Source organism: Malus domestica, chromosome 13, assembly GCF_042453785.1.
Source record: "Malus domestica chromosome 13, GDT2T_hap1".
NCBI lineage: Eukaryota > Viridiplantae > Streptophyta > Magnoliopsida > Rosales > Rosaceae > Malus > Malus domestica.
In genome coordinates, this window is record NC_091673.1 from 34734037 (window position 1) to 34806125 (window position 72089).

At 39.6% G+C, this 72089-nt stretch overlaps 1 protein-coding gene, 1 long non-coding RNA gene and 2 pseudogenes across 2 annotated transcripts; all 4 read left to right on the forward strand.

Moving 5' to 3' along the window:
- The first annotated feature begins 26824 nt into the window (after nt 1-26824).
- Nucleotides 26825-27400, forward strand: LOC139190953 (uncharacterized). Its single transcript, XM_070811445.1, has 2 exons — nt 26825-26953; nt 27050-27400. The coding sequence occupies exons 1-2, from the start codon at nt 26825-26827 to the stop codon at nt 27398-27400; spliced, it is 480 nt and encodes a 159-aa protein (XP_070667546.1).
- Nucleotides 27401-37080: 9680 nt separating this feature from the next.
- Nucleotides 37081-38057, forward strand: LOC114820439 (glucan endo-1,3-beta-glucosidase 9-like; annotated as a pseudogene).
- Nucleotides 38058-51827: 13770 nt separating this feature from the next.
- Nucleotides 51828-54046, forward strand: LOC139190554 (uncharacterized). The gene is made up of 2 exons (XR_011574857.1): nt 51828-52834; nt 53029-54046. It is a non-coding gene; the product is annotated as an uncharacterized lncRNA (long non-coding RNA).
- Nucleotides 54047-67336: 13290 nt separating this feature from the next.
- Nucleotides 67337-70341, forward strand: LOC114820440 (xyloglucan endotransglucosylase/hydrolase protein 22-like; annotated as a pseudogene).
- Nucleotides 70342-72089: the final 1748 nt, after the last annotated feature.

The following is a 72089-nucleotide window of genomic DNA, read 5'->3' on the forward strand; positions in this document are numbered from 1 at the left end:
GATTTCCTTCTTCACAACATCCATTATGGGTGGATTGAGTTGGCGTTGTGCTTCTCTAGATGGTTTGGCTCATTCTTCCAAGAGTATTCGATGGATGCAAGTGGTAGGGCTAATTCCTTTGATATCAGCTAATGTCGACCCAATGGTAGTTTTGTATTCCCGAAGCACCCTCACCAACTTGTCCTCCTCTTGTGCAGTGAGTGAAGAAGAGATGATGATGGGCAGCGTCTCTTGTTCTCCCATAAACACATATTTCAAATGGCTAGGCAATGGTTTAAGCTCTAGGGAAGGGGGCTGGATTACAGAATGAAGCAACTTGTTAGTCGAAATGGGAATTGAAATTAGGTTAGGAGACTTACCAATATGTCTTGGATTTGACTCTAGGGCAGTAACCATCTCCACCAATTCTTCTTGAATAGGCACGGCAAGATGTTCCTTGTTGTTGTCGTGTGCATGCCTAAGTGCTAACCCTTCGTTTTTGAGTCCAATGCTTTGCGTGAGAGTCTTTTCAAGTGCATCCTCACTCAAATCATCAAGGAATTCCTGCGCCTAAGAGTCAATCACATCAATAGAGAAACAAGAGTGACCATCATGTGGATATCTCATAGCATCAGAAATATTGAAATCAATAACTTCCCCATCAAATTCCATGGTCAATGTTCCCTTCAATACATCTATCTTTGTACGGGCAGTCTTCATGAATGGTCGGCCAAGTAATATTGGCAATTGAGGGGAATGGTTCGAGTCTTCCATTTCAAGCACGAAGAAGTCCGCCGGAAAGACTAGGTGATTCACCTGCACTAAAACATCCTCCAAAACACCTTTTGGATACGCATTAGATCTATCGGCCAGTTGAATGATCACTACATCATTTTTTAATTCTCCCAAGTTCATAGATGCATATATTGAATAAGGCATGACATTTATTGATGCACCTAGATCTAACATGGCATATTCAAAGCGAGTATTTCCTATAACACAAGGAATTGTAAAATTGCCGGGATCTTTGCATTTAGGAGGTAATTTTCGTTGCAACACAGTTGAGACATTATCACTTACCCTTACCACCTCTTTGTTCGAAGCCCTCTTCCTTGTAGTGCACAGCTCCTTCAGGAACTTAGCATACTTGGGGACTTGTTTAATTGCATCTAGAAGTGGAATGTTGACTTGGACCTTTCTAAATGTGTCCAGGATGTCTTTGTCACTCTCATACTTCTTTGATTGCATAAACCTGCGAGGAAGGGGGCATTGGGTGGAATGGAATTAAAAGTCATGGAATTTGAACCCAACTTACCTTTGGTGGTCGAATTAGGGTGTGAAGGTGGCTGCGGCAATGATTACTCAATCCTTGCCGAGGGCTGGCCTTGTTCTTTCTCCTCAGATTGCATCTTTTCGTCCTCATTTTGATTGGATTTAGATGGGCTGGGATCAGATCCAACTTCTTTTCCACTTTGCAAGGTGATGGCTTTGGCAGATTCGAAGCCTCCCTTTGGATTCACATCCGTCAAACTAGGTAACTTACCTTATTGTCTACTAAATTGCCCCATGAACTCAGCCATTTGTCCCATTTGTCTCTTCAATTCAGTTACCTCTTGAGCTTGATTTTGCACTTCCTTGGTGTAATTGTGCATTATCTTTGGCTTGATTTTCCTGACCTTTTGCCAACGTAGTTAGTAACTGAATAACTTGAGCATTATCAAAAGACGAACATGAGTTATTTTGGGTAGGTTGTGTTTGGGGTTGTGCGGGTGCATACGACCTTTGATAGAAGCCCGGAGGTTGCTGGCTGAATGCACTTTGTTGTTGGGTTTGTTGGGGCTCCCTCCATTTGAAATTTGGATGATATTTCCAGCCTAGATTGTGTGTATTCGAGAACGGATCATTCATTGGTTGGTTTTGACTCCCAAAATCCATGGCGTTGGCAGATTCCCACCCTTTGTTCTCGATCAATTGAGGGCACTTATCCGTTAGATGTCCATTCATTGAGCACACGCCACAAGCAGCTACACTTTGTTCTTTTGGTTTTTCAACCACTTGTGAAAGAAGAGTAGTAAGATTAGCCATTTGATTTTGAAGTTCGGAAATAGCACTTACCTCATTAACTTGTTGTTGCCGTGGGTTGTCTCTCTGACCAACGCCTTTATATTGTTGAGCATTTAATGCTCAGTTAGCAATTAAGGTATTCGCAACCATGGGTGTTTTGTCCACCAAAGCTCCTCCCACTGAGGCATCTAGCATTTGTCGTTCAATTGGTAGAAGCCCTTCGTAAAAATATTGAAAAAGAAACTCCTCCTTCATCTGGTGCTGTGGACATAAAGCAGCAAGGGTTTTAAAGTGCTCATAGTAAGTGGGAAAGGATTCACCTTGGTTTTGCTGAATGCCACTAATCCTTTTACGTAGTAGAATTGTTGGAAATATGCCCTGAAAGTCAATCTTTGGAAGAAACCTTTCAGGACAATAAATGGATGTATAGATGACTCTTATACATCAAATGGCAAAGATACTATTTAGGACTATCTCTATAAACGATATATGTCCTAAATGGTGAATCCATGGACAATGGAGCGATTGGAGAAGTAATCTAATGAAGTTAGACTACAGAGACCTTCTTCACATAACCATCATGTCCAAAAGGTTCCTGGTCATAGGATTGTCGGAGGGATACTGACAATGCATAGACCGGTACATACTATGTCCGCTTCAATTAGAAGGATGGAAAGTCTCACCCCATTCGTGTAGTGACACTAAGACAAGTATGTAGGTGCTCATTAAGGGAATGAGTTCACTGAACTCAATCGAACGAGAGTACTTGCATGGAGGTTTACACACATGTCAAGCAAGTAACTCCAATAGTTGGAATAATGTAAGTAGTCCTTTGACCTGAGGCATCATCGTTGTCTTGTGGTTAAGTACTTGATCTTTGATTATGTCAAAGTCACTTCATTCGCGGGTGTCCACGGCATAGTCAGGGTTAAGCCACTTAGTCATGAAGGCAAGTGAATGTGCAACAAGGAATCTCTAATCCTCGTTAAGAGAGGATGAATACTCTAAGATATGATTCTGGAATCTTCGGCCGAAGTATCGAGCGTAATAAAGGAAAGCGTTCCTATACGACTCAATTGAATCATATAAGAAGGAATAATCACATTAGGGGTTTGACATAATATATCCATACCCTAGTGATGTGATTGAGAGTATTGTTTTAGAGAAGGATCGAATTACATTGTAATTCCAACTGAATAGGTTCTCCGAACAACTTCTACATTAGCTTGGGTAGCCATGATATATGGTTAGATGTCACTCATGGCTTGTGAGTTCTTCTAGATGATTAAATGTAGTCATCAAAGAAGAAGGTGAATTAAAAGTAAGTTTTTAATTCACTAAGTGATTGGATTAAATATAATCAATTGGATTGGAGCCAATCACCTCACTGCCTTGCTAATTAGAACCTAAAACGATTGTTCACCAATACACTCTTGTAGTGAGTAACTAATGGATGATGGAAATAATTAATTGGATTAATTAAGTGTTGTGATTAATTAGAAAGTCTAAAGAAATCATAAAAGCGATATAAGATCGTTTTGGGCTTAAAGAAACATTCGGGTTTAATTGGGCCCATTGGGCCTAAACCCATTGGCCTTTTATTCAAGCATTGGATGACTTGAAATAAATAAAAGCCCAAAGCCCAAACAACACAAAGGGGCTGCCAAAGGAGGGAGAGAAAGGTCAAATGTTGATTTGTTTCTTTTTGGCTATAAAAGGAACTTTATAGCAAATGTTTCATTAGGGTTTTTTGAAGTGTTAAAAGAACAAAAGAGAAAAAGAAAAATATCTCTCTAACACTCAAAGGGCCGGCCACCATAGGGGGATTTAGCTAATCATCTTTTCACCCCTTTGGTTATTCATTCATCCTTCTCAGTACACTAGTGGGTGAGGATCTTTAGAGGTTTTCAATTTTGGAAACTTGAAGAGAACCTAGGAGCACTCATTCTAAACAAAGTGGAAGAGGCAAGGAAGGAGGCTAGGCTTAAGGAGTTCAAGGAGCAAAGGGCTTGGAGGTGGTCCATCCTTGGTCTAAGATCTAGATCAAGAGGTATAAAACTACTCCTAAACTTTGTTCTTATATAAATTTGTTTTTGATGCATCTTACACAAACCTATGCATCTTGAAGGGGGTTTACATGACTATTGCATTGATATTATTTGATAACATGCTTCCGTTGCTTTCGTATATAAATTTTGAATTGTATATGCATGCTAGTCACTAGAAATCCCACATGAATCTCATAGTATTCCCTTCAAGAATGACTCGAGAAGTTGGGAAAAACTTCTCCAAAAATGCCCGTTTCATACTCTCCCATGATATGACAGTTTCGGGGGCTAGCTTATACAACCAATCTTTAGCCTTTTCCAAGAGAGAAAAGGGAAAAGCCTTCATTTTCATAATGCTCTCATCAACATTCACAGGGGTCATGCTCGAACAAACAACCTCGAACTCCTTCAAATGTTTATTAGGATCTTCCATGGACAACCCATGGAACTTAGGAATATGGTGCAATAAGCTGGACTTTAATTCAAACTCGTCGGTCTTGTTTTGGGCCGCCCTTCGATATTGAATGCATAAAGGCAGAGCATTGTCCAATCCTGAAGCGGAAAGCTCCTTGATTGTTCGATTGTCTACTGCCATTTCTTGGACTTCTTTAAAAGACCTTGTCGTGGCCTCCTCTTGCTCTTCTACTTTGTCTTCTTCAAGATCGGGTGCAGGTTGAGATGGTTGGGTTTCTTGTTGATTCCTTGCTCATCTCAAAGTTCATTCAAAATCGTCGTCAAAGTCAAGGATGTGCTTATGAATAGGTTGAGAACTTCGAGTCATAAACCACCTAAAACAAGAAAACAAGTAAAATCAGCAACTACGAACAAAAACACGTGAAAATAAAAAAAAAAGAAATAACAAAGGATTAGCAAAGTTGCTAATCCCCGAAAACGGCGCCAAAAATTTGATGCGAAAATTAACTTAACACACAAATTTGACCCTCTTTTGACAATTGTAGTATAAGTATAAGTAGGGATCGTTCTAGACCAGGGATTAGGAGGGCTTGCTAATAATCTCTAAACTGACTCAAACACATAAAACTAAACTTAAAAAACATTTAACAAGATTCACAAGACTCAAAACAAACTTAAAATAATCAAAACAGCTCAAAACAACCAAATAAACTTAAAAACACAAACTAAAAACACTTAAAAACACAAACTAGAACAGATTTGAAACACTTTGAAACAAGAAACTAAAAGGGGGTTTTGATTTGGATGAAGTTGTAACAAACAAACAAGTATGAAAATCTAGACAAATTGTAAAACGAATGTGAGAAATAAGATCATGGATGGGATAGCTAGAAGCTTTTTATCCACACATGACATGTATGCAAATAATTCGATTTCCAGTTACTAATTCATTTAATTATGAACGACAATGCTCCAAATTAACTGTGACATCACTAGTTAACTCTCAGATTTTCCTTATTTTATTGGATTGGATGACATCATTCGACATCCCAAAACATTCTTCAAAAGTTCCCTACATGACATCATAATAGAGATACAATCAAAGATCATTACGTTTAATGAAAATCATAAGCATTGACAAAGAACTTGCAACTATGACATCATGTCACTCATGCTAGGAATTGAACTCAACGCGATCGTTTATAAGCGACCTTCACTACATGTGAATATAAGTTTGTAACGATTATGTGAAACTTCCTTATACTCTAGCAAAGGATTTATGCATGCCAATTAAGTGTCGACCCTTAATTAACAAATACAAATAAGTTATCAATCAAATAGTTAAGCCAATTGCATTCACGATTCAAGAGTTCATAACTGGAATTTATCAAATCATATTACACACATAATCATGGCTTTGAAATCACCCCTAACTAAGAGTGGTTTAGCCACTCATATTCACAACAAAACGAAAGAAAATGAATTTAAACATTGGAAACAAAAGAAAGAAAACACCTAAACGCTCCAACGATCCAAGTTGGACAGCAAGCACGTCCAAGCACTTTCCTTCCCTTCCTTTGCTACGGCACAAGGTGTTGGTGAGTGTTTAAAGGTTTGTTTGTATGGAGGAATGGATGTGAAGATGAAATGGATGTGTTTGGATGAAGGTTGTATTGAAATGGGGATGAATGATCAAGCAAAAACTAAACTATATGGCTGCCACACACACTTCCTTTTATAGAGGAAGTGCACGGCAAGGAGGGGAAAAATGATGGTGTGTGCAATGATTCAAGGGTTAAAATGAAGTAATGATGCAAAGCATGGGGGGTAAAATGAAGTGGTGTTGCAGCAATGAGTGCATCGAGTGGTGTTTGAAATGATTCAAAGGTGAAAGTGAGTGATGATTCAAAGCATGGGGGGTAAAATGGAGTGGTGTTGCAGCTATGAATGCTAGTAGGGAACATGAATGATTGTGCACATGGTAGAGAAAGGAAAGGGAGGTGGAATGGTGCAGAAATGAGTCAAAGGTGCAGCAAGACAAATGATGCACGACATGAGATTCCAAATGTGGTGGATGGTGCATCAATGAGTGCATGTAATGGAGGTAAAAGTTGTATGAAATCTAATGGGTGAAGGGGACAAGAATTGTGCAACAATTGAGTGCAATGATTCAATATTTTGATGCATGAAATCAGAAATAATGAAGGAGACAAGGGTAGTGCACGGCATGAGTGGATAATGAGTGTAATGGTGTATGAAATGAGTGCAAGAAATCTGGTGCATGAAGGGGACAAGGGTGATTATGCATGGCATGGGTGGAAAGTTGAGTAAGTGGTGAATCAATGAGTGCAAGGAGGTGAAAGGATATTGTGCACATGGTAGACAAAGGAAAGGAAGTGGAATGGTGCAGCAAATGAGTGGAAGGAGGGAACATTGATGAATGTGCACGACATGGAGTGATTTATGGCAGAAAATAGGAAAGGAATGGCTCCCTTGCACGGCAAGGAAGATAAATGATGAAGGATGGTATGGCTTGGACTTTTAGGGCAGGTTTAGGACTTGTAGAATATGTAATGAAATGTCCCAAAGTATTTAGGAACCCTTCGTGTGACTAAATCTTTGGTAATTTAGGATTAGGAAAGGTAACGACAAGATAAGGCAAGTTTGACTAGTCTTTCCTCATTCTTAATGGTTTCCTTGTCTTCCTTGGTCCTCAATTTATTTTCTTCCTTTCCTTGGCACATTCCTAGCTTCTTTAGATCTTTAATTTCGTCCAACCACTTTGCTCCATGCATGGATATCCATTCCATGCCCAAAACTGCTTCAAAAGGCACCAAAATGCACTTCTTTGCCTCTTTAACCCTTTGTACCTACAACCACACGAAAATGGCTTGCAATACTAAATCAACTAAGGAATAACAACATAAATGCACATGAACAAGCTAACTAAGTTGCATAAATATGCTCCCATCAGTTCTCTCGAATATCCTTAAAAAAACTTAACGACAGGGAGAATTTAAGGTTCCTTAAATGGTAATTTAGTACCATTCATATAATGAGGAGCATGCCAATGCTCTTAATCAAGTTGGATAGACCTGAAGGCATTGTTAGAGATGTGATTTAGGTGTATAGTTAGTGTGCGTAGTACGCATTCATCCAGACAACTAACTTTCCCACATTCCTACCTAAGCATGTGTTTAATTGAATTGGTCACATGTGTTAAGAAACATCATTCAATTAACTCATATTCGAAGACAATATCAATAAGATTATCAACAAGTAAAACATACACCAAACTTGAATCCAAGAACATGGAAAAATGTTCACAAAGTAAATGGTTTACTAAAGGATTCGACCAACAAGGCCATCCATGTCAAAATTCTGCTCTTTCAACGGTGTTTGTGTTGGAAATGTGCCCTAAAACCAATCATATGATGATACTTTACGGACATTTCACAAGTTAAACTAATGTAGTTTAAATATAAAGGGCAAAGGTTATTGTTTGAGCCGTCTCATATAAATGTTCTATGCTTAAACGATAAGTCCAAGGAATATGTGATTAGGAGAATACGATCTAAAGAAGTTAGATTCATGAGACCATTCTCTTTCGTATACATGTCCTAAACGTTCCTGATCATAGGATTGCCAATTGGGCATTGACAGTCCGTTAAGATCAGTACGTGCTGTGTCTTCTCTAAGGGAGAGTGACTAGTCTCGAGTCATTGGTGTGACTGACACCAAGACAAGCATGTAGGTGCTCAATAGCGAATGAGTCCACTGAACACGATCTACGAGGAGTTCTCATAACTCATGTCACATGAGAACTCATGGTTGGGATAATGCAAAGTAGTCATTTGACCTGAGGCATCATAGTTGTCTTGTGGTTAGGTCCTTGATCTTTGATTATGTCAAAGTCACTCCATTCGCGGGTGTCCATGGCATAGTTGGGGTTAAGCCACTTAGCTATGGAGGCAAGTGAATGCGCAACAAGGGATCTCTAACCTTCAAACCGTTTGAGGGAGAATACTCTATGATATGATTAAGAATCTTTGGCCAAAGTATGAATGAGATTTAGGAAGGCGTTCCAAATCACATTAAAGGTAATCATATAAGTAAATGAAACACATTGGATAGTAGACATGAATAAACTATCAAACCAAACAATGTGGTCAAGAGTATTGTATTAGAGAAAGACCGTATTGCATTGTAATCCTAAACTGAATTGGTTCTCCACCTCTTCTGATTAGCTTGGGTAACCATGATATGCTGCTAGGTGTCACTCATGGTTTGTGGAAGCCCTAAACGTGTATAAACACTAAAGGGAGAATTGAAAGTAAGTTTCAATTCACAATCGATTTGAAAGAGTTTTAATCGCCCACTGCCTCGCTAAAAGGAACCTAATGGATCGTAGACCGTGTAAGGTAGAGATTGAAGAAACAACGGAGATGAGTAAGAATAATTAAATGGTTTAATTATTTACGGCAAGGATTAATTAATATGTTAATTAATCAAACGAATAAGTTCGTTAAAGACCTCGGGATAGTTTTGGACCTTAAGGCCCAATGGGCTTCGAACGTCAAGTCCATTGACTTAAGTTGTATGACAACTTAATGAATAATGATTCACAAAGGCCCAAATAGCCCAATGAATCCCTATGGCCGGCCATTTAGAGATGGAGTGGGTTTTGGACTTATTTACAAGTTTGCCACTCCAATGAATTAAGGTATAAATATGACTTTATAGCCAAAATTCATTTAGGGTTTTCTTTTGGAGAAAGGATGAGAACACAAGCTCTCCTTTCTCTCTAAAGAGGCCGGCCCCCTTGGAGGGATTAGCTAGCAATCCTACTCCTCCAAGGTCACTCATTTCTTCTCCAATCTAACGTTGGTGAAGAGACTTAGAGATTCTCAATTTTTGGAACTTGGAGAACCATTTCATCCATCCAAATCCATAGATCTAAGATGCAAAGAATGAAGGCCCTCTCTTTGGGTGATTAGCCTTTGCTTATGCAAAGAGGAATCTACAAAGGTATAATTTCTCAACTCACTTTGATTTGAGTTGAGTCTTTGGTTCACCAATCTACTAGGCTTTGAATTTCATGGGTAATGTTTTGTTTTTGAGTGCATGCAAGCATGATTCCGCCTTTTAATTGTTAATTGCATGCTATAGATGTTATTCAAATGAACATGTTTTCAAAAAATTATCCTTCAAGTGGTATCAGAGCCTAGGTCTAGTAGTTGGTGAATCCTTTTGGGTTTTGTAGTTCATAGTCTTTGATTTAAAAGTTGTAATATGTTACAAGCTTTATTCTTGTTTCTTTGAATGTAAATTTTGTTGGAAAATTTGCCATCTGAAATGTTGTAGATGTAGTTCATATGAGCATGAATATTGGAGCTAAAATTTGGTGCCATGTTTTTGGGAAAATTCGGCCAAATCCAAAGGGTGGATTTTTGGGTTCATGTTTGTCTTGTTAAAAGTGTTTTCAAGTAACTTTTGGAACCCCTATGTACCCTAGTTTGGTTATATGTTATTTCCCTTAAGTTCGAATGGTTTTGGGATGTTTTTGGGAGAAAAATGTTCATGGAGATTTTTTGGGTTTTTCATGAATGTTCTTCATTGTTCTTGACATTTTTGCCAAGAACAAAAAGTTTGGTGTTTTGATTCAAAGTTTTGATTTATTTCATAAAGTCATTGTTTTATGCTTTATCAAAAGTTTTAATGTGTTAGATATTTATTTGAAAGGTGATAGAAATGGTGATGGGTGTGTAAGGATTAATTCCCTTTCACACACACCACTTGCATGACTTTTGTGTCATGCACTTCTTACATGACTTTATGTCAAAACTACAAATCAACACACACATCACTCCCTTCCCTCTCTAAAACTGGCCACCCTATTAAAATAGGGTATTTTTGGGGCTTTTATGCAATTACATAAAGTTTTGATACTTTTGTGTATTTGTATTTTGACCCGAAAGTTTACGTTTTTACGTTTAGGTCCAAAAACGCTAAAGGACAAATTGTTTTGCTCCTTTAATGAAGTTTTTGCATTTGTTGAAATTTTTGGGTTCTAGTTGTAATTACATGAAGTAGTGGACTTTTGTGTTTTTACAAAGTGACCCCAAAAGTTTATGTTTTTGCCATATAGCCCAAAAGTTGAGGTTATTGCATTTTGGCCCAAATTAAGTTGAGAACAAAATTGTTTCCTTTAAATGATAATTGGATTTTCATTTCATTTAGCTCCATTTAAATCAATTTTATGGATACAAAAACCAAATGAAAATGTTGCATTCAATTTAATTAGTTAAAATGTTAATTAATTAAAGGGTGATTATGAACCTAAGCCTAATATAATTGAGCTATGTGAAAGGCCGTTTCAAATTTGTTTGAACCATGGGAATGTGTAGATTAGATTTTGGTTGTAATTTGATTTGATCAAATGTTGTAAAAGAGCATAAGCTCTTCTTTACTTTAAAGTAATTTGTTTTATTCAAATGTTGTAAAGAGCATAAGCTCATCTTTACTTTGAAGTACTCCTTTCTTGTATTATTTGATATGCATGAAAATGGAGTAGAGGGTCCAACGCCCCTAAGATAGCACGCCTTAATGTGATTAAACGCGTAACTAAAATCAATCACCATCCCTAGACCGAGATTCAACACTAGGCTCGTGTTGAATCTAAACAAGGGTTCATAGTCATCCTAAGGCCCTAAGGCAACTATATAGTCCATCAATGAATGCAAACCTTATGTTAGTAGTATCATATACTCTTGCTTTAAAAACCGTTTTATAAGCATAGTGGGAGTATTATATACAACTAAAAACAATCAAATGGACCAATAGTTGTAATAGGACCAAAATTGTTTTAATAAGATTAAAATGAATGTTTATATGTGATGAGACCTAATAAAAACCCTCAACCAAACCATTATTAAGTTGATAAGCGTGAGAGTGCTTTGAACACTCTTTCGTGGCCTTCCACCGTGGTGGGCTTCAATCGTTTGTGACTCATACATCGTATTTGTCCAGTTCTGGGGTTGCAAAGTATGTGCTTACATTCAGGAGAAGCCTATACACATATGATGAAGTGAAGGTAGGCAACGAGTGTGGTCAATATGATATTCTTCTGAGGCCATTCTTGAACCCTTACTTGAACTACCATGGTGGGAAAGACTTAACTAAGTGCAATGTGCCAATATGATATTCTTCTGAGGCATCATTCTCTAGAGGCCAAACTAGATGGGTACTTGCAAGAGATGCAAATGAGTAAGCGTACTCTCTCATTATTATTAACGCTAGCCAATATGATTTTCTTCTGAGGTGGGCTTGGTAATAGTGAGTCTCCCATACCCTGCTAAGAGTTTCCTCCAAAACTCTCGAATTCCAATGAGGGATATGGAATTTGCCAAAAATAGTGGGTGGTGCTATTTGATTTAAAGACCCGGATCAAATGGCTTAAAATCAATCAATTTATATTCGTTATGTATTTATTTACCAATATATTTGCAAACGCTATCCAACACTTGACAAATAAAAGCCGAAAGCTTTAGTTTCCGGACTTGGTACTACAAAACCATAGATTGTCTTTAATGGCTTGTAAAAGTACCTAAGTAGTCTCATCCTCACAATCTTCCTATTGATAATGTATCATTGGAAGAACATGTTAGATAAAGTCTATCATAAAGAGGACAACACTTTTAATGTCATAATTCTTCAATTACAAATTGTTGTATGAAGAAATAAGAGTTGCTTTGAACAACCCTTAGTTAATGCAAACATTAGTGCTTGTTTCTTTGTTACATGAACAAGGAACTTTAGAAGAAAGCACAAGGACATGGACACTTAATGTGCCATGATTCTTCACTTACAAATTGTTGTATGAAGAAATGAGAGTTGCCTTGAACAACTCTTGAAAGTTTGTAATTATGTTTAGAACATAATGGTTGTTTGACAAAAATAGTCCATCAACATGGACTTATGATGATTTTGAATCATTGAGTGTTGAAGTGTTAAATCACTTAACGAGATGGAAACTAGGCAAGGACTTCACCTTTGTTTCCCTATCCTAATGGTTCACTAAGTTTATTGTAAACTATTTAGTGAACAATAACCACATGCTCTCCAAAATGTTTGATGTGTATAACACAATTGAAATAAGTTTCAAGAGAGATAGTGGGAGTTTAGGGATCATGACTAATGTAGTCAAGGGAGAAGTCAAATAAAGAAGATAAAATAACTCCAAGGGAACAAACTTTCTTTATGAAAGGATGGACATTGGAATGGGTATTTGCAAGAATTGTCTTGCAAGTGTCAAGAACACACCTTTCGAAGGTGTTGTAAATTGTTCTTGAATAGTTCAAAATAGTTGGTTCTTCTACTTGAATGTTTGATTCTGTATTAGTAACTATATTTTACAATCGTTGTAAAAGTGTGACTAATAAGAAGTAGAAGATATATGAGAGAAGAAAAGGTGCTTCACATTCGGAACGTGAATAAAATATAGATCTCTACGAAAGCAGATAGTACTTACTTCCTCATATGAACTACTAAAGAAATTGGAAAAACCAAAGATTGTCTTTACATTCCAATTTTAAGGAACTTAATTCCGTCACTATAGTAGAGATGGATGAATGTTTTGTTTGACAAAACATTGTTCTTTATTAATCAATGATTGGATTATAGTAATCTAATTGATTGTCTCTATAGTAGAGATGATATGGTAGTGTTAACTGTTTAGAACATAATGATGCTTAAAACCCAAAAGGTTGCAAGGTAGTGATTAATCCCAACTGAGTTGTGATACCTCTAAAACATAAATTACAAGTTGGTCATAGATGGATGCTTTGGATCGTTAGATCCGGATCCAATACCTTCTTGTTAAAATTGTATAGAGGCGAAATGTTCGAATCTTTATTCTTTTGGAAAGAAGAAAGAATCACAAAGTTGTTGAGGTTAATTCACTTAGATGTTAGTGGCACTTGTCCACAACATAATACTGCTCATGTTATATGACATTCACCGAAGATCACTCTTGGTTGGACTATAGTTTATTTTGAATAAACACAAGTCCGAATACTTTGCAAAAGGTTTCAAAGAATTCAAGAAATGTAAGTTGATGAGTAAGACGTCTAAAGTATTTACCTCCTTAGATTTGATCCAAGGAAAGGTAACACTTTAGATGAGTTTCCTTGAAAGATATCAAGGAAAAAAGCATCATAAGATAATGAATTTCTCCATTAGGAGAAGAACGAACTCGAATAAGATTTAGTTCGTTGGATGTTATCTATTACCCATATATAGGATATATACTTCTAAAAACAATATGATTGTCTATTAGAAGATCTTCCAAAAATTTTCATGACTCCATAATATGTAGTTGGAAAGAAAGACAAATCTCAAGCATGTTAAGATTTGGGGTTGTGTGCTAATAAGCAATATTTGTTTGATAACAATCTTGTGGGATATCCTTAAATTAACTTTTGGATATCACTTCTATAAACCAACTAACAAATGTTGTTTTGTTGGGTAGTTCATTGTAATTCTACAATATGATTTGCCTAAATGCAAATGAACGAGGAATAGAACTCAAAGAATGGGTTCTTTGAGAGACAAGATAATAATCAACAAATATAACAACCTAGTTCCTATACCAAAAGCTCCAAGGTAGTCGAGAAGGATTTATAAACCGTCTCAGTTGAATGGTTTGAACTTTATGACTATGTCATAGAGTTGCATCTCTTAATTCAAAAGAAATAAGAATGAAAATCCTTATGACTACATTGAGTGTATATACGATATATACTCAAGGAAATGGTAAAGTACCATTTGACCCGAAATAATGAAACCTTCATAGCTAATTGGTAGCTTAAGATGACTACAATCAAAGAGAATGGTTGACTTTGAAGAAACCATCTTTGACATAGTCTTGGTTTCAATTAATTCAAAGATTGCTAGCTACAACTAAATGGTGATTTAATGTTTGGACATAATATGAGTTTCCGAAACCATTATTAAGATAGTCTTGATAATATATGTCTAAAACTATAAATCACATGACATGTAAGTTGTAGAGATCCATCCATCATGAATCTTAGCAAGCTAGTGGGAGCTATAAGCATCTTATGAGAAAAGGATCAAATCGTTTGATTTCTCATAAAGATGTAAATGAATCTTTTGTTTACTAGGTTTACAAAAGATTAGTGGGAGTTAATCATGTTCCTAAAATTTAAATATATATGATATATTAATTTTGGAAATGAAAAGAATACTTCTTCATTAAAGTTATGACTTTAAAACATTATATGAAGATAGAATGTATATGGGAGACATAGTCTATATACATGGGATGTAAATCTATAATGATAGATTTTAGGATATAATTGGATGTAAATCCCTAATAATAGAAAAGAGATGCTAGGAAGTTTCTCATATGATGATAAACTTCAATCAAATGGACAACTCTAGTAAGACTAAGAAGTTGCTCTTTTCAAAGGGAATGTACTCTTTGACTCCCAAAGAAATAATGCGTAAATGGAATCCTTTATGCATAAGCAGAAAGGTGATTTATGTATTTCATATTGTATGAAAACATTGATATGAGTTGTACCAAGAACGGTACAAGACGATATCAGTGCAAGCCGAGGATCAGAACCATGGCAACTGTTAAGTGAGTCCTTAAGTATTTAAGAAATACTAAAGGATAAATTCCTCAAAGATCGAGGAAGAATTAGAGTAACGTAATGGAAGCGTAAATGTATTAGATTATGAATCTAATCCATCATTGGATGTTTCTTCATTATGAATGAAGAGATAAACAGATATCTCTTTATTATGACTAAAGAGATATTTGGATGGAAACATTAAAGTAATGACTTTAGTGTGTTCCATTATGAATGCAAAATATATTGCCATATAGAAGTATACAACAATGTTGTTTGGATGGGAAAGTTCATTTATGAACTCTCTATTCGGTTCCAACCAGAAAGTGTATCTAGTGTACTGACACTATGACACTAATGGGGCGATAGCTCAAGCCAAGGAATCAAGGTCTCATCAAGGTTCGAACTCAAATGAGAGACTAAACCACATGATTGAGAATCACGTATAATGGTGACGTCATTATTCTCAAGGTTGCTTTTATGGATAACATATAGATATCCATTCTCTAGGCCTACTACTCAGCCATTTTTGAAATGACTACATAAGAGGTATCATCAGTGATGACCAAGCTGATTGGCTCTAGTGCAAGTGGGAGATTGTTGGAAATGTGCCCTAAAACCAATCATATGATGATACTTTACGGACATTTCACAAGTTAAACTAATGTAGTTTAAATATAAAGCACAAAAGTTATTGTTTGAGCCGTCTCATATAAATGTTATATGCGTAAACGATAAGTCCAAGGAATATGTGATTAGGAGAATGCGATCTAAAGAAGTTAGATTCATGAGACCATTCTCTTTCGTATACATGTCCTAAACGTTCCTGATCATAGGATTGTCAATTGGGCATTGACAGTCCGTTAAGATCAGTACGTGTTGTGTCTTCTCTCAGGGAGAGTGACTAGTCTCGAGTCATTGGTGTGACTGACACCAAGACAAGCATGTAGGTGCTCAATAGCGAATGAGTCCACTGAACACGATCAACGAGGAGTTCTCATAACTCATGTCACATGAGAACTCATGGTTGGGATAATGCAAAGTAGTCCTTTGACTTGAGGCATCATAGTTGTCTTGTGGTTAGGTCCTTGATCTTTGATTATGTCAAAGTCACTCCATTCGCGGGTGTCCACGGCATAGTTGGGGTTAAGCCACTTAGCTATGGAGGCAAGTGAATGCGCAACAAGGGATCTCTAACCTTCAAACCGTTTGAGGGAGAATAATCTATGATATGATTAAGAATCTTTGGCCAAAGTATGAATGAGATTTAGGAAGGTGTTCCAAATCACATTCAAGGTAATCATATAAGTAAATGAAACACATTGGATAGTAGACATGAATAAACTATCAAACCAAACAATGTGGTCAAGAGTATTGTATTAGAGAAAGACCGTATTACATTGTAATCCTAAACTGAATAGGTTCTCCACCTCTTCTGATTAGCTTGGGTAACCATGATATGCTGCTAGGTGTCACTCATGGTTAGTGGAAGCCCTAAACGTGTATAAACACTAAAGGGAGAATTGAAAGTAAGTTTCAATTCACAATCGATTTGAAAGAGTTTTAATCGCCCACTGCCTCGCTAAAAGGAACCTAATGGATCGTACACCGTGTAAGGTAGAGATTGAAGAAACAACGGAGATGAGTAAGAATAATTAAATGGTTTAATTATTTACGGCAAGGATTAATTAATATGTTAATTAATCAAACGAATAAGTTCGTTAAAGACCTCGGGATAGTTTTGGACCTTAAGGCCCAATGGGCTTCGAACGTCAAGTCCATTGACTTAAGTTGTATGACAACTTAATGAATAATGATTCACAAAGGCCCAAATAGCCCAATGAATCCTATGGCCGGCCATTTAGAGATGGCGTGGGTTTTGGACTTATTTACAAGTTTGCCACTCCAATGAATTAAGGTATAAATATGACTTTATAGCCAAAATTCATTTAGGGTTTTCTTTTGGAGAAAGGATGAGAACACAAGCTCTCCTTTCTCTCTAAAGAGGCCGGCCCCCTTGGAGGGATTAGCTAGCAATCCTACTCCTCCAAGGTCACTCATTTCTTCTCAAATCTAACCTTGGTGAAGAGACTTAGAGGTTCTCAATTTTGGGAACTTGGAGAACCATTTCATCCATCCAAATCCATAGATCTAAGATGCAAGGAATGAAGGCCCTCTCTTTGGGTGATTAGCCTTTGCTTATGCAAAGAGGAATCTACAAAGGTATAATTTCTCAACTCACTTTGATTTGAGTTGAGTCTTTGGTTCACCAATCTACTAGGCTTTGAATTTCATGGGTAATGTTTTGTTTTTGAGTGCATGCAAGCATGATTCCGCCTTTTAATTGTTAATTGCATGCTATAGATGTTATTCAAATGAACATGTTTTCACAAAATTATCCTTCAGTTTGGTGGATCAAAATTAGTCTCACATATTGACTACTAGAATGGTACTCCTTAACAACATTGGTAGGGGCATGAACACGTGCATAACCAATGATCTATTCCATCAAGATGGAAGTAGATTCTGCAGGGTTAAGGTTTGGGAATACTAGCCTTTATTCTTGAAGTTTTAAGTCTTAGGTGCCAAGGATCACGCTTCGGGCATGATGCCACACCTTGGAAGGCCTTGATTCTACCACATGTCTGTGGTAGTAATTAGATCCAAGAATTTGGTAAACTTCCGCTTTCTACACTACCGCTTCAGAAGCGAGTTAGAAACAAGGAAGGACGAGAAAAGTATTATCTAGTCAAAATTCATTCGGATTTATAAACTTCAAAATTGTACTAATTCATAGACGTAATCATGGTGTGCTTTAGGCAATGTCTTTCATGATTAGACAGTCCGTAGGAGCGAGCCAAAGAGCCATGGAATCCTCGTTTAGGAGGTATTTCCATTTGTAATGCTTCGGGCATAAGTCTTCAAATGAAGATCATGGCGGAGGCTTAATCAGCTCTTCCTTGCCATTGTTGGCTTCAATGGTTTCTCAGCTTCTTGATAGTCAAGTGGAGATTCATGTCTTGTACCCCACATAAAGTAGTTTCTATTAGAAACGTCCAAATAAGGGAAATCGAACTTGTGACGGTTCGAAAATCCACTGAATTGGAGGGAACAAGATTGTGATTGGTGCTATCAGAATGAATCATCCATAAGCATCAAAGTTAGAACATTCGAGTTCTAAGACATGGTTTTCATGAAAAATGTCGGGCTTTCATCGGTGTATTGTTTTAAGAAAACTTCGGGTTTCAAAGGCACTAAATTTGAAACTATAGGTTAAATTTTAGTTTATGAACATTTAGTTCATAAAATAGAGGTTCCTACAAGAACACAGAATGCAATATACAACTAAGTGTGGTGGATTTGAGTTTCTTAGGAAACTCAAGTGTGAGAGCTTCGTTACTACGAAAGTATGTCAATGGTTCAAAGTATAAAAAATAAATTATTGAATCGTTAATGTCCAAAAGTGATTTTCAAGTCAATAATTTTGGATTCATTATTAGATTAATAGACTGCAGGTCACTTTTAATTAATTTAATAAATTGGGCCATACGAGGTCGATTGTAGAAGCAAAATAATATTAAAATAATATTATTGGGTCAAAAATATTTGGGCTGGGTGCTGTAAGCAAGGGGCACGGGTTGGCTGCAGTATGCAGCCTATGGGGTGACTGCAGGTCAAGGGTCCAGAGACAAGGGCAGGCCCAAAGGCTTACGGGAGTGGGAGAAACATCATCAAAACAGTTGGGTTTCAGGTCAAGGCCCAGCACAGTGCTGGTATGTGGTCTTACATGGGAAAGCAAGCCCAACGAAAGCTGGCTTGTAGGTTTGGGTCTCACGAGGCCCAGTCGAGGCTGGAGCAGAGTCCAATGGGCTGGGATGCAAAGGAAGGCCTAGTGGCCTATTGCTGTTGGCCATGTGGGTCACTCCAATCTTTTAGTGTCATTCCAAATTGATCTCAACCTTTTTAAACATTCCAAACAAGTATCCAACCTAATAAAAATGTTACATCCGTTAAGCCCCAGTTAATTTTTCAAATATAGATTATGTTCAAAATCTACTAATTGGGTATATCGTGGTCAACATTAATATTAGTTGCCTCATAATTTGAATTTCAAACATAGATTATGTAATATGGAACCCAATGAACATACGAGTATTGAATTGAATCGAAAATGGACCCAAATTGAAATTATATTACGAGTGCAATCTTCTAACAAAGAAGGTTAAGAAATTAGATAAGGTTACAAGGAGCTTTGGTCTGCTTATGTGATTTCCTCATACGTCGATTCTTGGGTCATAAAGCTTCCAGTTCTTCTTTGTGGGTGGTGAAGATGGTGGTGGCCGCATCAAGATAGTCCATACCATTTCAGTAACCTCCATGACCTTCTTCTCGATATTGGTGTCTAGAGTTGTAGGGTGGAGTTAGTGGTTTTGTGCTGTGTTTGGAGGTGATGGCATGATGGGGCTGGTGGTGACCATTCGTTGGGGGATGCTATGCTTTTAGGACCTTTTATTGATTTTGGAGACAAAGTAAGCCCTAGTTAATTTAACATCTTTTTAATTAGGCTTATTTTATTAACACCCCACAAATTGTTGAATAAACCCCACATACTTAATACACCCCACATTTACTTTTTTAATTAAAAATTATCTTAATACACCCCACTTCCTTTCCCATAATACCCTCACACCCACATTATCAATATACACTATACATTTTCTACATACACCCCACATTTTTTATACACCTCATATTTCTCAAATCTTATAACACTCATTTTTAATTTTGCTGAATGATTTCAAACCATTTGAACATTAGTTTGCCAAATACTTTCAAATTGAATGATTTAAAAAATGTTTAGGTTCATTCGAACGTTTTTCAATAACAATAATAATGACCATGATTCCACATTGCTTAACTTTTATTTCGAGAAATTGTGCGACTATATGGAGTGCTCCAATCTGTTACTTCTTACCGTGATTCAACATTTCTCAGTCATTTTTGGATTACCTTGTGGAAATTATTTGGTACAGTTTTACGGCGTAGTGCTACAACTCACCCACAAACAGATGGTCAAACCGAGGTTACAAACCGCACCATGGGTAACATGGTTCGTAGTGTTTGTGGGACCTTGCTCTTCCTCAAATTGAACTTGCCTACAACAGTGTTGTTCATAGAGTAACTGGCAAGTCTTCTTTCTCCCTAGTGTATACTATTGTCCCCAAGCATGTAGTGGACCTCATCAAGCTCCCTAAGGGTCTAAGTGTGAGTGTTGCTGCTGAAAAGATGGCAGAAAGCATCCAGGCTATTAAGGCAAAGGTTTGTGAACGTCTGGCACAGACAAATGAAAAATACAAAGCGGCGGTTGACCAACATACCCATGTGATTTAGGTCGGTGATGCTGTGATGGTGTTTTTGAGGAAAGAAAGATTTCCAGTCAGGACTTATAGCAAGCTCAAGCCTCTCAAGTATGGACCCTATAAGATTCTACAGAAGATTAATGATAATGCTTATGTTGTCGATCTTCCTTCTTCTATGGGCATTTCTCCTACCTTCAATGTTGTTGATCTTTTTGAAAAGCAACCAGTGATATCTTCAGTCGGCATAGATAGCTTTGTCGCCGTAGAATCAGCCGATCTCGCAGCATCTTCCGTTGGCATCAACAGCATTGCGGCGATAGCGGTTGGTTACCTATCCAAGTCTCGGTCGAGAAGGATTTAAAAATCCTTATTGATCGAGGTCATCTTATTAGCCTTCTCGGCGAAGTGAGGTGTTACAGCTTACTGAGCTCGGCGCATTGCACGCCGAGTTGTTTTATGATTGGATACTCTCAAGTGAGATTTAGAGTTCGGCATTCAGACAGCCAAACCACATTCACTATTAAGACTTATATCCGCTTTGAGTATTTGTGCCCTTACATTTTGGTGTCAATTCGGCGAGAGTTTACTCTGACGAATACCATCACTGTGACCGAATCCAACGACGACGATTCGTGAACTTCGTAAGAATAGTAGCCATGTCTTCAGGTTCGAGAACCCAAGAGGCCGAGACGTGTTCCTTCCTCAGTTGTAATCACAAGACGTAGAAGTTAGTCGCACACCCAACGCAACATCAACAAATTTTACTCCTCGGCCGAGCTCGGTCGACGAGTTGGCACGCCCAGCATTCAACCGAAGGACGTAGTTAGCTTATAGATTACTTGGCTTACGCACCACGTAGGCTTGGTAGTTTTTAGGGTCAACATTTTGGCACGCCCAGTGGGACCTAGTGCTAAACTACGAAGTTCATGCCAATTGAAACGCGATCGGTAAAAAAGAAAACAACTATGGGAAAATCAACAACCGATTTGCCAATCTAGAACATAGGACAAAGTGTGCCACAGGCGCAGAATCCCCTTAACGCCATGACACCTGAGTCCACAAGTGCGACTCAGCTTCGTAGTCTAGAAGTCCCTAATAAAAACACCTACATTCTCAATGAAGGGATAATGGAGGATTGTGACGAGGATGGTGGCGAAGGATCTGATCCACCAACAAGATCGTTTCTTCGAAAACGACTTGACGAGCAGTCTCGGACGGTTGAACAGACGCTTAGTCGAGGAATCGATAAACTACATGACGTGATACGCAGTACCAGTGAGACACAAACCAGATTGCTCGAAATACTGGTTAGTAAGGTCAGCGATGGCAGGTCTTTCGATCTTTCCAGCACTTGCCACCAAGAAATAATCTATCACCAATTATACAGGTCGAGTCAATTCGTGCTCGGCTCAAGCCAATTGACTCTGAAAAAGGAGGAGGATCGAATAGTAGGTCAGGCGGGTCCGACCATAGAGTAAAAGCCACACCCGTTGATATGACCGAGGTTCAGCGGATGATCGATTCGGCCATGAAAAAAAGGTCGAAGTTCCCTAAATTTATCCATCCGTATCCAGCTTATGTGGAACAGTTCGAATACCCCAGAGGTTTCAAAATCCCAGATTTTAGCCTTTTTGCCGGAGAATCATCCTTATCCTCGTTAGAACATATGGCTCGTTTCACTGTGCAATGCGGAGATGTCAATGGCGACCTTCACAAGCTACGACTTTTCAACTTTTCATTGACCGGTTCAGCATTTGCTTGGTATATCAACCTCCCACCGAATTTTGTCCAGAGCTGGGAGGAGTTGGTCAAGAAATTTCATGAGCAGTTTTATCGGCCAGGAATTGGTGCCGAGTACCTATCCCCGAAGTCGAATTTGTTAGACTTGCTCTGAACGGTCTTGACGTAGAATACAAAAGGAAATTCTTGGGGGCAAACTTTCGGGATATGTACGAACTAGCCCAGCATGTCGAGCAATATGATTATTTGCTCCGTGAAGAGAAGATCTCGAAAGCTCTATCCCGAGGGATGATCTACAAAAATCCCACTGTCAGTTACGCATCGACCGAAGGTGAATGTGTCAGCATGGACGCAGCTGAGATAGTAATAGATAAGCCATACGTTTGCAAGGCGCTGACTCAAATTGACTCTAAGGATGTCAAAACCCGCTCGGCCACTGAAGAAATAATAAAAACGTCAAAAGTTTATACTTTTGATATTACAAAGGCCGACGTAATTTTTGATCAATTGTTATCAGCGAAGATCATCAAACTTCAGCCTGGGCATAACATTCCCAAGGTCGAAGAGCTTAAAGGAAAGATATATTGCAAAAATCATAATTCAAGCAAACATACGACAAATAACTGCGTTGTGTTTCGAGACAACGTCCAAAGCTAGATTGATAACGGCAAACTCAGATTTTCGGAGAAGAAAATGAGTATTGATACCGACCCATTTCCCACGGCAACAATAAATATGGTAGATGCTCGCCTACCTAGGGACAAAGGAAAATGGAAGGTAGAGGTCCTTACAACGCAACGCTCTCTAAATTAGAATTCTCAACCACGTTTCAATGCTGATTTCTGTTCAAACAAACCGCCTACAGCTCTCACGGGACCCGTTATTGTCAAGCCCATGACTAATTACAGCACTGATGAAGAAAATGGGTCGGCGGTTTTATGCAGAAAATGTAAAGCAAATGTCAGCGCCGAGCCGAAGGAAGAGTCATCTCTGGCCACGATGGAACAACCTACAGTCGCAACACAGCGGAAGGTGCTTGACGCAAGTCAACATCAAGGTGTTTTTGATAGGGTCGGCCCTAAAATACAGGTTGAAGAGAAACCTTCAGTCAAACGACGCGTCGACTTTGATGTTCCGTTTTGTGACGAAGATTATTACATACGTAATTCTGGCAGCTCAGAATCATCGTAGATCCAGAAAACTTTCAAACCTCCCGAACCTCGAGACCAGCGATGGTATACATATCACTCTTCAAAAGGCGTCTACACTGCACTGTCCAAATCCCAGAAACGTCGGCACCAAAGAATAGACTGCATGGCCCATCGACGGGCAGCCCAAGAAACTTCGGTCCCTAAATGGCAGTTGAAGGAAACAATTGCCAATGATGATGAACGACCATCCCCAACTATTATGACAGAGCTGGTTCAAGGGAAACGGCTGGTTGATCGAGATTTTGAAACCACATTTGAGGAGGCTGATAAACGAATCAAACTTCTTCTTCGGCCTGGGGAAATGAAGGCACGCTACGAGCACTTCAGGCAGGAGGCTGAAAGCAAACTCCCCCGTTAACCCCACAAGAACCTTTCATAAAAAGCATTCGGCTAACGATCTGTATGGTTTGCAGAAAGCATGTCAAGATACAATTGATCTAGTCCTAACTTGCCCGGATACTGAGCGAATTATTCAAAAGACCTCAGACCCAGGGTTGAAAGCTAGGTTCCAGCACATACGAGAAGCTCGAGTCTTTGGCTTTGAAGTCAACCCATACACTAATATCGATGCGGCAGACTTTCCTTTCTCATTAGAAGACCTTCAGTATTTATGATACCACTTCGAAGTCTTTTCGGTCGTTTCTCTCTTCGGCCTTACGACCGATGAAATAACACGAGTCTCATGGTTGGATGCCTATCTCAACACTAAGGATGCCCGTATAATGTACCAAGAGCAAGCTCGTCTCCTGGCACCAATCCCAGGCACAATTCTGATTTCAGACGAACCTGAGGCACCTAAACAGAACAAACAGACTTCCGAAGAGACATCGCGGGAACAAACCATCGAAGAATGAGCAGAGGAGTCTCTTAGTACAACTCCGACGGAAGCAGATGCAGTAGTGTTTGACTAGGAAAAAGCAGAGCCTGAAGAGGGGGATCGTAACCTGATGGGCCCGTCGGTCCTGGATAACATGGAAATCAGTATGGTCCATATTTTTCCCGCTGATTTTCAGCCGAGCACATCTTAACCGAATTTCCTCGATGGTGACGTAGTTGCCGAGAAAGCCGGTCACATTGATTTTGTAGCTGTTGCCGAAGTCGAGTTAACAACAAAAGATGACAACCTCAAGGCAGCTTTGGCCGAATTATTTCCTCGATCATCATCGGCCAAACTTCATCATTTGAAGCCATTGTATGTCACCGCCCATATTGAAGGGTATCCAGTCTCCAAAGTTTTTGTCGACTGTGGAGCCACCATCAATATCATGCCTGTAAACATCAGGAAGGCATTACGTCGCTCTAACGATGAACTTATCCCTCTGGGATCGCAATGAGCAGTTTCGTCGGAGATAAATCCCAAACCAAAGCCGTGCTTCCTTTAGCGGTAAACATCACCGACCGTAATCACATGACCACCTTTTTCATCATCGACTCCAAGACCGAGTATAATGCACTGCTCGGTTGAGATTGGATTCATCAAACCAGCTGTATTCCTTCGTCATTATATCAAGTGCTTGTTTTTTGGGACAGTAAATCGATCATTGTTCACCCGGTTGATAATCAGCCCTTCGAAGCTAACATGATCCAAGCACGGTATTATGATGACCACGTCGGCTACATCACCCTACAAGGTTTCAATGATGAAGGACAGCCGACTCAGATTTCTGTTTAGAAAGCTATCGAGGTTGGCGCCGAAACTGTCCACCAGGATTCGGCGAGACTCGGGTTAGCTGACTTGATCCCCGACCCTGATGTCTGATACCGATCAGGAAAAACATTGGGCCGTGGTTTCATCTACTATGGAACGACTGCTGGCTCATTGGTATACTATATCTAAGCAACCAAATTTAGGCGTTAACCTCGTAGAGTTCCTCGTCGAAGGAGATAATGGTCTTGTCTTAATTCTTGACAGAATTCAAGCTGCCCCGGCCGAGTTCGAAGACAATCGGCCCCAAGTCAAGGACCCATTGGAAGAAATTAATGTTGGGATAGCCGATGACCCACGACTTTTATTTATTAGTGCTTTGCTCCCCCAACCTATGAAAGTCGAACTTCGTGCTCTGCTTGAGGAGTTCAAAGATTGTTTTACTTGGAGCTACCACCAGATGCCTGGCTTAGATCGCACTCTCGTTGAGCATGAGTTACGTATTAAACTTGGGTGTAAACCCTTTCGTCAACCACCTCGACGATTCTCGATCGAAATGCAACTCGGCATCAAGGATGAACTTGTTCGTCTCTTGAAAGCAGGGTTCATTCGGACAGCTCGATACGTGGAATGGTTGGCAAATATCGTTCCTATTTTAAAGAAAAATGGTGCATTGTGCATTTGCATCGACTTCAGAAATTTGAATCTGGCAACTCCCAAAGATGAGTATACAATGTCGATTTCGGATTTGTTAATCGATGCTGCAGCGAATCATGCGATCTTATCTTTTATGGATGGACATGCCGGGTACAACCAAATTTTCATTGCCGAAGCTGATATGCACAAGACAGCTTTTCGTTGCCCAGGGGCACTCAGTACATACAAATAGGTTGTCATGCCATTCGACCTCAAGAACACCGGTGCCACGTACCAACGAGCAATGAACACCATATTTCATGATTTAACTGGAACCATCGTCGAAGTCTACATCGACGATGTTGTAATCAAATCTAAACGCTGGCAGACACATCTGGATTATTTCTAACAGGCTTTCTTCCACATGCGTCAACATAACCTCAAAATGAATCCTGCCAAATGTGCCTTCGGTGTGTCAGCCGGTAATTTTCTCGGTTTCCTCGTGCATCACCGTGGGATTGAAGTGGATGAAAATAAAGCACGCGCAATCATCAATGCTCCACCCCCGACGACGAAGAAACAACTACAGTCCTTACTCGATAAGATAAATTTTCTCCGCCGATTTATAGCTAACTCGGTGGGTAAAATGAAAGCGTTCTCTATGCTTTTGAAACTCAAAGACTCAGATAAATTTGAGTGGAAAGACAGGCATCAGGCGGCGTTTACAAAAATCAAAGTCTCCCTCATGACACCACCTATCCTTGTCCCACCTCGACGCGGTAAGCCTCTCAAGCTATATATCTCGATGGCCGAAGAGTCCATCGGCTGCCTCCTCGCGCAAGACAATGACGCTGGACGAGAGCAGGCTATTTTTTATCTAAGTCGAAATCTCAATCAACCAGAGATCAATTATTCTGCCATCGAGAAGCTCTGCCTAGCCGTATTTTTTGCCGCCTCCAAGCTTAGGCATTACATGCTCCCATCAGTCACCCAAGTCATTGCCCAGACCGATGTCATCCACTACATGCTCACCTGACCAATTGTAAAAGGCCGAATTGGGAAGTGGACAATGGCATTGTCTGAGTTTAGCTTGCAATACGTGCCCCAGAAAGCTGTCAAAGGCCAGGCACTGGCTGATTTCCTTGCTCAACATCCTTCCCCATATGGTTTTGGGGGCAACGACGTCGAAATCGGCATGGTTGAAACGCGTGATAACTACTGGACGATGTACTTTGACGGCTAAAGTACTTCATCCTCGGCTAGTGTTGGAATTGTCATTCAATCCCCAAACCAGGATCGCTGGTATTTTTCGCTCAAGCTGGATTTTGAATGCACAAATAATCATGCCGAATATGAAGCCCTTATCATCGGCCTTGGAATCCTTCATGACTTGCGGGCGACCCGTGCCCTCATCCTCGGTGACTCCGAACTTGTGATTAACCAACTTAATGGTTCTTTTCGATGCATGAGTTGTACCCTGGCACCCTACCACATGGTTGCCAGCTATTTGGCCGAATCCTTCGACGGTATTACACTTGAACATATTTCCCAGATTCATAATACCGACGCAGACGAATTGGCTCAAATCACCTCTAGTGCACAACTCCTGGGGGGCAAGCTAGGCCGAGAAATACCTGTGTTATGACAGCTATACCCGGCCTTGGTTAACTAACAAGTCCTCCGACGCGACAATGTGATACGCACAAGAGTCATGTCCTTACCTTCGTTGTTAGACCGACAAGACCTTATAGATGTTTGTGCCGTCGAGGTAGTACCAGATGATTGGAGAAAGCCCATTATGCAGTATCTTGACAATCCCAATGGCAAACATAGTCGCAAGACAAGAGTTCATGCCACAAACTATGTTATGTATCAAAACAAGTTATACCGAAAAGGTGAGGATGGTCTATTACTGCTATGCCTCAGCCCCCAAAAGGGTGCTTAAGCAATCACAGACATCCATGAAGGGGTTTGCGGAGCTCATCAGTCCGGACGTAAAATGCGATGGCTGCTTCTACGACACGGTTATTTTTGGCCAAGAATACTAAAGGATTGTATCGAGTTCGCACGAGGGTGCATACAGTGTCAGATTCATGGTCCTATACAAAGGGTCCCGGCCGAATCATTACATTCGGATGGGACATGGACGTAATCGGCAAAATCACACCATCTTCCAGGGCTGCCAAGCACGCATGGATACTGGTAGCAACCGATTACTTCACTAAGTGGGTCGAAGCAAAATCGTATGCCGAGCTAACGTCTAAAGAAGTTTGCGACTTTGTGGAAGAACACATTATGACCAGATTCGGCATACCAGAAACGATCATAACTGATAATGGCACAATCTTTACAGCCAAGAGGTTTAAAGAATATACAGCAAGTTTGAAAATTCAGCTTGAACAGTTTACACCGTATTATCCACAAGCAAATGGGCAGGCTGAGGCAAGTAACAAAGTGTTGATCGGCATTCTCGAGAAAATAATAAAAGAAAGGCCTGGCATGTGGCATTTAAAGTTGAATGAGGCTTTATGGGCATATCAAACATCGCTCCGATCGGCGACTGGGACAACCCCGTATGCACTAACCTACGGACACGATGCAATGTTACTAGTCGAGTTAAGCATAAATTCATTGCGAATAATTGAACAAAGTAGTCTGTTCAGCGTCGAATATAATCAGTCCATGAGACAAGAGTTAGAAGATTTAGAAGAAGGGCGACTTGATGCTTATAACTTATTGGTGGCACAAAAATAGATTACCGAGCGAGCCTATAATCAAAAGGTCCGATAGAAAACATTTGGCGAGGGAGAATTGGATTGGCAAATGGTGTTGCCCGTAGGACTTAAAGACCCCAGGTTCGGCAAATGGTCACCAAATTGGGAAGGCCCGTTTGTTGTACATAAAGTATACGGTAAATGGGCATATCATCTTAGAGACCGGACCGGTTTAGTTCATAAAGTACCTATCAATGGGAAGTTTTTGAAGAAGTACTATCGGGCATATAGGAAATGCGGGAATAGAAATCCATTTCATTAAAAAATCGATAAAAGAATACACAAATTGAGTAGGTCGATCAGTTTACATTTAAATAAATTCAGGGCGAAGAAGGGAGAAGAGTGCCGAGAAGGGCCTTCAGCTCCAACCACTGCACCTCGCCCATTATGACCTCGGCCTGCCAGTTCTTCTTGTCCATCTTCAACTGCTCGATTCATTTCGTGCTCACCGCATACTCGGTTAAACAATCTTTACCACCCGACTCAAAGTTTTTCGCAAGCTCAGAAGCAATAGCCGACCTTTGTTTTCCCCTTTCGCCTTTAAAGCATCAATCTTCAGATGAAGAGTGTCTTGGACAGCCATGGCAGCTTTCAGATCTTGTTCAACCCGAAGAGCGTTCTCAAGGACACTAAAGGTTTCTCGAACTCGCTCTAAGGCGGATGACGCCTGAACGATGGCTTTAGCGTTCATTTGACCATCTGCGCCGAGGTCGTTTAGGCATGCACCCAATAAATCGAGGCCTTTGCACTCAAAGACTTGCGACGCAGAGAGAGACAAAACTTCTTGCACCTGAACCAGAGCAGTTGAATCAGCAGGTTCAATTGTAGTGGCCGAAACGCCAGCCGCTCCAGTAGTGCTTGATAGGAAGGCTTTAAACTCGACTTCCCATGAAGGCTGCACACAAAAATCAGCTTAAGCTCAAGGATATCATGAAGGAACATAACAAGAAGGTTTTGTTTTAAACCTGCTGAGAGGAGACTTAGGCCATGTCTTCAGGTTCATTGCTCGAACCTAAAGAACTTAATGGCCGAGCCCAATGCCTTAGACTGCTTCTCAGCTCACGCGGCCGATGAAGGTTATCTACATTCGATGGCCACAGAGGCGGCCAAGAAATATAGATAACACCTTTCGGCGCATAGAATTTTTGATGAAAAGAATAGGTAGGCACCTGACATTCGGTATCTTCCTGGTTTAGAATTCTAAGGTAGAAAAGTAACCAAAAGAGAGGTAGTAGGGTACTTACGAAGGCCGAAATGGCTTCTTGGGGAGGAACGTTGAGATCCTGGTCCTGCGGGTGAATTGATGTTTCGACCGTCGCGTCTGGCTTTACGGCGGGTCGTTTTCCACGGTCAGCCATAGAAGGGCCGACTGGAATAACCGCCTCGTCCTGGTCCTATGGGTGAACAGGCTTTTCCGCCGTTGCCTCTGGATCTACGACAGGTCGTTTTCCACGGTCGACCGCCAAATGACCAACTTGAACAATTGCCTCGGACACAGAAGGAGGTTGATTGTGTGGTTGGAGGCGACCTACTAAGGGAAGTTCGTCGCTCCCATCGCTCTCTTCTAGAACGACCGCTGTTTGTTTTGGATTTTTGGGAAGGGTTTGCTCAACCGAGGGGATCGCCCCTTCCAAGACAGGCGCAGCAGTTGGCCCCGAAGCTACAGGCATCTCGACCGACGGAGCAATAGCTGCTTCAACGACTTTGGAAACAGGCTGGATTGGGGTTGTGTCTTTGGCTAAAAGGGGTCATCTCTCTGTTGAAGCAGGAGCACGGGGGTAGAAGGAGAAACACTAGGAGTTGTTGTCCCCGTAGTCTGGTTGAAGATAACATGAATCTCCTGTTCTCCTTTCTTCGCCAGTTTCTTGACCCGTTTGGCAGGTCGAGGGGAGTCGATAGTCGCCTTGGCTTTTTGGTGAGGCTGTTTGCTCAGCAAGGCCTGTGCGGTGGTCTTAGCTTTCTTGGAGAAAGTCGATTTCTTCTTAGCCACAGCCGCAGCGACCACTTCTACCTTTTTCAGCGACCGACTACCTGAGAAAGTAAAAGCAAATCAGTAAAGTTCAAAGTCGAAGGAAGAAGGTGGAAATAGACAATTACTTTTGGATTGGGGGGCAGAAGCCTTTTTAGGTCGACCACTGAAGACCTTGCTCAAGACATCTTCAACTGGAGTACCGAAAAAATGTTGGGTATATTTTTCCCACCAATCGCCGAAAGTGTCAGTATAAAGAGATTCTGGAATGGTTGGTCGAAGGTGAAATTTTTTACACCATTCCTGAAACTCTTTTTCAGCATCCTTGCACTCTTTTTCTGAAGAGCCAAAGAGGCATCCCCGGCTCAACAATGAGCAAAAGGTAATAAGAGGTACCGAACAACCCTGAAGATAGCCGAGTTGCCGAGCAGTGAATTGGGGGTGATATACCTCCCAATTTGCTCAGTGAAGGTCACACCCAAGAGGAAGGTCGCAGGTAAGCACAAACGACCCCCAGGATTGGCGGAGATCAACATCATCATCTGCACTCCATGCTGATGTGGGGAGCTTGATTGACAAAGGATATTCGCGACGACAGTAGATCAAGAATTCGTCGTCGAAAAAGGTGTCAAGGCCAAAGAAGTATCTGAACACGTCTTCAGCTTAGTGATAAGGTACTGGTCTAGAAACCACCTGAAGGCCGAATGCTTCAGCAGATGAGAAGCTGGCAAGCTCTGGCTGAAGATTAACGAAGTAAACCTGTAGCCAGAGTTGGAATACCCAGAGAGGGCCACTCTGGTGTGGGTCGATCTTGTGAAGGGTTATCTCGGCCAAACAGCGCAGGAGATGTGCAAGAATGGCTGGACTAAACGCCAGGGTGTGACCGCTAGCCAGGGCTTCCGCCACCAGCATGTTCTCAACCAAGCATTTGTTGGACTTGGTACAACAAATAAAATTGTTATACCAGTAGAAGAGGAAGGCTTCATGTTCTCCCCGTCGTAGGTTCTCCTTCCCTCGGCCAGCAAAGTGGAGGTAAAGAGTGTTGTAGTTGAGGAAGTTCTTATAAAGTTTCTGAACTTCCTCCTTCAAGGGTTTTTGACCCTCTCTGCTCAACATCTCGATGGCTCGGTCTTTGAAAAGTGCCTTCAAGTCGATGGCCAATGGGTACCCGGAGAGGGTAACATCAATCGGGATGCCAAAAGGGGAAGTCCCCAAGATCGCGGTAATACTAAGAACAGTAGGGCTAATGGGGCCGAAGGGAAGGACCATAATGTTGGTAGCTGAGCACCAGAAACTTGAGGCTGCCATAAGAAGCTCCTTGTCCACGACAAGTTCCATGGACGAAAGGCGAATGGCGTCGTAAATACCAAGAGCTTTCTATTGCTCGCCGAAGATCTTTTCCATCCGTGCAACCCAGGCTACCCAGGTCGCAGTGGTTGAGGGCCAGGAGCCTTGGGGTTTTGCTGAATCCCACATCGACCATTCAAACCCTTGCAGAAGGGATGTTAGACATTGATCCTTGAAGAGTTCTGTGATGGCCGGCGGCACTGGTTTTTTGAAAAGTGGACCAAGGATCTGATGGGTGGTGATCATGTCGCTCTCAAAGCGCATAGTCTTAATTGAGCGTTGATCGATGATCGTCTCGCACTTGACGCATTCTTTAGAAAGTTTGGAGAAAAATGAGGCCATTGAAGATAATCTTGAAAGGTTGAAAGGTTTCCTGAAGAATTCAAGGATTTTCCTCTGGGTCTTTAAACAGGAGAGTTTGGAGATTTTGAAAGCGTAAAGGATGAGTAATAGAAAGCCAGGTATTTATAGACTTGTGGAATGGAAGATTAAACGGGGAGAGTGATTGGGAGGATTCCTGATAATTATGGATTGATGGAGAATATTAACAGACTCAGAAGAAAGAACAAAAAAACTCGCAGATTAAGGGGTCATGACGATATCGTGACGGCGTACTTGTATGAAGAAAGGATGTTCTGGTGTCTACACGATCTCGAGGGTACTAAAAGATTCGTAAATCGAGATTGCATGATGGCATGCGGTGACTGGTATAATGATTTCAGGACGTTTGGACATCTGCACGTCTTGAGGAATTCAAGAATCTCGCGGATCAAGGGGATGATGATGAAAGGACTATAGACATTGAAATTTCGGTAAATAAATGTTGACCGATAAATCAAAGTTTCAACGTTCATGTATTACATAAATTTTACACGTAGCGTGTGTCTAAACGAAAAATTGAAATGAGTTGGAAAAGTCATCAAACAGGACACGTGTCAACACCTGGCAGAAACGACTTATTTCATCTGGAATATTATATTCAAAATTAGGCCTTGGAAATTTCTATAAATAGAAGGCTAATTCATTCATTTAAAGGGAACCAAAAAATCATTAGGCGAAGTCTTGAAGCTCTGAAACTCTGAAACTCCGAAGCTCTCAAGCATCCAGGTTCCCGAAGAATCAAGAAAGCGTTCTTCGTTCTTCATTCATCGTTCTTCCAAGATCAAGCCCCAACGGCCCTTTGGATCAACAATCATCCACCAATTCAAGATCAAGCCCCAATGGCCCTTGAAGAAAGTGTTCTTCGTTCCTCGTTCATCGTTCTTCCAAGATCAAGCCCCGACGGCCCTTGGATCAACAATCCACCAATTCAAGATCAAGCCCCAAAGGCCCTTCAAGAACTTCCACCAATTCAAGATCAAGCCCCGACGGCCTTTGAAGAAAGCACCCTCGTTCATCATCCGTTCATCCTAAGATCAAGCCCCAACGGCCTTTTGGATTAACAAACGTCGACAAATCCATACATCCAACCGTTCAAGATCAAGCCCAAAAGCCCTTGAAGATCTGTTCATCACTGTTCTTCAAGATCAAGCCCAAAAGCCCTTGAATATCTGCTCATCACCGTTATTCAAGATTAAGCTTTAACAGCCCTTGAAGAAACACTCATCCTCAAGATCAAGCCCCAACGACTCCTTGAAGATCCGCTCAAATCCACCTTCAAAGATCAAGCCCACGGCCCCTTGAAGAAACTTCCAACAGTTCATCCAAGATTAAGCCTCGACGGCCCTTGGATTAACGAAACATCCACAAATCAATACCTTACGGAGATCGAATCAGAGGATCAAAATAGAGAGAGATTGTAACCCTAAATCATCAAACACAAAATATTATTTTGTGCACGTTGTTCTTGTCTCTTTCGTTTCAGGAATTTTCCGTGTTCACAAATTGGCACGCCCATTAGGACTATCTCTACCTCTCATCTCTTTCTCCGTTCAAGAAATTCGAGCACACTTCCAAAATTAATGGCTTCAAGGAAGGCTCAAACTATTCCCGTAACTGGCGCAAAGAACAAGAGCGTCCTCGTCGCAAGAGGTGTCACTTTAGGCATCACGACTCGAAGCAAGGCAAGAGCTACTTCTGCCGCCTCTTTCACCTCTACATCAACTCTACCAAGGGAACAAGAGCACCCAAGGCACGAGCCTTTGATCACTTTAGCCTCACCAAAGGCACCAAGGGGCGAAAGTCCAAAGAAATACTCCAAATCCATGCTCTTCGATGCCGATTCAAGTGGCAGTTCAGCCATGCAAGTCATGACCATTGGAGCAACTTCAATCGATGAGCAGCTGGCTCAAATGAATGAAGTAATCGCAAGGCTAACCCGAACTGTGGAAGAAAAAGACTTGCAAATCGCTGCACTCGTCAGCCGACTGGAGCCACAGGACGGCGATAACCCTAACCCAGAAGAGGAGCCTCCAGTAGAGAATATCGATGTGAAGCCGGAGCCAGACCAAGCAGCGGCATTCATGGGATCTCTTTCTATCCAGCAACTGCAGGAGATGATCGCCAGCACCGTCAAGGCACAGTACGAAGGGAACTCAAATACCTCCGGGTTGTACTCAAAGCCTTATTCAAAGAAGATTGATGCCCTAAAGATGCCGAGGGGACATCAACCACCAAAGTTCATGTAGTTTGATGGAAAAGGAAACCCAAAGCAGCACGTTGCCCACTTTGTTGAAACTTGCAACAACGCAGGGACCGAAGGGGACTACCTCGCCAAGCAGTTTGTGCGCTCGCTGAAAGGAAACGCCTTTGAGTGGTACACGGACCTAGAGCCCGAGTCCATCAACAGCTGGGAACAGTTGGAAAGGGAATTCCTCAACCGCTTCTACATCACCCACCGCACTATGAGCATACTATAACTGACGAGCACAAAGTAATGGAAGGACGAGCCAGTCATTGACTACATCACAGATGGCGCACTCTAAGCCTCGACTGTAAAGACAGGCTCTCGGAAACCTCTTCAATCGAGATGTGCATCCAAGGCATGCAATGAGGTTTGCAATACATCCTTCAAGGCATCAAACCACGGACCTTCGAAGAGCTAGCCACCCGCGCCCATGACATGGAGTTAAGCATCGCCCATCATGGGAAGAAATGACCGATCGCCAACTACAAGAACGACAAGGTTCTTGAGACAAAGGTGGAGAAGGCTGCGTGGAAATCCACCAAGGAAGCAATGACGGTCGACACAGCTCCCGTCAAAATCCCTACACGAGGCAAGGTGATTCAAGCTGAAGCTTTTCGTGATCAAGAGATGCGTAGACGCACTTTGAAGGAGCTTGAAGAGAAAACTTATCCATTCCCCGACTCTGATGTGGTTGCCATGCTGGATGACCTGTTGGACAAGAAGGTGATCGGTTTGCCTGAATGCAGACGGCCGGAAGAGATGAATCGCACCGACAGTCCAAGGTACTGTAAATTCCACCGCTTCATCAGTCATCCGACAGAAAAATGCTTCGTGCTGAAAGATCTCATCATGAAGCTGGCTCAAAAAGGAATCATCGAGCTAGATCTTGATGATGTGGTGAAGTCAAACTATACCACCATCACTTTTGGCTCTTCCAACTCAAAATTTTCACCTCAACCGCTGGGGGCATCCTCAAAGACAAGCAAAGTTGAAGGATGGACTCAAGTCACTCCTAAGAAATTGCACAAGAAGCATACGTCTCCTCTACAAGTCCGCCAATCGGAAATGGGGCAAAGCAGCTCTTGTCAACTTTCAAAGCAACGTGAACGTGTTGAAGATGATGCAATTGCGACACAAAGATCGTCCGTTGCCATCACGATGCGCGACTTCTTGCCCGAAGACTTCTTCAACTACCTAGTCAAGGCTCCTTGCTATGAAGATTGTGAGGAACGCCTCTCCAAAATCGCTTGACAAATTCACCAATGCTCCTTGTTCGCACGAGCCTAAACTGCACGAACCAAAGCTCCTCGCCTGCACGAGCCTAAACTGCATGGCACAATGCTCCTGGTCTGCACGAGCATAAAAGGCAACACCAACGCTCCTGGTCTGCACGAGCCTAAAAGGCGACAACCCAAAGCTCCTTGCCTGCACGAGCTGAAACTGCAAAACGGCAACAAATGCTCCTTGTCTGCACGAGCTGAAACTGCAATACGACACCAAATGCTCCTTGTCTGCACGAGTTGAAACTGCAAACGAAACCAACACTCCTTGCCTGCATGAGTTAAAACTGCAAACGGCACAAAAAGAAAATACCAAAAAAAAATGTATTTGAACTACGTTATGACTTGATCTCTTCTTTGGAGGGGTACGTAGGCATCTCGAACATTTAACTTCGAGTTCAGTCACATCAAAATAAAGAATAAATTTTTTATTAAAAGTTTAATGTTATTACAATATCTTTGTATAAAAAAAATTATTAAAAAACTAAATAAATAAATATATATATATATATATATCAAAGTGGGGTATCTCTCCATTTTAAATGTCGTCCCCAAGCCAAAATGGATGAAATCAGTCCTAAATCCAGTCGGTGCAGCAATCAGGACAAATCCTTTTATTGGGCCTGAATTTGTGAGGCAGCTTGTCAAACTCCAAACAGAAACCGACTAACTTTCCAAGGACCAAGACCAGACCCAAGTGGAAGTCGACTTCTTTCTAAGCCCACAAGTCAACTCCGTCAAAGCTTCCAAGACAGTAGCCATCACTGACCAGACCACGACTCTCGTGCAAGCTGGAGTACCCGTCATTCGATTAGCTGCTGACGGTTCCACTGCTTCACTTGAGGTTGTTAAGCTCTTGCCCGCCGCTCCCACCGATGCTAATTGCGTTAATGCTAACAGAAACAGGCACCTTGACTTGATTGCCCCAACTTTGAAGTCGTTCTGCAGCTCAAGAATAAGGGCCATGGAGATGCCGTTGGGAGGTGATAAGTCGGTTATGGAAAGCGACAGATTGCTATCAAAGAGGGAGACCAACAGAAGGTTTCGAGTCCCCATCAGTCCACAGCAGCGGAAGACAAAACCTCCTAAACTTCAAAACCTTGCTGCAACAACCTGTTGGGTCTCCTCAACTTTTTAGTGCAGTAATCAGCAGCGCAGCGAGCGGCAGTGTGCAGCAATCTCTGGCAGCTCCACTGAGTGGTCGGGACTTACCCCAGCTCACTTGTCCTCCTCTTCTTCCTTCTCCTCTCTGCCATCTCTACCAGCTGCAACAAGTAAAGGTAGGCTTTCTTGTTTCGCTCGTTATCACACCCATCGTTGGAAAAAGCCATGAACAGCGGCAAGCATCATCGAAATTGCTGCTGCCCATCCCCAAACCGCCAGAAAATGCCCTCAAATCTCTGCACACTCCTCTTCCTCCTGGAGACCACCGTCTCCACTTGCAGATCCATAGGTGTGAACTGACGACGGTGTCGCACCCATTACCGCCGACCAAGGTAGTGGAGCTGCTGAAGTCCAACAATGTCACCAAAGTCAAGCTGTTCGACATCGACCCAGGTGTCCTCATAACGCTTTCTCAGTCCAAGCTTAGCGTCACTGTGGGCATTCCCAATGCATTGCTTAAATCCCTAAACTCTTCCAAGAAGGTCGCCGAGAGTTGGGTGCATGACAATGTCACTCGCTACGTCTCCAACGGCGACGATGGCGGTGTTAAAATTGAGTATGTTGCTGTTGGAGATGAGTCATTTCTCTAGAGTTATGGTGAGCAATTTCACCCATTCGTCATAGGAGCGGCAATGAATATCCACACAGCTTTGGCGCGAGCAAAATTGGAGAGCAATGTGAAAGTAGTGGTGCCTTGTAGTTTTGATTCCTTCTTGTCAGAATTTGGCCATCCTTCGAAAGGACACTTTCGGGCTGACCTCAATAGAATCATGATTGAACTACTCACGTTTCTCAGCAAGCACAATTCACCATTCTTTGCAACCATTTCCCCGTTCATAAGTCTCCGCCAGAACAAAAACATTTCCCTTGACTTCACTCTATTTAAAGATAATGCAAAACCTCATAACGACAGCTGCAAAACATACAAAAACATCTTTGACTTGAGCTATGACACCTTGGTTACTGCTTTGTCAACAGTAGGATTTCCTAAGATGGAAATTGTTGTGTCACAGATTGGTTGGCCTACAGATGGAATCACCAGTCGCTCTTCCACTGCAACTTCTCTTGGCTCTCTGCTGCAAGCTCCTTCTCCTCGTTCGTCTTCTCTCGGGCTCGACTTGGGTTTCCACCCACGAAAATAAGTGTTGCAGAGCACTATAAAAAGAAACAAAAAAGGGGTAAAAGCTTATGGAATGGTGCGTGGGCACCAACTAAAGAAACAAAAAAGAATATATAAAAAAAAAGTGGGCAGCCGAAAGTTGACAAACAGGGAAGTACCATCTGAGGAAATGAATTAAAAAATGGGTAGCAAAAGTGGTGCCTCAGCCAGCACCATGAAAAAAAAAAAAAAAAAAAAAAAAAAGAAGGTGGAATCTTAGTGCATCTGGCACCATGTGTGGAAAGCAAAGGATATAATATATATATATATATATATAAGATAAAGGTTTCAAAATGATGCATCTGGCATCATGTGCAAAAAATAAATAAATAAATAATAATAAAATAATAAAAAAAATTTAAAAATATATATATATAAAATAATAATAATAATATATATATATATATAGAATGAAAAAAGCCTCATTTATTGATTTCTCTGAAAATTTACAGAAATGTACATTTTACATTAGTAAAAAAAAAAAAAAAAAAAAAAAAAAAAAAAAAAAAAAAAAAAAGAGCAAACAGAAGGGGGTCTTCACGAAGGTTGCTCGTGTGAAGCCTCATCACTCGGCGGAACCCCAGGAGGAGGAGGCACCGAAGGTTGATCATTTGGAGCTTCATTACGCGGCGCAGCCCCAGAAGACGAAGGCAAATGCTGCTGGAACAAACCCACAAACCTCCGATGATCAAGTAAAATCTGACCATCAGATTCCTGCATCTGGTCAATTTTCCTCTTCATGTTTGTGGCATAGTTGTGTGCGAGCTTGTGCAACTATTTATTCTCATGCTTGAGCCCTCTAATCTCCTGTTTGAGACTCATCACTTCAGCCGCCAACGATTCAACTTGACGGGTTCGAGCAAATAGGCGTTGGGCCATGTTGGACACATAACCCACACACTGCCAGAGACTCCTTAACAGCCAACTCATCAGACCGCCTGGAAAGTAGTCTGTTATCTTTGGGAGTAACAAGGTTCCAGGCCACCACCGCAGCGGTCATATCATTCTTCATCACCGAATCCCCAATAGTAAGAGGACCAGTAGGGGATATGAAGGATGGGCGCCATATGTTATCTGGAGAAGACGGGACTACCTCTTCACCAAGGTTCAAATCAAAATGAAGGTCGGAGGGTCCAGACATTTTCAAAGGTGTTGAAGAAAGAAAAGGTCGGACAAATCAAGATCTTAGAAGTGCAAGAAGGGAGTTTCTACAAGCGAAAATTCAAGTGTGCTTTGAAACGAACTGCGTGCCTCTATAAAAAATCAACACTCGACGGGATTTCAGAGATCGAAGAGGTGAGCTCAGAGTTCGAAAATGCCGATTCAAAAATCGAAGGGGCAAGCTCAGAAATCGGAGAAGCATCTTGCTTTTCCAGACGCGTTAGCACCCGTCACACGCAAACTCAGCTTTGTGGAAATCACGGGCAATTTGTTAAAGCGCCAATCCCAGATATCGAAGAGGCGCCAGTCTTTTTCAGCCTCGTCAGCACCCGTCACGCGCAAACTCAGCTTTGCGGAAATCACGGGCAATTTGTCGAAGCGCCGATCCCAGATATCGAAGAGGCGCCAGTCTTTTTTTCAGCCTCGTCAACACCTATCCCATGCACACTCAGCTTGGTGAAAATGATACCTTGCAGCATGTGGAGACTACGTGCAGAAGAAACAAGCAGAGAAGAATGCAGTCTTCACAGTCAGCTCAGCAAAAGGAGTACGAGCTGAGGAACTCAAGAAGCTGCCACATCTGCCTGAAGAAACAAGCAGAGAAGAATGCAGCCTGCGCAGTCAGCTCAGCAGAAGAAGTCTGAGCTGAAGAACTCGAGAAAATGCTACATTCTGCCAGAAGAATAGATAAGACAAGGGGAAATGATACATTGAAGCATATGGAGACAAGCACAACAAAGCACGTGCCGATTCATCCGCTACTTCTTCAAAATCAAAAGTATCTCATATCATCAGGTTTGCGATCACTCTGGACGGTGAACTCATTTTGACCCTCAAATTCTTGGGTCGACTTACTAGGCGTCGTGGGCTGCACATGCCGATTCACCACCTTTGAATCAAATCCTTAAAGATCAAGTCACCAACTGGAAGAAGAGCCCATCAATCTTGAAGATCATATCGTTGACCAAACTGCTCAGGTGTGAATTAGAAAGATTGAACAAAGCAACAAGTCGTCACCTCCACCTCGTGCCTGTTTGCCATGTGTTCGAGTCAACCTTCAAGAATCAAGCCTTAACGGCCCTTGAAGAAGCTTCCAGCCAAATTCAAGATCAAGCCTCGACGGCCCTTGAGGAAATCACAAGTCCGATTCAAGATCAAGTGTCTACCACCCTTGAATCAAATCCAGTTCAAGAATAAGCTGTGGAAAGTCAACAATTGGAGGAAACCAGAAAATCTTCCAACCCAGCTCAAGAATAAGCTGTGGAAAGTAAACAATTAGAGGAATCCAGAAAGTCCTCCAATCCAGTTCAAGATCAAAGCTGTGGAAAGTCAACAAGTGCAACAAAATACGTGCCGATTCATCCACTAACAAAGCCAAGGATCATCTACCACATGAAACTCCTTGTGGTCCAATTTCAACCTTCAAGATCAAGCCTCGACGGCCCTTGAAGAAATCTCCAGCCCAATTCAAGATCAAGCCTCGATGGCCATTGGATCAACATCTACAGTAAGGGACTTCAAAACGCATCTCCTACACGTGACAAGCACATGTATACGACGCGCCTTGAAGTGGGGGCATTTGTAGACATCGAAATTTCGGTAAATAAATGTTGACCGATAAATCAAAGTTTCAACGCTCATGTATTACATAAATTTTACACGTAGCGTGTGTTTAAACGAAACATTGAAATGAGTTGGAAAAGTCATCAAACAGGACACGTGTCAACACCTGGCAGAAACGACTTATTTCATCTGGAATATTATATTCAAAATTAGGCCTTGGAAATTTCTATAAATAGAAGGCTAATTCATTCATTTAAAGGGAACCAAAAAATTATTAGGCGAAGTCTTGAAGCTCTGAAGCTCTGAAACTCCGAAGCTCTCAAGCATCCAGGTTCCCGAAGAATCAAGAAAGCGTTCTTCGTTCATCGTTCTTCCAAGATCAAGCCCCAACGGCCCTTTGGATCAACAATCATCCACCAATTCAAGATCAAGCCCTAACAGCCCTTGAAGAAAGTGTTCTTCGTTCCTCGTTCATCGTTCTTCCAAGATCAAGCCCCGACGACCCTTGGATCAACAATCCACCAATTCAAGATCAAGCCCCAAAGGCCCTTCAAGAACTTCCACCAATTCAAGATCAAGCCCCGACGGCCCTTGAAGAAAGCACCATCGTTCATCATCCGTTCATCCTAAGATCAAGCCCCAACGGCCTTTTGGATCAACAAACGTCGACAAATCCATACATCCAACCGTTCTTCAAGATCAAGCCCAAAAGCCCTTGAAGATCTGTTCATCACTGTTCTTCAAGATCAAGCCCAAAAGCCCTTGAAGATCTGCTCATCACCGTTATTCAAGACCAAGCTTTAACAGCCCTTGAAGAAACACTCATCCTCAAGATCAAGCCCCAACGGCTCCTTGAAGATCCGCTCAAATCCACCTTCAAAGATCAAGCCCACGGCCCCTTGAAGAAACTTCCAACAGTTCATCCAAGATCAAGCCTCGACGGCCCTTGGATCAACGAAACATCCACAAATCAATACCTTATGGAGATCGAATCAGAGGATCAAAATAGAGAGAGATTGTAACCCTAAATCATCAAACATAAAATATTATTTTATGCACGTTGTTCTTGTCTCTTTCGTTTCAGGAATTTTCCGTGTTCACAAGGACACCTAAGGTCGTGCTGAGAAGAGGACACTTGGCGAGATACCTGACGATAGGAAGATCATGCAATCATGCTCCATTAATGCGCCTTGGAAATAGAGTATTCGGATTCTTAGGTTTAGTTTCGCTTCTTCAAGGTCGGAGCTCGACCAGAGAATTCAGGCCGAAGACCTCATAAGCGAGGGGGCAATGTTTGGGCCCAAAATATTTGTTTGGACCGAGTATAGAATCATTCTCGGCCCGGAAGGCATTACGACAAGGTTATCATGGATCGTTTAGTTCGTGGGCTTCTAAACCTAGGTCGGTTATGCTGCAAGACGAGTAATCGAATCCTGGCGCAATAAGGAGTCTCGGCGAGATATGGATATGAATAACCCAGAAGTGAATCCAGCCTGATAAAGGACTGGGTTCAAAATCATAGTGAAAATAGGACTGGTCGAGATGGTGTTTGGTTAGGAGAAGAAGTCCTAATCCGAGTCTAGAAGGTATCTGGTGCTATCGTTGATATCAACAACACTGTGAAAGCAACCGTTGATATCTTCAGTCGGCATAGATAGCTCTGTCGTCGTATAATCAGCCGATCTCGCAGCATCTTTCGTTGGCATCAACAGCACTGTAGTGAGAGCGGTTGGTTACCTATCCAAGTCTCGGTTGAGAAGGATTTTCAAATCCTTATTGATCAAGGTCATCTTATTAGCTTTCTCGGCGAAGTGAGGTGTTACAGCTTACTAAGCTCGACGCATTGCACGTCGAGTTGTTTTATGATTGGATACTCTTAAGTGGGATTTAGAGTTCGGCATTCAGACGGCCAAACCACATTCACTATTAAGACTTATATCTGCTTTGAGTATTTGTGCCCTTACACTTTGGTGTCGATTCGGCGGGAGTTTACTCTAACGAATACCATTACTGTGACCGAATCCAACGACGACAATTCGTGAACTTTGTAAGAATAGTAGCCTTGTCTTCAGGTTCAAGAACCCAAGAGGCTGAGACGTGTTCCTTCCTCGATCACAGTCGCAAGACGTAGAAGTCAGCCGCGCACCCAATGCAACATCAACAAATTTTACTCCTCGGCCGAGCTTGGCCAACGAGTTGGCACGCCCCGCATTCAACCGAAGGACGTAGTTAACTTATAGATTACTCGGCCTGCGCACCACATAGGCTTGGTAGTTTTTAGGGTCAACAAAGCCATACTTGAACAATCTAGTGGCAGCCACAATTCCATTACAAGATATTAAGAAAGCCATGCCCATTGCAGCAAGTGTGCAGGGTCTGGGTGTTCCTCTCAGAACTGTAAGAGCCACTAAATCTATAGGTTTCTCTCAACTGGCAGACAAGGGAACAAATACGAGGACCACAAAAAGTCGCCATGAGGTATTGGAATCCTTGATTTTCAATTTGTTACTTAGGAAGGCCAAATGGCATTGGCTTTTGCAGTTTATTTTGGTGTATTATCTTGGTGTTATTGTGGTCCTCTATGATGTTTTATTGACTGAAATTAATGGATACGTTAATTGGTATCTTATGGGAAAATTTGTGACGAAAGATTTTTATGCATTAGAACTGTTTGAGGAAATGTCCAAGAGACCTTTGTGGGAGAAGCATCCAATGGCAAAGTTTGTGTGGTTTGTAACTAACAACACTGCTACAGTAGCATGGTACAATGCATGCCAAGAGGCACTGAACAATAAGGGAACTCTCTTCCATTTCATGTTGCCTAAGATCTTTCACTTGACTACTCATGGAAATTCGGAGTTGCACATTACCACTTCATGGCAGATGCTCAAGTTTTTTTGGAATTCGTTAACCATTATAGACTACATACTGGAAATTGAGTTCTTTTGGGAAAAGATATCAAAGTTGTTCTATGGGGAGGCAATGATACTTCTTTATTTTTTTCAACTTTGGAGTCTTGGCTTGTGGTAGAACACAATAAGAGGGGCTTTGCACAACAATGGCTTTCATTGACATTTTCCTAGGCTACATCAGAGGCTGTTATGGCTAAGGCAAGGTCTCAGTGGTATTTCCCATGTCATAAAACTCAAGTGTCCATTTTAAAAGCTCAAGTGAAGTCAAGCTCTGTCTCCCCAAGCTACATGGCTTACCAACCTGACATCAACAAGAAAATGAGGGCGATTCTCGTTGACTGGCTTATTAAAGTCCACTACAAGTTTGAGCTTATTGTGGAGACACAATTCCTTACCGTAAACCTTATAGATAGGTTCGTAGTCACTGACAGGATCTAGGAGTATGTCAAGTATGGAAAATATGTGTTGATGGAGTTCTATGCTCCTTGTTGTCAACACTGTAAAAAGCTTGTTCCAATTTTGGATGAAGTTGTTGTCTCATATGAACAGGATTCTAATTTCGTTATTACAAAATTACAGGCCAGTGCAAATGGTGTGCCAAGTGACTTCAATGTCAAATATTACCACCTGTCTCAATGCCTGCAGGATCAGATGCTTGCACACCTGTGTCTGAAGTACAAAACAGACTCGAAAGATCTGTAGCAACAAGAACCCCTTGATATGGTGCCTTTATTTCTTGGGGTTTCCAATGACTTGCTTTTTCAGTTGGTCTCTGAGATGAAAGCTGAGTATTTTCCTCCCAACGAAGATGTAATCTTACAGAAGATAGCACCCATAGATTCCTACATATTTGTCACTGATGTTGTGGATTTAGTGGTTCTCAAAAATAGAGTTGAACAAGGGAGGGGAGAACATCAACTGAGTGATTTTGAGAATAAAAATATGGAATGCGCCAGTTAGTTGCTGTGTGCTAGGCCCTTTGGCATGGAGACTGAGAGAACGATTGCAGAACAAATTTGAGGTTATACTAAACCATACGCAGAGAAGCTTCTTCCAAATTTGCATCCCATGAAGAAACATGTTTTTTCCCCTGTACTAGAGTTCCAAGAGATATTACTGCACTCTTTTAGGATGTGAGAAAAGGGCTAGCAGACTATCAAAAAAGCTGGGGTTTATGCCTTCTTGGAACATCTTGCTCAAGTTTATGAAATCATTGTTTATTCAGACTACTCATATATGCATGTAGATCTTGTAATGCCTGTAATGAAGAGATTGGACACTAAGTATTGTGAAAACATATAAGCTGGGAAAGGCTGCCACTATGTATCAGATTGCAGAAGAGACATATACCACCCAGACTACTGCATTGGAAATTGCTATGTCTATACCTGTCTTTGTTGAAGGATCTCTGAATTCTGTGTGCAATCGGTATCAACTGCTCATGTGGGTGGTAGTGTATACTGCTGATGAGGATTTGGAGTCTATAACCGACACACAAACTGATAGCTTCAGCGATTTCAAAATCTCCCTTCGAATTGACAATAGTTGAACTGAAAAGTTCACTTTGTTCTCGAATTTGTCCCATGAATTCTGCAATCTGTCCAAGTTGATTTTTCAATTCAACCATCTCTTTAGCTTGGTTTTCTAGATCCTGAGTCAAAGAAGCACAAGAAATATTTAGTGTTTGAAGAATTTTAACATGATCCGTGGACATACTTGAATTTGGTTGGAATTGTTGCGGGGGAATTTGTGGTGGCTAGATATGTCTTGAATAAAACTCTTGAGGTTGCTGACATTATTCTTCTTGTTGAACATGTTGAGGTTCCCTCCACATAAAATTTGAATGATCTCTCCCACCTGGATTGTAAGTGTTGGAAAACAAGTGGTTCATTGATTTGATTATGGCCTTGATAACCCCCAGCATTGACACTCTCCCAACCTCCATTCCCAGTTAATTGAGGATGTTGATTAGCTTGATATCCTTGCCTATAAGACACACCAAACGTTGCCACACTTTGCATTATGGACCTTTCAATATATTGTGACATAAGAAAAGTAAGATTCGCCATTTGGGCTTGAAGATTAGCAATTGCCATGTCTTGCTTCTCTAGTACTGAAATCAAAGAAATAAAACTAAATCAAATATCAAAAGTAAAATAAACAAAAAACTGAGTGATTAGCAATTTTACTAATCCCCGGTAACAGTGCCAAATTTTGATGAGGTAGAATCTAACACACAAATTAAACCCTATAAATTATGCAATCGTAGTATGAATAAGTAGGGATCGTTTTATTCCGGGGATTAGAAGGGATGGTAATCAACACAAATTAAACTTATAAAACTGAAAACTAAGTTAAACTAACAACAAAACAATGACTGGGGGGATTTTGGACAAATTTGATTATAACAAAAGTAAATGGCAGCAAGTAAATTAAGTTGTGAATGAAATATGGATGAAAGGATAGCTAAATGATTCTTCTCCACACATGAATCATATGCATACAAATCGATTTCCAGTTATTCTTTCTATAAACCATGAATGACAATGCCCCAAATTAATCGTGAATAACACTAATTAACTCTCGGATTTTCCTAAGGTCATTGGATTGGACTTAGTGACGCAACCAAATTATTCTTCTCAAGTTCCCTAACAATGAAAATCATGATAAAGATACATCTTGAAGATCATTAAGTTTTGTGAAAATCATAAACATTGACAAAGCATTCGTAACTATGAAAAGCATGATACTCCTGCCAAAAATTTACTTAACTCAATCATGACTAGTGACTTTTACTACTTTCAAATATAAGTTCATAATGATTAGGTGAAATTCCCTTATATTCTAGCATCAAATCCCTGCATGCAAACTAAGTATGCACCCTTGATAAACATACAAGAATAAGTTTTCTATAAAGCAGATAACTAAGTCGCATTCATGTCTTATGAAACTTAGATAAAACATATGATCATGGCTTCGAATTCACCTTTAGCTAAAAAGAAACTTAGTTACACATGTTCATCATAACTGAAAAGCAATCTAAAATAAACATTGAAACTTAAAACAAAGAGAGAAGGAACTCTAAAAACTCCAGCAACTTCAATGGATGAATGGCAAGTGTAGCACACCCTAAATCGTTGTAGGAATTTCATATATATAGGGGGAATGGCTGAATCCAAAGAGGAAGAGGTTTTAGAATTTTGAATTATTTTAGGACTCTAAGGCCTCGTTTGGCACGCCGTATAAAGCAGCGGATAGGATAAATAATACGGGAGTAGTTGTTTGGCGCACTCTCGTACTAAATAAGCACCCGCTTAATTATCCGGCCCACCAAATTTTATACGGTTGACACCGTATTATTAAAACAGCCCAAAAGCTCGGGATAATTAGTCAGGGCGCTGTCCTCTCCAACTTCACGAAGCCGCCGTTAACGACTTCTCAAAGTGGGCCTTCAAGCAGTTCCTCGACGAGTTCTCCACCCCGGGCGCCACTCCTCTGCAGTCATTCGCCGACTAATTTCCCGTCTCGTCCGACGAAAAGCACACAGAGGAACAAAGAAGAGAGTGAGAAAGAGACAAAAGGAGACCAGTAGCGAAACAACATATTCCACAGGGATATACAGAAAGGGGTGGATGGAAGCTGAGGAATTCGCCAACTGGAGGCGTCACTCAGCTCTTCCCCTCTTCCAAATCGAATTTTGTCAATGCTTTTCCCCAACCTAATGCCCAAAATCACAGTCAGCCCCATTTTTCTCTCCGATGAGTGTTCTTGGTTTGTTGAAAAAAAGGTGTCCTCCGTGAATTTCCTTCCAATTGTTTTTTAGGACTAATAGAAAACAAAGTCCTTTGTGTGAATTTTCTTGGTTTGTGGTGTGTTTTTTTGCTAGGTTGATTTGTAGCTAAAAAAAAGAGAAGGATTGGGAAAAAAATGATGAGAATTTGAAAGATGGGTTTTGCTGGGTTTCTTGTTGCTGCCTTTGTGGTGAGGTTTAGTTCAGGGGAGCAAACGGGGAAGAAGAAGAAGGGATAGAAAGGGAGGGAGTTTGGGGGGGTGCGGCGGAGAGATTTGGAAAAGATAGATGATTTCAGTTTTCTTTTTTTTTTTTAATTTTATTTTAAGTTTGATTCCTTCTATCCGGTATAATACCAAACACAGTATAAATAATACGGTCATTAGTCCGATACTGCACCAAACGCCCGACTAATTTACTCAGTACTATTCGATGACTATTTATCCTATCCGACAGAAATAGTCAGTACAGTCCGCGCTGCCAAACGAGGCCTAAGAATCAGGTAGAGAGTATTGGAATATGATTAGGATTCCCCTTTGTAGCCGGAGATAAGATAAGATAGGATAGGATAAGATAATGTTCCTCTTCAACTATGATTCTTCTTTCTTGTGTAATTCCTTGTCTTCCAAGCTTCAACTTTAATTTCTCCATATTTTAGCACATGTCTAGCACCATTTAAACACCAAAAACTTCCAGCCCATATGCTATCCATGCATGCTATCCAGTCCAAGTCCATAACTGCTCCAAATTGCTCCATTTGGTTATTTATTGTCATCTTTACCAACTGGATCTACAATAATATGAAAAAAAACTTAAATTACCAAAATAAATGGAAATTAACTAAATAAATGCAAAGAAATAAGATAATAAAGTCGCATAAATATGCTCCTATCAAATTCCTATCACCAGTATCATGTGCCATCCGGGTCAATGACTCAAACTGCCGGGTGGCCTCACACTCTCATATCTGGGTCGATTACAACTCGATTCATGCGAACGAGTCATAAAATCAATAACTTTGTGACACACGACATGTGTGCCATCACCCACACCAGGTGGCCCATGGTCGTTAATTCATGGAGGACATACAACCCCAAGGTCCATGCCGTAATGATGAGACAAATTCCAGTAAGTATAGAACTTTCTTAATTTATTATTATTATTTTTACTTTTACTTATTTAATGTGGTTTTAAACTAATACATTTTGTTTTTTTTTCCCCTAGTTTAGGTCAACTTCGAGATCAACATGGAGGAAGCGGTACAATGAGTGGAAATACGAACTGTACTGCTGCCACAAGACATATGAGTCTCTTGATGTAGCTTTTATCGATCAATTTGAGAAGTTTCGGGAGCGGATAAGAAAGTGGCAGTGGTTGTGCAATCATTTTCAGGGCGAACAATTTTTGTTAATTTTTATTTATATTTTAATTTTAGTTTAACTTTTTTTGTTTTTTCTTATTTAAGTTTGTTCTTTTAATTTACAACTTAAATCGGCGGCAAAATAAAGGTAACATGAATTTGGTGTCGTACAGTCATCACTTCCTATGTTACTGGGTCGAGGAACAGCGGGCGAAGGGATCTCATTTTCCAGAAGTTGAGATTTGGGGTGAAACGCATGCCAATTATGGCAATCAAGTCGCTGACGACATTTATTCAAATATTACGTTCTACATTTAAATTCAAACTCATTACACAAAAAAAGGTTTAAATTATGGTCGATAATCTTAATTGGTTTCTCTTATTTTCTTTTTTAGGCTTCTATGTCGTAGAAGAAGGACAAGTACCTCGCTTATCTATCTCATCAGCAATAGAACACGCCAATGGAGGAGCTAACACTTGATCCAGAAGTGTCTTTTACAGTTGTTGATGAACAGGATTGGCCGGCAGAAAGGCAAAGAATTTTGCGGCCTAGGAGCTGGTCAGGTTCTAGACCTAGGGGATCCTCTTTATCTAGCTTTCATCTTCCGACTAAGATGTCTTCCAGACTACGGCAAGTAGAGATGGAGCTAGCACACCAAAGAACTAGAAATTAAGCGCCAAAAAGAAAAAGCCGCACGCCTAAGAGAAGAAGCTGCTCGCGAGTGAGACGCCATGTGGCAACGCGATGAATATATTCGACAACACATTACTGGGATAACCCATGCAATGTCAACTTTTGGTATTCACATCCTAAGGCCCGAGCGACCTTCCAGCGCTTTTCCGCTAGCCACTAGTTGTAGTTAATTAGTTTAGTTTCATTTTTTACATTATGTACGAACAATTTTATTTTTAATATACTTAAATAATATTTTTAATAATCAATAGAACACGTGAATGGAGGAGCTGCCACTTGATCCAAAAGTGTCTTTACAGTTGTTGATGGACCGGATTAGCCGGCAGAAAGGCAAAATATTTCGTGGCCTAGGAGCAGGTCGGGTTCTAGACCTAGGGTATCCTCTTTATTAACTACATTGTAGTGTTTGGGAATTGAAAGGAAAATTAAGAACAATGGATGAAAAGAAGGATGAACACAGAGATATTAGAAAGAGAGACTTTAGAGAGAAATAGGATTTGTATTCACTTTACAAATGAAAATTACACATACTGTTTATATAGAAATCTTAACCACTTTAACCAAATACTAACTACCTAACTATATTACTAACTGTATTACATTTTTACCCTTAATACTCCCCCTCAATCTCAACTGGGGTAACCCAGTTTGAGATTGGAAGAACAACTGCAGTCACTGTTTATGAAACCCAGAAAAACAGAACAACTTGAACCAACTGCAACTTGATTTTGCAAATATGGAAATTATCTCGAACCTTTCTGAATAACGAGTTTGTTATAACTGCAGAGCAACAGTGAACATCAATTTGCCCCAAATATATTCACTGATTCACTGCCCCAAACTCAATCTGCAAGCCCAGTACGAAGCACATCCAAAAGTCTAATATTCCTCTGCCTTGTGCAGGAGCTTCAATCAAAGAACAACCTCTTATAAAATTGTAACACACCCTCAGGCCGGTTATAACAATTTCTTACGGGATTACCCTTCGTGGGATTTACCGTCAACAACTTCATTTAACATTGGCTTCGGCCTTTTAAAAACAGACAAATAACAAACTATAGTGTGGCATCGGCCTTAACTATAGCACCACGGGATCGCCCTTTGTGGATTTTACCAAAAACAACTTCTTTGAACAATGGCAATGGCCTTCACAATTTCAACAACTGAAAATCAACATCTATGTAGGATTACCCTTCGTGGGATTTACCTACTCAAAACACGGGATTACCCTTCGTGGGATTTACCGTGAACAACTTCTTCAAACTTCATCTATAACCGGACTTACTGTAGATTCATGCTAACAATTGAGTTGGTTAGACTCGACATTATAGGTTGTGAAAAGAAATATACTGCACAAACTCCTGCACTTGGACAAGAATTATCCCTAAGTTGCCTGGCATTATCCATTGACAAGGATACTGAAGCAAAATTCTTAATTGATTCAATCATACCAGAGCAACTTAACAAATGCTACTCAATATACGTAACAAATTCACCAACTTTCTGACTTCGACCTTCTTCAATTATCAACTTCATAAAACTCATAAACGTCAACAATTTACAACTCCCTGAACAAGCAACTTCATAAATTTCTTCAATTCCCAACCACTGCAATCAGCCTTAATCATATACGCAAACCCCGAAGCAGATCATATAAAATTCACACCAACACTGCATAAAATTTAATTGACCCAAAAACACAAACACCTTCTGTGCAGAATTGAAAAACCAAAGAAATGTGACGACCTGATTCCAACAGTGCCACCAGAAAAGATTACAGCAAGAGCACCCATCCAAGAACAGCAACTAGACTCCAAGAACTTCAAGAATCATACCCAAATCCAATGCAAATTCAGTGAACATTATGAAAGGAAAAAGCAAAGAACCATACCATAATCTGCAGAAAGAGCAGAGAGTGAGACCTTTCTGCTCAAACTAAAACTCTGAAAGCTGAATCGTTTCTTCCCCAAGACCCAGTGGAAAAAAAAACGCGATAACACACAGAGCTGCAGCAGCGGCATCACCGATCAGCCATGGGTAACGTTCACGGATCGCTCGCACGTGCCGGGAACGTTAGGGGTCAGACTCCAAAGGTGGCGAAGCAAGACAAGAAGAAGAAGCCCAGAGGCCGCGCCCACAAGAGGCAGCAGTATTTCATTCATTCATTCAATAACAGAAATGTTTAGTAATATAGTATAGTTAGAAGGGTATTATTGTAATTAGGATATATGGCTATATAAAGGATTATGTAGCTAGTATTTCATTAAGTTCATTTGTATACATTTTCTCAATTCATTCAATACAATCTCTCTGATTTCTCTTTAACAATTCTTTCCCTTTCTTTGTACCAATTTCATCTTCAACAATGTAGTTAACATGGTATCAGAGCCACCAAGGCTCACGCCATGGATCTTGGTGGTTGATTTCCGCTTCTATCTTTCTTCATTACTTTCTTTCATTTCCGCATATTCATAGTTCTTAATTTTTGTTTGGTCTATGGATTTTTCCGCCGAGGGTTTTCTGTTTAGTTTTTGGGATTTTTTTTTTCCCTCTGAGTTTCAAGCTGCACAAATTCCGACAGGAAGAGAGCTGAAATTCGTGGGGGTTAGGGTTTTCATGAAGATCTGCATAGTTTCAGAAATTGGGGATGTGAAATCTGAAAGAAATTAGGGAGATTTGGGCTATGAACAGAGAGGGTCAGTCAAAATCTGGGTTGTCAAAAGATTACGGTGTCGAGATCCATCTTCTTTCTGCTGTGCAAATCTCGATTCGATGGTGATTCTTTCTGCTGTTTGTCTAGGAATTTCTCTTGTTTCTACCCTCAAGGGGTCCTGAGCAAGCAATGGCTCGAGAGAGGTCTCGTGGAGGAGGTCTTGGTTGATGTTCCTGCTCCTCCTTGAGAGCCGTCGTGTCCTCCTGAAGATCGTGGAGGCGGTACTTCTGGCCCAGCGATCTGACGCTCAGCAGCAGAATCCAGTCATTGCGAAGAACTGGATGAAGCTGTCCTTGTGCTTCACGGAATTTTTTGTAATTACTTTCATGTCCCTGAGAAGATTGCGGTTAAGAAAATGTGCAGCTCTGGAAGTTGGGTTGTGATTATTTTGGCTTGGTGTGTGCGCTTTCGTTGGTGGCTCTGTTTCTGCAGAGAAATGGATGGAAAGTAAATCGACGGCCAAGATTTTGGATCATTTGTTTGGAAAGTTTGATTTCATGTGGACCGACTCCTTCCATGCCGTTTTCGACGACGACGATTGGACAGTGAAATCTTGGATTCTGTCAGGTTTTCTTGGTCTTGATTTCAACTTCAATAAATGGATTTCTTATGCTTATTGTTTGTTGCAATCAAGGTGTTTGACAAATTGCCTAGCTCAGAATTTTCACGAGAAGGATCTGCAGATTTTGGTTGTTGTATTTCTGTGTTTCTTCAATTCTGCACATAAGGTGTTTGTGTTTCTGATGATCTGGTTAGTTTAGGTGCTGCTTGAAGATTGGGTGTTTGGTGAATCTGAAACGACTCTGTGCAACGACGCTGTGTGGGTGTTTGGCGATTTGGTGGTGCGATTTTGGTAAATCAGGTGCATTCGTTTACTGGTTTTTGTTTGATGCTTCTTTCTTGAAGCTGTGGTTTTTTATGTACTTTTGAGATTTAATTGAAGTGAAGCTGTGGTCTGGATGTGTTGATCTCTGCAAGTATTAGTTTTCTGTATATTTCCTGCGAGTATCATTCTCGAGGGCTTGTCAATTTAAAGAAGAAAGTGTCATTCTTTCTATGAATCTTGGAGTTTCATTCTCCTAAGTTGAAGTGTGATTTGGAGTTTCATTCTCCTTGGGTATTTTTCTGTGAATCTTGGAAGAAAGTTGTGTTCATGGAGTGTCAGTCTCCTTATTTGGTATTTTTAGTAGAAGTGTGAGATTTGTGTTGTGCTTTGGAGTGTCATTCTCCTTGGTTGATTTGGTTGGTTTGGAGTGTCATTCTCCTTGGTAGATTTAGTTTTTTGGAGTGTCATTCTCCTTCGTAGATTTAGTTTCTTGGAGTGTCATTCTCCTTGGTACAGTTCAGCAGCAACATACGTTTCAGTGAGCTTCATGGGTTGATCAATTGAGCTCTCAAGGATAAAAGCATGCCTGTATGGTTCTCCAAAAGTGATTTCAGGGCTTCTGTTGGCTTAGAACTGGATCGATCTCTCAGTCACATGGTCCTCCTACCACATCCCAGGCTTCATCACAATCTTTGTCATGCATTCACAGCGTCTTGCGGTTTCAGATCAGTTTCAGAGTTCAAGCTCGTTCAAACTTCACTTGGCTACACCACGTTCAGTTTGAGGGGGGAGTAATAACAGAAATGTTTAGTAATATAGTATAGTTAGAAGGGTATTATTGTAATTAGGATATATGGCTATATAAAGGATTATGTAGCTAGTATTTCATTAAGTTCATTTGTATACATTTTCTCAATTCATTCAATACAATCTCTCTGATTTCTCTTTAACAATTCTTTCCCTTTCTTTGTACCAATTTCATCTTCAACAATGTAGTTAACAACAGCCAGATCTTGAGGATCAGAGAGGATGACTCGCATCTCGCCGAGAGTACAGCTCGGATATCTTGTCTTGTTTTTTTTTTTTATTCTGCTTCCTTCTCCGATTCAGGGATCAGAGAAAAGAAGAAAACACCAAAGAACTTAGACGAAAAATTCAAGAAAATCTGAAGAGAAAATAAAACTAGAAAAAGAAATCTAAAAGAAAATACGGAACCACCAGAATCAATGGCGTAAGCCTGGTGGCTCTGATACCATATTAACTACATTGTAGTGTTTGGGAATTGAAAGGAAAATTAAGAACAATGGATGAAAAGAAGGATGAACACAGAGATATTAGAAAGAGAGAGTTTAGAGAGAAATAGGATTTGTATTCACTTTACAAATGAAGATTACACATACTGTTTATATAGAAATCCTAACCACTTTAACCAAATACTAACTACCTAACTATATTACTAACTGTATTACATTTTTACCCTTAATACTCTTTATCTAGCTCTCATCTTCTGACTAAGACGTCTTCCAGACTACAACAAGTAGAGATGGAGCTAGCACGCCAAAGAGAAGAAGTTGAGCTCCAAAAAGAAAAAGCCGCACGCCTAAGAGAATAAGCTGCTAGAGAGCGAGACGCCATGCGCCAACACGACGAATATATTCGACAACACATTACTGGGATAACCCATGCAATGTCAACTTCTGGTACTCACATCCTAAGCCCCGAGCGACCTTCCAGCGCCTTTCCACCAGCCACTAGATGTAGTTAATTAGTTTAGTTTCTTTTTTTACATTATGTACGAACAATTTTATTTTTAATATACTTAAATAATCTTTTTAATGTTGTGATTAATTTTAGTTTTATAGATCAATATATAATTAGAATTATATAAATTATTTATATTAAATATTGTTTTAATATAGAATATTATAAAATATTTAAAGGGTAGCCCGGTGAATTTATTTTTCGAGCAAAATTTTAGTGTTATTTATATTTATTTTTTTTGCCAAAGTGTTATTTATATTTTTCTTAATCAACATGTTTGTAGTTTCAATGGTTAGAGTTTTGTTCAACAATTGAGGGTTGGAGGGGTTTTGATACTTGAAGAAGATAAATAATACGTTAAAAGTGATTTGGGGTGTACATAGATTTTTTTTTTTATCCTAACAAGGTTAAAATTGTTATTGTATAGTAGGATAAATAAGTTATTTAATATTAAATTTAATGTGGGGTGCATTCAATATTTTGTGAGGTGCTAATATAAAAAGCCAAAAAAAATTCTTATTTATATTTGAAATATTATCCTTTTATACTAAAAGGGAAATAGCCCATCATTTTTATCTTTCAAAAAAAAATCTTTTGGCGGTGAATTGAATTAATCTCCCTGTTCTAGAAAAAGGATAAACTCTGATGTAACTGGCAGACAACTTCTGCTGTGTAATGTCGTCGATGCTAATATTAATGCAAGAAAACCGGGTTCTATTCTATATATAGCTGCTTTGCTCTGTGAGGAATGATAAAGAATGTAAAACTCTTTATGAAATTTTTATAACTTTTTATTTTTAACATAATATTTTATAATGTTAATCCGAAAATATTAAATTATAAAGTTGCAGAGCCTCAGTTTTGATAGCGTCACCTTACCATTTCTTTTCCTTTGTTGTGCATTAGCTAATAGCCAGTGCGTTTTGACACCAACATTTCTTCGTCTTTTTCCTTCCCAGTGATCACCGCCAACCGCCCCAAAGCTCGAAGCTCACTGGACCTTCTCATGCTAGCTAACTACTTCTGATTTTATCTAATTATTTTTTTTTTTTTTGAGAATTATCTATAGTCAATTTATTGTATTTGATGCCCTATGTACCCAAGCATATATATAAATACCACAACCAGTGATTACACTTCCTCCAAAATTAAATTGCAATTAAAAAATGTAATGAAGAGAAAAATAATATATTTAAAGTAATATAAATGTATGTCCTATGTACAAGAAAAATGTTTACAAAGTAAGGAAGTAAAAAACTAAGAAAATAATGTAGCGTAATTAATGTGGTCATCATGTGGAGGCGGCTGGAAGGTCTTGAGAGGCTGAGACGCGCGTCGAAGGGGCAGAGGTGTGGCCATGCTCGGGTTGGAGGGGCTCGGAGGTCGATGAGGGACGAAGATCCGGGAGACGAATGCTGGACTAACTGAGAGCGCATACAATCTATGACATCTGGCTCCTATACAAGGTGAGCTCAGTCCTAAGGTCGGCCACCTCTACTGTCAAAGTTGTCACTTGACTCTTTGACTGTGATGATGAAGGGACACTAGGTTCCCGCCATCGGGCATTTTCCATCCCCCTACAATATGTCCCCAGCCTCCTCTTGAGAGTTTGATCCAAGGCTTACATAACAATCTAAAACCCCGCATCCTGTAGGGGATCCACAGACTCATGCAAAGTATCGGGAGGAAGTTGGGAGGCGGACTTCTGAAGAACCAACGGCCTCTTCTCCATCATCGTCGCCTGTGTAATATAACATCAAATATTAATTATAACATTCATATAATAACCATGAGACTTGAATGCGTAAGATAATAATTAAAATTGAAGAATACTTACATGAAGGGACTTGGCCAACTCATCCTCAGGTCGAACATAAACATCGCTAAAGACAACGATCGCTGGGAATTTTGAACCCCCTTGAATAGAGCAAGAGAAGAAAAATGTTAGTATGAAAAAAAAAATTAATATTAATGACATATTAAAAATTCAATATGAAAAACTTTATTATTACCCGTCGTCTCGCCTCCATCCTATATGAGAAGGGCCTCGAACTGGAAAGGTGGAAAAGAGTTTTCTTGTCCCTATTGCTCTTGTTGGCTTTCACCTTCTTCTGTTATACAAAAAATAAACGTATTAGTTCAAATTTAAAAGAAATAAAAAAAATCAATAAATATTAGTAAGAAATGTATAATAATTTTAAACTTAATATAAAAAAATACCACATAGCTGGGCTCCTGAAAATGACTGCAGAGCCACGCCCAATTATCCTCCCGACCCTCAAACTCCTTCGTGCAACCTTCCTCAAAAGCGACCTGCGGATCTTCAAATGTCTCAAAATATTGGTGCATGTCACTTTTCCACTGCTTGTACCATTCAGAGAAGAGCATGTTGACGTACACCAACATATTGTCGTATACGTCCTCAAAATTGTAGTTCATTTGCAAAGTAACAAATTAATTACATATATTAAGTAATATAAATATGTAAAAGTTGAAGGAAAAACAATTAAAAGATAGGATACTTACCGACAACTGTATGCGCACCTTGTTCCTCACCTCGTTTGGCATCACCTTCCAAGACTTCCATTGCATAGGGCAATAGGTCCGAACGACGTGACCAATGTCATGGGCCAATTCACTATGCTGCTTCACTGTTGGTGCAGCCCGATGTCACTCGTCGTACCCGAGAGTGATACGTCCGTTAGTCACTCGGGTGATCTTCGTTGTCTTCAACTGGCGACAAGGTCCCCTGGTGTTTTTCTTGGCTGCACTGAAATATAAAATTAAGGTTAACCCTAAACTAATAACAAATCCTACTAAAATTTCGGCATAACCTCCCTATAATTAAAACATTTCCCAAAGACCTGAAAATAACATAAACAATATACGTATCCAACATAATGATCACAAATGTTTAATAATAGGTTCAAAACGATGACAATAATAAACAATATATATAATAACTGTTTAATCCTTAAATGACATAACTTAACAAACTTAACCTAAAATAACAAAACTAAGTTAACCAAATTCTTATCATATTTCATATTTGGTATTCCTTATAAGGTTTGTACTTTTGGATACCATTTTAGCCTTTAACTTATTTTAGCCTTTATCTCAACTACAGTTGGCATTTTAGGGATCTAAAAAGCTAGAATGACTGCTAACAAGTTGATTATATATAATAAGAAAGAAATTAATGTACCTTCGAAAAGACTCTAATTTGAACTATTTATGCTCAAGATAAACGGAAACAAAAAAAAAAAAAGAATAAGCGTACAAGAGCAACTCTGAAAATTCCATAACAAATTTCTCTACAAGAAGCTAAGAGAAAGAGGGAAAAGTCCCACATTCCAACAAACACCAGAAAACAAGTTATACACAGCACCAACATCATCAATTTTCAATCTAGAAACCGACCAACAAGTTCAATCAAATAAAAAATTAAAACTTTACTTTGTGATGCAATGTAAATGGGATTGGTAACTCTTACTATACCAGTACATGACCATGTCAATAACATACACAATTGTATTGACAATAATTTGGATTCCACTTTAACTACAAACCTCATTAAACCGGCAAGGCACTATAGGAAAAAAACAGTTATCAATGTGCGGGGCATTATTAAACTTTACCTTGTTGTGACCTCGAGGCATCAGTAGTGGATGCCGATGGTGTGTCGGGCGTGCGAGGGCGGCAGTGACCACGCCTGGCGCTAACAGGTAGCGCCACTAATGAGGCTGATGAGGCCGGTGCCTGGGAGACCCTGGGACCAACCGGCAAGTGGTGCATTTGTGCAAGAGCAGTGGTAGCTGACGGATGAACTGGGGGAGGTGAATGGGGTGCAGTCGTCACCGCCTTACAACTTCTAATAAGGTTTGACATGAAAACAATTCAAAAAAAAAAAAAATTTCAGTAACTATACATCTGCACAAACATATCCTTCAACATGCCTAATTATGTGGCATATCACTCACACCAACCCCATAAAAGCATCTTGACCTAGATGCATTTCATTAAAGGAAGAACAAAAAACCAATCCACTTACCTATATGCATTTCATTGAAGGAAAAACAAAAACATTCCCAAATAATATCACCGACATATTTAATAAAGTCCCAAAAACTCAGGTAAGTCAATACAACATCATTGTTTGTTCTAATAAACTCACATTCTCTACCTGCCTTATATAATAAATATGTATATATACACACACGTTAACAAATAACATCAACATAAAAGCAACTAATAAATCCGTATAGTACCCACAGATTCCGGTAAATTGTGCCTTCATATCAAAGTACCCAAAAATCAACTAATTAATCCCTAAATTCTCAACACACATATTGTAATTTAACTAATTAATCCCATAATATCAATGTCTCTCCATCCAATAAAACATTTCATCTCTCATAAATTAACATAATATCAATGTGTCTCCATCCCATAAAACATTTCATCTCCCATCAAGTTTCAGGAGGAGAGGGAAAGAAATAAACTTGAGTTTTAGATAGTATCATATCTGAAACTCAAGTTAGAAATATAACGTTGTAAATTCTTCAAAATGCTTATGAGATTGTACCATATCTTAATTTTTAGATAGTATCCTAAAAATAATCTCCGGTTAAAAATGTAGTACCTGTTGGGTCAAGATTTTATGTTTCCTGCTATTAAAAATAGAGGCACAATATGAATTACATCAAACTCTCTCGCTTCTCCTTGCCGACACACCCTCTATTTCCCTCACTATATTCGTCAGTTAAATTGATTGTACAACACAAGTTTAATTTTTCTTTGTGGTACAAATGTTAATTTGGATGATAGAAGTTGATTACATGATTTTTGACTTGGATAAGAAGATTTGGATAATAATTTGGATAAAGAGTTAGTGACAGGTGGTAAGGATTGCTGATCAATGGATTTAATTAATAAATTACAAGTTAACTAACAAGTTTGGAGCAAGAGTTTCTAAATGCAATAGCTTATAAGTTCAACAGTACCTAAATTGTAAACCCTAATCCCCAAAATGTAAACCCTAAAAATTGAAAAATTAGAACCCTAATTCAAAGCAACCATCAAATCAAAGCATTTATCTAATAAAAGGAATTATTCAAAACATTAGAACCCTAATTGTATAACCCTAATTCCTAAATTGACTAGAGTTAAGTAAATTGAAATTTACCTCAGAGGGAGAGCGTTGTCGAAGAAGGAAGAGATAGGCTTGTCGGAGGAGGAAGAGACAGTGCGAGGAAGAGCTGAGGGAGATGGCCGTCAGAGGGATAGTTTACAGAGAGGAAAGGTGAGGGGAAAGTGGAAAAGTGTTTACGATTTTAGTTTAATCTCAAGGTTATTGCGCGACGAACATAAGATATTCGTTGCGCAATAAATTCAAATTTTCATGAAATTAATTTTGTGCGCGCCCAATTTTCAGTTGTTTGCACGACGAACATTAATTAATTGTTTCTCAAATGACATTCGCGCGATGAATAATAATTTGTTCGTCGCGCAAAGAGTTAAAATTTTAATTTACGCGAGTAAATTTTTTCAAATTTATAGTTATTGAAATAAAACCAATTTATTTATGACATAAGCTAATTAAATTACAAAAAAATTCATTTACTATGTTTTACATGGCAAGTTGCCAATAAATTGCATTATTCATCATCTGAACTATAATAACTTTCGATGTTGTCGCTATCATCACTTTCGGTCTCCCAATCCTCTTCCTTCATAACTACGTCACCGTCGTCGTTCAGGCCCACTGTAACATCGTATTGTGGAAGATCACCGAGGTTAATTGTAATTGACTGAATTGATATTTCGATGGAAGACACTCCTTGTATCTGAAACGGTTCTTGGATAAGATTTGTATCTTGAAGTGTTTCCGCATCATTTTCCATTGAAGATTGTAAATGTTGGTAAGCAACATTGTCGATGTCATAGTCAGTTGGTTCTTGTTTTGGTATAACATACCTGTTCCTGTGATCCATCTTCTGAACAACTTTTCAACCTCTCCTGGCTTTAGGGTCATCTAGATACACAATATGTTTTGCCATGTTTGCCAAAATGTAAGGGTCGTCATCGTACCAAGTTCTTTTAATGTTCACAGATAGTAAGCCATGGTCAATTTTTACACTTCCTGCCTATTTGGGTTTGTATCAAACCATCAACATTTAAACATGATCACTTGGTATCGATCTTTGTAAAGCAATTGCGCGACAGTTGTTACTTTGCCATAGAAATGAATGTCCATACTTTCACTTCCACCTAAGACATGGACACCGCTGTTTTGTGCACACAACTTGTCATCTCGTGCAGTCCCCAAAAAATTGACGCCGTTAACATGGCAACCCGAGAACAATTCAGCGTGAATTGGGTCGAACGCCAAGTTATATAACTCTTCACTGTAAGTGGGGGAATTCGATGCTTTCAAAAATTTCACCTAATATTATACAAAAACATGCACATGTTAGTTTGAGAAAATTAAATACTACAATATATATGTCAAATACAAAACACTTATAGCTTACATATTCGAGAAACCACCGTGGAAAAAATTCTCGGTGTTTCTTGACATACAAGTGTGATGGATGTTCTCGCTTCATCATCTCTTCATGCTCATCTAAGTATGCCATTATCTCATTAAATTGTTTAGTACGAACCAATGCGTTACCTCCATGTCATTTCTGGAAAACGACTCTCCTCGTACAAGATCTCCAAAGGGTCGTGCGCTTTGATTAAAAATAGAAAGTTTCTCCTTTCTCACACCCCTATCATTATTGCGCTGAGGACGGTTGAAAGCCATCTCGACATCTTTTAAATACATTCCACACAAAGTAAGCAACTCATATTGAACCCAAGCCTCTATAATTGATCATTCGGGCTTCGCCCTGTTACGTACACTTTTTTTCAGCTCCCCGAAAAGCCTGCCAAAATAAAACAATACGATGCACATTAGTAAGTGTGGGCTAATGATGTATAAACAAATGATGAGGATTATATACCTTTATATTGGATACATCCAGTGACAGTTGATAGAACCAGCAAGCAATGCCTCTTCAGGCAAGTGAACCATCACGTGGATCATACTTATGAAGAAAGGTGAAGGGAATATCATCTCAAACTTGCATAGGACTTGGACAATGTCATGGCGCAACTGATTAATGTCTGTGTTTCACAACGTTCTTGCCATTAGTTGGGAAAAAAATCGGGACAATAACATGATTGGCTTCACTACATCTTCCGGAAATAGGTGTCGAATACCCACAGGAAGTAGGCGTTGCATAAACACATGGCAGTCATGGCTCTGTAGACCAACAAATTTACTCCCGTCAACATTCACGCAATGAGCGATATTAGAAGCATACCCATCGGGAAACTTTACAGACGATACAAACTTTAAAAACTCTTTTTTGTCATTCGGTTTCATGAAGAAAAAATACAATATCCTTTCTGGCTTTATCACTATCCCTATTCATCCTTAAACCCCTCTGTATGCCCATTCTTTCCAAATCAAGATGAGCTTTGATCATGTCCTTTGTTTTGCCCTCAATATCTAGAATGGTGTCCACCAATGTGTCGAAGCCATTTTTCTCAACATGCATAACGTCAAGGTTGTCTCAATTTTAGTTTTGACTAATACAGAAGCTAAAAAAACATAGGCTTGTACGTCCAGTTCATATGTGTAGAAGGTCTGGTCTGATTCATTATTTTCCGGAACGAAGCAAAATCCAAACAGTTAACCTGTTCCAAAATCTGATCACCAGACCATTCTCTAGGTCTAAGGCGATGCTCTGTGTTCCTATCGAACTCTTTATCCTTTTTGCGACACTCGTGGTCCCATGGCAACCATCTCCGATTACCAAGGTAACAAACTTTTTTGGTGTGCCAACCAGATGTTACATCATCATTGCATACAGGGCATGCCATATAACCCTTAGTGCTCCACCCAGATACCATTGCATATATGGGGAAATCATTCACAGTCAACATAACTGTTGCCCGCAAAGTGAACATCTTCCCAGTGGACTTATCATACATGCGCACATCGTTTATCCATAAATCTTTTAGCTCATCAACCAACGACCTTAAGTAAACATCGATTGACTTGCCAGGATCCTCAGTTATCAAAAGAGTCATCATCATGTATTCTTTTTTCATGCATTTCCAAGGCGGAAAATTATATGGGAATACAAAAATCGGCTAAGTGTTGTGGTGTTGGTTTAGAACCCCGAACGGATTGAATCCGTCAGTGGCAAGTCCTAATCTAACATTCCAAGGATCAGCAGTAAACTAGGTTTGAGGGTAGATAATGCATGAGGGTGCTATCTTAATTGTTCTATTATGAGATGTCATTTTGAACCTTGACTCATAGCATACAAGCATATATCCAATGCTTTATTCTCTTTGTAGAATAAACGACAATTGTTTTTGCAAGCGTGAATTTTTTCATAAACCAATCCAAGACCATTCAACACCTTTTGCGCATGTCTATGGTCTTTCAACGAACAATTGTCTTTCGAAAGCATTCTCTTAAAGACTCCCAAAAAGTAATCAAAACACTGGTTCGACATACGATACTTTATTTTTCCGTGCATTAGTTCCACAATGGTCGTGAGAATGGAAAAGCTCTTGCACCCTGGGTATAACTCTTGGTTGGCATTTTTTAATAGTTTTTCATATTGTTTGAACTCTGCACTATCCATTGGTGTAGGCACATCATCTTTCCCTTCTTGATTGGTGTTTGACAATGCAAATGGAAAAGCATCATTTATAATATCCATGACTTGTTCATTAAGATCCACAATAGGTTCAACATTGTCCACTGTTGTTGCGTTTGAAGACGAAGCATTGTCTAATTGTTCCCCATGATGGTTCCAAGTATTATATGTCTCAATCATTCCATTCCTTACTAAATGAAATCGAACATTTTCAATTGTCTCCCTTAACATGTTGTTACACCTCCTACAAGGACATCGGATTCTAGTTGCACCTAGGTTGTGTGTACATGCAAAGTCAATAAAATCCTCAATTCCATCCAAGTATTCGTCCACGCATCTATTCGGGTTTGTATCCATGTCCTATCCATAATTCCTAGAACCACAATAACAATACAACAATCACAAAAACGTCATACAAAATGATAATGTCACCTTATGCCTCCGGTAAGGGCCCTATCCCATTTGAGAATGCATAGTCATGTCACGTAATTTTCGGCAGCATCTCGATACAGTTCTTCAAGTGTACAACCCGAAGAACGTACATAGATGACACCAAAATCTAGTCCTTCAACCATAAACTACACGTCATAACTGTGCATTCCTAAACTATCCAAATAATGGGACAATTCAAGAATTAATTGGACCGTAGTCGTGCTTTCGCATCCATGTGCGAAATCCAACTAATCCTCGAACGGGAAACTAAGTTTTACTAAAAATAAAAAACAAGTACGAAGTTAATTTCAATTAACTCCGTACATCACAACACAAATTTGTACATCACGTACAAATTCCACAACATAATATAAATATAATTTCACAACACAATATAAACACAATTTCACAACACAATATAAATATAACAACATAAGTTCAACATAATTTAATTAATTTGATATTTTTAAAAAATATAACGAAGAGAAAACCTTCTCAATTCTTCTCCACCAATCGCAAATCACACACAATATCCCTATACACAACAAAAGTCATGGTGTTAGTATCAATTTACATTAATACCCTTACCCTAACAAAAAAAAAAAAAGCTTACCAGACAGACCAAGATAGCTCAATCAACCTAGAAAACAAGATGGAGGGAGTTTTAGATGATGAAATTGAGAGAAAATAGAAATGACAGATGTCGAATTGGGCAAAACGGAAGAGGATGAGTGCAGAGGCTAAATCTGCAATTTTTGTGCAGTTTGCCTCTGCACAAGTTCAATCCAAATTATAATTTTAACGCTTGGCCGAATTATTTTGCACGACGAATACACCTTGCGTCACTCAAAGAATATTTGTACGACTAAAAACATATTCGTCGCTTAAAGGAAATTTGCGCAACAAAAATTAAGTATTCGTCGCGCATGTTTACCATTTTTATAATTTATTTCCTTTACATAATAATTTATTCTTTTCAACTATGCAACCTTTGCAGTCTACACAATCTGAATCCTTAATAATAAAGTTGACCTTAGGATGAAAATTTTGCACGACAGATAATGTGTTCGTTCCGCAAATACCCTTTCCTTGACAAAATAAAGCTTTCGTCGCGCAAGTTTACCTTTTTTTATTTTATTTTGTATATTTTATAAGTTTTTTTTTCTTTTTATGTAATGTAAATTCTTCAGCACATCAAACTTCCACTGCCAGAAACGTTGCCTAAAAAGCTCATCCAGACGCTTCTACTGCTTCTCATCGATTTCGTCAACATCCCAATGCACCTCCATTAATGCCAATAACAATAAATTAGTAATTTCAAAAGTACTACATTTTAACAAAAATAAATATACATTATTTCATACGAACTTACTGATAACTCCTATAGCATGGACTTCTTCAACTCCTCAGGCACCTTTTTCCAAGACTCAAACTCAACAGAACATTCCCTCTACACTAAATTGCCAATATCATAAATAAGTTCCGCGTATGGCCCAACCCATTCCTATTTTTCTCTGCAAAGTACGGCACTTGCTTTCGTTGATACCTCTCAATTCGCACAACTTTCTTTTTGCCAGAACTGTCACATCCCGACCCGAGCCCCCACCACATCTGGGGCTCGACTCCACCGTAACATGATATTGTCTGCTTTGGGCCTCAACCATGCCCTCATGGTTTTGTTTCTGAGAACTCACACGAGAACTTCCCAATGGGTCACCCATCATGAGATTAATCTCATGTGAACTCGCTTAACTTCGGAGTTCCGATGGAACCCGAAGCTAGTGAGCTCCCAAAAGGCCTCGTGCTAGGTAGAGATGAGAATATACATATAAGGCTTACAGGATCCACTCCCTTGAGCGATGTGGGATGTGACAATCCACCCACCTTTAGGGGTTCGACATCCTCGTTGGCACACTTCTGGCCAGGGATTGGCTTTGATACCAAATTGTCACATCCTGGCCTAGGCCCCCACCACATATCGGGCTCGACTCCACAGTAATACGATATTGTCCACTTTGGGCCCCGACCACGCCCTCACGGTTTTGTTTTTGGGAACTCACACAAGAACTTCCTAATGGGTCACCCATCATGGGATTTCTCTCGTGCGAACTCTCTTAACTTCGGAGTTCCGATGGAACTCGAAGCCAGTGAGCTCCCAAAAGGCTTTATGCTAGGTAGAGATGAGAATATACATATAAGGCTTACAGGATCCACTCCCCTGGGCGATGTGGGATGTTACAAGAACCTTCTCTAGAATCGGCAATGGTTTTTGAAACAATTTTTTTTTGAAATTAGGGTTCTGAACTTGTGTTTATTTAACAAATAGGAAGGCTTTGCGCAACGAATACATCGGTCGCGCAATAATCTATTTCGTCGCGCAAACAAGACATAAATGCGCAATAAATGGGATGGTTGAACACAAATTTACCTTTTTATTGCGCGACAAAAAAACATGTTTGTCGCACAAAGTGATCTTTAGCAATGACAACTTCGTCACGCAATATTTTTCGCTACGACATTATCAATTGTAATTATAAAGTTTACATAAATATATCTATGTTTACGTAAACTTTATAATTACAATCAATATTAATATTACCTTAAACTTTTATTCTAAAATTAATATTACCTTAAATATTTATTCTAAAAATAATTAATATCATAAACCATTGAATTCTTTAAATAACCAAACATGAATTAAAACATAATTAAGTCCAAGTACATAACTTAAAAAAAACACCTTCAATTTAAATATTGTCATACAAAACATAAATTTAAAACTACTATTTGGATGGTCCTGGTCCATTACGCAAGACTTCATAACGCCACCGATTGTAACCTCCCTCCAACGCACCATCCATCAACTTGATCAACTGTTCATTCGTATCATCATCAAGAGTATACTTACACTGTTACACATATATGCAATTAATTAATTCCAACATATAACTAAAAATATCACAAACTTAATTATTGATTCATCAACAATATACTTACTAATAGTTCATCCATCACAACTTTCTTCACATTCCCAGGCACATCTTCCCAAGAACGCCACTCAGCAGTGGGACAATTATTTCCTATGGCTGCAACAATCACATGCGCAAACTCAAAATGGTCCCGCAAATCATGCGAGTTGGCGTCACGCACGCTCTCATCCTTGTTTTTATCTGCCATCCCAGCACGAAAGAAGAACAGAATTGTGAAGAAAAATAACAATAGAAGCACCTATTTATAGGAAAGTTTGGACCTTTGCGCGACGAAGTATTTGTTGTGCAAACATCAGTATTAAATGCCATATTAATTCTTTTGATTCACCTGCAGTAAATGGTCAAAACTGACAGGAACTTGCACGACAAACAATTGGTCGTGCAAAGGCCCACCTTCGTTGCACAAGTTCTTCACACCAAAAAAATTACCCCACGCTTTCTTGCTGACTTTACGCGACGACGACGGTTAGTCGTAACGCTAAGTATTCTTGCCCGACGAAAATATTCGTCGCAAGTACGTCTTGTGCGACGAAATATCATCGCGCAAACTGTTTTTTCTACTAGTGACTGCTAATTTTCACACTTATTCAATCCTTTGGAATTCTCAACGGATTATATAAGTATTGCACTCAAATCATCTATCAAGGTACTCTATGTTTTGATAATTTTTTTTTAAATATGTTAAGATAATCTTGTTTGTCAACCATATGGTGTAAAGTGGCAATTTTATGTTTTAAATATCGAGTAAGTTAACATACTTACTACTATAGGGCGGTGAAAGAAGAATTCTTCTTTATTTGAAAGTGAAATGTCTTATATTCGAATTTAGTTGATGTCCAACTTAAAATCAATTTAATTTCCTACTTTTTAATGTAAACATATCGTTTTTTTTATAAAATAAAAAGAAAACATTTCTCTCTTGCGACTATGCTACGTCTTTTAGGCCATCTCCAACCGAATGCTGGCCAGAGGGCTCGTTTTTGCCCTCTGGCCATCCAAGAAATTAATATTTTAATGAACAGTACAAAGCCATATTTGCTTCCATCTCTAACCGAGGGCCAAAGGGCTATAGGGCTCGTTTTAGCCCTGTCACAAAAAACCATCTCCAACAAAGGGCCAAAGGGCCATAGGGCCAAACATAATTTATTATTTAAATTTAAAAACTACAACAACTTAAATTTAAAAACAACAACTTAAATTTAAAAACTACAACTTATATTTAAAAATTACAACTTAAATTTAAAAACGACAAATTAAATTTAAAAACAACTTTAACTTAAATTTAAAAACTACAACAACTTAAATTTAATATCCATAATCAACATCATCTTCATCATCCACCATTGTATGAGTATAGTCAGAGGTAAACAACTACCGTCGGGGTCATAATTTCTTCTTTTTTTTTCCTATCAAAATAGGCCTTACTCATTGAAGTGTAATTCGAAGTGTTTCTTTCCATATTCTTATCATTCATCTCTTCTTGTATTTGTTTGGCCCATTCTTCATGCCTACGATTCCTTTCTTCCTCCTTAACGGCAATTTGCTCCGCCATTAATCACAATGAGGCCACTACTTCCTGTTGAGCGGCGTAATCATCATTTGCCTTGCCCTTTTCCTTCAACCTTCGTGCCTTGTTTCATCCCATAGCCCTAGGTATGGAACCTTCACCCGAAGACGGATTTTCTACCCTTGTTTATTGAATGGTAGGAGATCCATCTTCATCCATATCCGCAGCTGAGGATGCAGTTTTGAACACCGGCGTAGGACCTAATCTATGTTGAGGTGGATCTTCAAATAACACCCACCGTTTACAAATTTCCCAACAACTGTGAAACCGAAAGGGTTTCGAGTTGCCCTCCATATACAATTCCTCCACTTGGCGTACCTAGAAAATATAATTACAAAAATTAAAGGAAATTAATTTATGAAATTAAATGTATTTACAAAAATTAAAGGAAAGTAATTCATGAAATTAAATGTAATATAATTAAATATTTAAATTAAATTGTGAAAACACTTACTTCGTCGTAGTAGTTGGCGTCGCTTCCATGTCTACTTGCGGCTGCTAACAGTGCTTGATGCCATTTGTTCAGACTTGGGTGAAGATATTTCTTCCATCTTCAAGAACAAATCTCGTGGTTTCGGACATTCAGTGGAGTGGTGCCTTCGTAGAACTCTAAGTATTTTTTGGACACACGAGTCCAAACACCTTCACTTGTTTGAGAACTCCCCCTCACACAAAGAGTTTCATCTTCTTTTCGAGTCCAAACCCTACCTTTTATTGTAGACGAAGCCATTTGAAAATTATTGAAATAATTGAAGGAAATATTTTTGAAAGAGGTAAGAAAATATGAGAATTGAAATGGTGAAAAATATTGTGAGGAATGATGAATGAATGGTTTAGGTATTTATAGGAAAAAAATTAGAATTTTTAAGAATTTAAAAAAAAAAATTTTGAGTCCGACATTAACGGGCGTCAGCTAGCCGTTGGATTCAAAAAATTGTCTGTCAAATATAAACGACAAGATTAATAACAATGTTGTCAGTTATATCCGACGACAATTCTTAAATTCCTGGCCCAACCCAAGGTTGGCTGGCTGGCTCATTTGGGCTAGCAAGTTGGCCTTTTGGCCCTTTCAGATTCCGTGGGGCCCACGAAACCTCTAGCATAACCCTCGGTTGGAGAAAGTGTTCGGGCTATTTTCTGCCCTTTGGACCCTTCGGTTGGAGATGGCCTTAGCAATAACTTATGATACGTCCGTAACATACAGATGTAGTTTCAATTTATTTGCAAACAATTGTCAGAATTATTCAAATTTGTTCACGAAACCAGATGGTGTTTGCGTTTCTAATCCGATCATTTACTCAATTTAGTTGTCATTACCATAATATCGGTATTTTTAATTATTTACATGGATTATTTTTATTTATGTCAGGTTCTCTGTTGATGGTATCCCAATAAGGGAGTTCAAAAACTTGGAGACAATTGGAGTTCCATTCCCAAAGAACCAGCCAATGAGAATATACTAGCCTGTGGAATGCTGATGATTGGGCGACCAGAGGTGGTCTAGTAAAGACAGACTGGACAAAAGCTCCATTCACAGCCTCCTACAGGAACTTCAATGGCAATAATGCCTGTATTTGGTCCTCTGGGACATCTTCTTGCACTTCAAAATCTCCATATTCAATTAGTGATTCTAATGCATGGCTCTCACAACAGTTGGTTTGAGGGGTCAGGAGAGACTGAGATGGGTGCAAAAGAACTACATGATTTATAGTTACTGCAAAGACACAAAGAGATTTCCCCAAGGATTTCCTCAAGAATGCATCCTCTTGTCCTAAAAGCTCAGAAGAGAGACTTTTAGTTTTTGTTATATGCCTTCTATGCCTTCTGTGCTGTGGACTACGTACCCGTTTTCAATTTATATTTTTTTTTATATTTTGCATGCTGGCTAAATAATTTTTATTTTGTTCTTTAATGGATAAATGGAGAAGGTTTAGAGGCAAACGGCAAAAAATGTTCAAAATGACGTCTCGACTGGTCTCCGTAATCAATAATATATTAAAGTTATGAGGATCCTCATTGGATCCTCTTTGTGGAGATCCTAGTGATCCTCACATCATGATTTTTCATCGAATATCGTGCGGTCAGTTTTCGTTAGGTAGTATTTGTATTTAATTTTAAATAAAAAATTCAAAATGATTTCTAATCGCACAATATACGATAAATGGTTAAGATGTGAGGATCCCTAAGATCCCCACAATTTGAATTATCCAAATCCTAATCTTTAATGTATGGATCAAGCGTAAATATTTTATTTTATTGAATATGGATGAATGAGCATACTACAATAATGTTACCTCAACAGTCCGTATTCAAGCAAAAACACAGTCCGGATGATGTATGTACCAATTTGTTCAGAAAACATAAAGTACATATGCAAAATAAATGTGCGTTTTTGAAGTATAAATGGTATAGCCTAAATGCTCTTCTGGCTGTATTTAGAAAAAATTGGTTTTTATTTTCTTAACAAATGATATCATCTACACTAAAGAGAAATGAGAGGGTTTAGCCTCATCAATAGGCTAGAAATAAAGTGGTTCAAATTCGCTTTTGGCGAGAATCGAACCTAAGACCCTTTACTTACAAGTGAAGAAGACTACCCATAGACCAAAGTACTAAGTGGCCACTCAACATTAAAATTTAAAACTAAATAAGACAATTTCGACATCATAAGGTTTAAAAAAAAAAGTCTAAATACACCACAAATCACTATTAACATGTATATCCCATTCAACTCTCAAAACTGTTGACGATATAGAACAAGAATACAAAAAGTTATAGTAGTAAGCTTAAAGAACAAGAAAGCTATGGAGGTAGAGAGAAAACAAAGGAAAAATGTAATCTTGTATTGTATGAATGAAATGCTTCGCACCAATTATTACAGAGAATATCAGCTTATAGCTGTTGTGTCTTTCCTTACAAGCTAAACTTTTATCTTGACAGCATAACTATATATCTCAACAGACAAAGCTGAGTTGGCATTTTGTCTTAGTCAGTGATAGTCAACAAAAACCTCTCACCATTTATTTCCTAACCCCATAGAATTACAAACACATTGATTGAAAAATATATATATTTCTGACAAGTTGAACATGAAATCAACATTTTAGAAAAATATTTTTCATGAGGTTTTCAATTTTTTTTTAATTTTTTTATTTTTGTTGTCAATGATGGATTCCCAAATCTATATCTACATTCTTTGAAAGGGAGGAGGAACAACATAGAAACCACCTCACAATTTGAAGATATGAATAGCATGGGGGTGTAAAAAATAAAAATAAAAACATAAAATATATATTTGGATCTAAAACGTAAAGAGTGTGGAGTGTATGTAGGAAATGTGGGATGTATGTTGACAGTGTGGGGTGTGAGGGTATTATGGAAAAATAAATGAGATATATTAAGATAAATTTTAATTAAAAAGCAATTGTGAAGGGTATTAAATATATGGGATGTATTCAACAATATGTGAGGTGTTAATCAAATAAGCCTAATTTTAGACACAAAAACACTTTTTGAAGAGCCA

What these genes read in the sequence shown, in the direction of transcription:
- LOC139190953 (XM_070811445.1), top strand. Translation starts at nt 26,825, where the DNA reads ATGGCATTGTCTGAGTTTAGCTTGCAATACGTGCCCCAGAAAGCTGTC. An exon ending in ACGACGTCGAAATCGGCATG is followed by an intron (nt 26,954 to 27,049) that starts GTTGAAACGCGT and finishes TCCCCAAACCAG; the next exon opens with GATCGCTGGTATTTTTCGCT.